Raw genomic sequence first — 70,585 nt, forward strand, 5'->3', positions numbered from 1 at the left:
CACCGATAATGAAGGCTCGTCTCTCTGCCCGTGGTCGTCGTGGTTGGGAACTCCCGAAGCGAAGTTCCTGGATGTGTGGCGCACACAATTGAGTTATGATGTGAAAGGAGTCATATTTTCGCTCTGCCTCCGGATTTAATTAGTGTGTATAATTTATGCGATAGAATGGTACCGTAGATGCAGCTGTACGATAAAGCGTTTAGATGCGTTGTGATTGGGCTGCAATCTTTTTTTGGGAATTATTAATATTTTGTATCTGTATAGCACCTTTTTTGGTGGCTACTTTGTACAAAACTCCCTTTCCAGCTTGGAATGCAAACCATATGTTGCAGAGAATTTCCTATCTTTTTAGCCCATCGAACGCAAGTGCAATCGAAAGGATTCTCCGTTCCGTTCTAGACAGCCGACAGACACACACACCCATGTGGTTAGGTTAGGAGTGAAACATTAGAAGTTGAGCTGTCCGTTTAAAGCATCGGTCGAGTCCCCGTTCCAGACCCTCCCGATCAGTCAACATTAGCGAAGGGATCAAGTGCGTGGTGCAGAAGCATCACAACAGCACAATGTGCCGGTGTGGCGGGTTTTGTTTTGTTGTACTTCCCATCCCCATCCCTCGACTAGCCCTTTCAAGGTTGCTTTAAACCGACGCTGTCCAAGTGGCAAAGTGGCCACAATTTTTTGAAGGGCACGATCAAACACCGTCCTGCCCGGGGAGGGACAAGTCCTCTCATGGTAGCGTGAAACCCTTCAAAGACTTTAGGACTGAAGCAAAAAAACACAAGCTGGAACAAGCTCTTCTAAAACACACTAAGCCATACACACACATACACAGGCTCATTTGTGAATGGCAAGTGCTTCTTTAACGTTGGATTTGATTTGTGGGAGTCTTTTTTTTGTTTACGCCGCTCGTTGGTTGTTTTGCAGTGAATAAAACCAACTGCACATTGCGACCAACGTGGCTTGGACACCCGATACACCCACAACCACCAAGCCCGAAAATTATGCGAAATGTGAAGCATTTAAATATGTTTCGGATTATGCTCTGTGGCAGACAAAACAACGCGCGGACACACAATAAGCTTATTGTATATTACGCCCACGTTAAGTCCTTTGCTAACTGCTTCGATGAGGTCTCTTTCCAAAGCCCAGAAGGAGGGAGTCTCTCGGACAAAACGGTTTCAGCTGTCGGCTAAGTAGAAAAAAACCTTGCCAAAAAGGGTGCAAATGTGAGGGCTTTTTATGTTGTTTGGCTGTTTTGGTTTGGAAGCCGTGCGTGGTGCTAATACGTACGGGGTTTTGTCTAGCGTGGTCTAGCAGTTGGAACGTAAGACGTCCGTGCTTGTTTATTGCGAAGGTATTTGCTCCCTTACACTACCAAAGAAGTCACCATTACGCATAATCCCTTTTGTGCCGGTAGCTTCTGAGCTTCCCTTTTGAATGCTTTCATGTTTGCTAACATTTTTGGCATAAAACCTTCGAAAAGCCGATACCAAAGCGAATTGTATTTGTTTATTTTTGCTTGCTTTCTTACAACTTGCTTTTGCTTAATGCTATTGTGAGCTTTTGAAGCACACTGGCTGAATGCTGATGCTTTTTATTCAAAATTTTACCACACCGCAGAGACCAGTTGAGAGAGAGGCGGCCACTGAATTGATTTTTTGGTGGTTTGGGTTTTCAAAAAACGCGGCAAGTACACAAACTCAACCATTCCACCCGAGCCAAGATTTGAGAACACCAACCGCAAGAACTCCGGCCACGATGCTCACGTCAATCACTGCTCGGGTGGGTACAAGAAACACAACACAACCAAAGCCTTCTTTCGTGTCGGTACGCTTGATTTAGTCCGGATCTAGGGGTGCCCATCCGATTCGGGACGTACCAAGAGCACGGCGATGACCGCAAAAGGCAAAAGGCGCTGCTTACCAAAAATGGACTACGACCGATTAGCCAAACTGATCGTCGAACTGAGCTCTCGCTGGCTTTTCTCCGTCTCGCCTCTACCGTCCAACGACTACATAGTCGGTTGTTAGGCTTCGGCCACACAAACGGCACCTGACCCACGGTGCTAGCTCTCTCTCCCTCTCTCTCTCAAACCTTCACCCTGTGGCCGTCCGGGTGGGTGATCGCTTCGCTGTGCCGTCAGTCAGCGGTTTGATCCCTTTTTTCTTTCTCCAAGGGCCCCGTAAGATCAGCTTTCCACATTGCATCAAACAGGGATCGTTCGGGGTCCCTAAAAATTCGGAAGCCAGATACTGTCATGCATCGTTGAAATCGATTACTTTTTTTTCGGTCCAATTTCTAGGAAAATTTCATTAGCCATCGCACCTCCGGGCGGGCGCAGCCGCAGCGTCAGTTGCCTTTTGCCCCGCATCGTGTGTGTGTCGATAAGGTGGTATGTGTTTCCTGCTGCTCGGCCACGGGACTTTAGACTAGATTGAGATGATTGGGATGGAATAATCTTAGCCGGTGGGCTTCACATGTCTCGGGGCCCTCAAGGCAAGATCTAAGCCATTGGGTAAGGGGTAAGGAAAGCAGTCCTCTCTGTGATGCGTTATGTAAACAAGACTCAGCACTCGATTTCGTTATCTTCTTGTCAGCGCATTGGAGTGATATTCTGGACGGTGGTGGTGTCGTCTTGGTGTTCTGGAAAGCCGTGGGAAAGCGGGGTTGTGTCTCGGCAGTACAAGAGTCAAAATGTCTCAGGTGCATGATGGAGGATTAAGGTAAATGATGCGTTCGATTTGATTGTTTTCCGATCGTAAAGGAATGAATGATTGAGTGGAAAAGGCACTTTCAAAAGTTGTGAAGGGAGTTTTCATTACAGAGTAAATAATACAACAAACTTTGTTTCGATAATATTTTTATTATCCATGTGTTGAACATTATTTATAACTTATGTGGCTTTAATCATTTTCCTTTTCTAATGTGTGTTTTAACAATTCTTCTTCCTTTTGGTACAACAACTGCTGTCGGTCAAGGTACAAGCAGCCACTACTGATCTTGACTTTTAGTGACTTATTGATTACCCATAGCATGATAGTCAGTCCTACATATGGGGGACACGATCCATTTTGGGGCTTGGACCAGCGGCTTGGATTAAACACTACGCAAACTAAGAGGCCACGTGGGGCATTGGGGTCTAGAGGGGCCTCGAAAAAACAACCCTGCTCACAAGTAAATTAGCTTCTCATTCCTTCGCTAGTTTAGAATTCCTCTCGCTCGACATTTCTCGCTCGACCCTTCTGAATGTAGGCGGGACCGCTTTCGTGGGACCGCTTAGGGCCTCTACTCGTGTTAATGCGCCACTGGCTTGAACCCATGACAGGTTGTACGAGGCAATTTACACAATACTAGTAACAATTATCATGTCTTGAAAGCAAATTTTCCATGGAGCTGCTCTCTACTGTTTAATGTTGCTCTCTATTTATTTACGCTTGATGTTATGCTTCTTTGTTTAGTTTTATTTTATTTATATCCTTATTTTTATTTTAATCAGACAACCTTATATTTGTATAATCACATTGTGGGTTTAAATTGTAGAATATGTGAATGGAAAATCGCTTTTCAACTTTTCAATACGTATTTATTTATTTATTTATTTATTTATTTATTTATTTATTTTAACATTTCTTGAACTGTATTGTACTGTTTGATTCTTTTTTTAATTTAGTTGTTTTTTATCGATACCTATTTTTGTTTGTGACGCCTGATTTCAATTATGCTTGAAAATTAGGTTATTTGTAATGTAATATAAAGCCCATTTAAAAATAACTTGATATAAACGAAATTATGTATTCATACCTCCACACTTGTGAAAACAATATCGTACAATTATAATGATCCTATCAAAATGGAATCATCCTAACATCACCCTTAAGGGAAAATAAATTAAAAAAAAACAAATTCCACTGCAAGAAAACTTCTTCCAAACAAAGGGGGAAAACAAATCCGTAAGCATAATAACCGGTAGAAATAATAACGAAACACTTGTTGAAGAAATCGGACTCCCGGCTTCTCGTACCAGCAGCAGCAACAGCAGCAAGCACGGTGGCACGGTTGCATGTTCCTATACTACTACTACTACCCCGTGCAACATGACACCGTATCGGATGTATGAAATATTCATTCAATTTTCGGTGTTAATTTGGCCCATTGGGAGCGTTATCACTCGGCACGATCGTTATCGGGCGTTGAGATGAGATGATGAGAAGTAATGGTGGTGTTGGTGGTGGACACATCACTCTCTGTCTCTCCTTCAGCACGCTCCCCCACTCGGTGTAACCACCGTCCTGATTTCCCTACCATCGCAACCCCATGGCTCTATTCCCTTCATTTAAGCGAGCGAAACAAACACGAGAGCACCCAAAACCCCTTGAGGCACATCACTTTTTTCACGATTCACGTTCACGCTACACTAGGGAAGTTGGAAAAGGACTTTTGAAGGGGGTGATTTATAAGATCAGGAAGCCGCATATCAAAATCCACAAATGATATGATTAAATTATGTGGCCACTTTATTAGCCGGCGGAGGAGTGTTTTTCTGTATGTGTGTGTGTGTGTGTGTTTGAGGGGCTAGTAGGAGGGTGTGTAACGGAACGAGTCCTTACGGTTGTTGACCGCGGTAACGTTGGGTTTCAAAATTTCTGGGCGGGTTGCGCGGCGTACCGCTTGGTTGGTATAATTTGCACGCAAAACTTACTCCTTTATCGGTGGAACAGTGCCTAAGCACACGTGATGAGGACGCTATCGTCATGTGTGCATGTGTGCGCGTGAAGAGAAAAATGTATGCAATTAATTTTCTCCCTACTTTTGGACGGTGAGGGGTTTGCAAGGGCTTAGTTTTGAATGTTAGGAAGCCACAAGAGTTCCCCGACCGTTCGAACAGTGGTGTATATTCAATTTTCCATGACAATACTTCTAGATATTCAAACATTAGAAGCATCTCTCTAATATGCCTGTTTACAATCCTTGATTATTTGTATATTTCTATAGTAAATGCTATTCAACTATCTTACATAATTATGATTTAAAAAAATGCTGCTTTTATGATGTTTCATACACATAGGTCCTTATTCTTCGTTTTGTTTTAAAATCATTTTAATTCAACTGTTAACTGCACAAATGCCAAATGAAGTAAAATAGTTGTACTGCCATTATTTTATTTCGTCCTATCATTTTCCCTTACCGACCCGTAGTGCCACACTCACTGCGCAAACTGGATTTAATCAAACGCAGAAAAAAGGGGCCAAACACGCGGAAACGCTAGCCGTGGCGGCCCATTGTTGCAGACTGACGTTGCAAGGGAAAAGACACCCATAATTTAAGGCAATGTGAACCTGACTCCTTCTGGGGCCCAGCATAATTCCCTACAGCCAGCCGCTGGTATGCAATTATCCCGGTGTCAGGTCGGCGTACAGCGCGAGCGCGCGCACGCTTGCGTACGCCACGATGGTGGTGCGTTTTTGTGCTGTCTGTGATGTTTGGTATGCTTTTCGTTGTTGTTCAAAGAGGAGTTTTCCGGCGCGTTTTTTCGTTGTACCACCCTCTCACTTTGCGCTTTCGCTTTTCACCGGCAGCAGGAAAAAAGTGTAGCAAACCGGGGAAAAACTAAATTATATACAATAACAACCAGCTTAGCTGGATTTTCGGCCCCCCTCCGTACTTGAAGTCGCGTTTGACGCGTGTTGGCGGTGGGTTGTAATGTGCCGTTTCCATGTTCACACCGGGTTGAGATTTAACACAGGGTGGGATGAAAGTTTGTAGCCGCTCGACCATCAGCACATCACCGTCGCCTTCGACTTTCTTCCCATTTCTGCCGTCAGGAGCGATGTGTCAGATGCGATGTCAGCATAATTTAAGGGGGCGTTGCTATAACAACTTAACTTGTGGCTCTGTGCTTGTCTGATGTTATTGCGTTTGATTAGGATTTCCCTGGAGATGTGCCACAGGACGGGGATCATCATCATCATCGTTGCCGAGGGGTTGATGGGAAGAAGGAATCGCATTATCTTCTCAAGTGCGAGAACACTTCGGCCACTCGCCGCGGTTGTGTTGCTGTTCATTTTTAGCATGGAAACATATGCTTTTGTGTGCTTTGTGTGCTGTTTATTGGTAATCTTGTTTTGTTGGGTTAAGTTGATGGTTATTCTTTTCAAGTTAATTGAATTATTTCAAGTGTTTTCTGTGCTATTGCTGAGTTTATGGGAATTGGTAGAATTTTTCCCTATCATTTTGGCTTTTTATGTGTTTTTCATTTGTTTTATTTTTCATTTCGTTTAATATGTTTAAGTGGCTTTTTATAACGATTTTGATTTAGTATGAACTTAATAGTCTCTTTGTTATTTTCTGTTATTTAAACTAGTTAGAAAACATTTCCCTTATCTTTATGTGCCATAGTGAATCGTTTATCTTTTTGAATTATTAAAAACACTGTATAAATTATAAACAAAACGTAAACGAATGTAATTCAATTAGGTAGAAATGTACAATCTTTTGATACGGATAGGTCGTTATTAAATGCCGTTGCCCGCTGCCCATCATTATCCAATGAACGATGACAGATAAATTCTATTAACAAGTCTAGGAACATTTAATGTTTTCTCGCTTTGTTATCCGATCTCTTCATCTATCTCTCTCTTTCTCTCTCACTCACTCTCTCGTTCGCACTATCTGTCTGTGTCGAGCCAGCTTGACGTGCCTCGAACACTCGACCGTCGGTCGCTGTCAGTCTTCATGAGCGGGAAGGTTTTGTTCCCCACGGTGCGCGGCACGTGTCCGCGGGATGTGGGAATTAATTATCCTGCGATGCTGTAATGTTTTGGTAATGTGGCTGCCGTGCGCTTTTGCATAATTCAATCATCATGTTTGGAAGATGAGCTCTGGCGAACGCGTCTGGTAGTGTTTATAGTGGCCGTTTCGGTGCTGCTGTGTTAAAGTTACGTGGGAAAATCGATGCTTTCATGTGGATAAGGCAGTACCGGTTGGCAAGGAATCTTTGAATTACATGAATAGTAGTAATTTTGCAAAATGTCTTTCTTTTGTGGGACAAGTTTGGCCCAAGAGCATTCTAACGAGCTTAAAGTGTTTGTGTGACGATGCACACGGAAAAGCACGGAAATTAATTGTATCTTTGCATTGATTTTTAAGTCCAAAAAGTGTACTTTCTCACGAATTTTCAATCATTATTTCAATGGTAAAATCGGAATTAAAGGCATACCCGTTAACAGTGTTGATTAAATAAAAGGCAGAGTTTTGAATGTGCAACCCTTTTTCGCTACCTGCTTCTTTGTGTGTGTGTTTGAAAGGGTTGTCTTGGGAAAGCCTAGATATTTATCCCCCTTGCCAGCAATTGCGCTTGATTTTTGTTGTTGTGTCTTTGACCTGCGTGCTGCGTTGAGTCTCAACAGTTCGTTTGATTGGAATTTCTTAACCCTTTATTTTAATTGCGCAAGGAAGTGTTCCGAAAAGGATTACAAAAAAACCTTACAAAAATAATATTTTTTTACCCAAATATTTCGTCTATATAGATCAATACGAGTAATATGAACAAATTTTAATATCATGTTCACTGTATGTATATTTCCACCAAACTTATTTGTTTCAATATGCTTTTTGTTTTTATCATTTTACGTGTTTTGACTGTTATTTTCGTTCCATATTTTGTTGCTTTGTTATACACTAGATTTTCAAAGTTTTTGTAATTTAAAGTAAGTTACGTTTCATTCTTACACCATCAAAGTATTATAAAATCGGTGGAAATGACGAAAAAATCAAATTTTCATTCAAGACAGAATTGGAAGAGAAAAAAGAACCCAAGAAAATGGGCCATTTCTACCCCAAATCAATGGAAGAAATATTTGCGAAACCTTTGAACTTTGTGGTCGTGAAAATAAACAAAGGAGAATAACACTTTTTTATGATTCTGTCCCGGGAAAAATCAATCGTATTCAATCAAGAATAGACCCCTGAGCTTGCCCAATTCCTCGTTAGATACTTTCTTAGATGAAATCAAAAGAAGTTTGATTGCAAGAAGGGTACAATCCACGGACCAAGAACTTGTAAAGGGGTGTTCGTCACACATTGTTTCATTATTTTTCTTCAAAAAGGAACATTTTCTGCCTCAAAATTCACATGATACAACATTTTCACAGAGATGTGAAGTAAATGCATTTATGATTAAGTTAGCGAACAAGGGGTTTCACTTAGCTACTTACGACATTACGGCAGGGACGCGCACGCCATATATCCCAGTTACTTTTGCAGCAAAAGCGTTCCCGCGTTGGGTTGGGTGTGCTTTATTTCGATTGACCTTACAATTAACGGCACCTTTGCACCCAGAAGTTCAAAGCCATTAATGAAATTGGTTATTTGATACATTTTGGTGTGCCTCTATTTGTCTCCGCTCTTGTTTTTTTTTTGGAACATTCGTAGGGTTTTCTGTGATAAAATTGGCAAAAGGGTTCCACAGTATGGTATGTGCTGCGCTGCAACATTCGATATTGATGCAGCCCGAAGACCCATCGCCAATAGTTCCAGCTATTGATGGCTCTAGTTAGGAGGTAGTAGGTCTTCCTGGAGCGATATGGTCCATGCTGTGTGTTCTTTTTTCTGTTACGGATGGCTGTTACGGCGGACCCTCGGCGAAACTATGAAGAAGCATAAGGAAAACGTTAAAAAATGGAAGGCGAACGAGTCCGGTCCGGTGTTCGTATTGATTGGACATCGATCCCCGTTTTGGACGCGCACCGCACACCGGCTACCGGTGGTGTGGTGATGGCGTTCAGGGTAAAGCATTCGGAAGGATTCACTCTATCCCTTTACCGGCCGGCAGCCTCTGCCATATGCTACCGTTTTGCGTACGTTTCGATCGAACCTTCCGTTACGTTAGTCTCTTTTTTTCTGTTGGTTTTGGGTATTTACTCTTTCGTTGCTTCCTTTCAGGACCCTAATCTCACCGGTGGATAGATGCGCGCGGGGTTGGCAGGGTCGGCCAAATCGGCAATGGGTCGAAAAATTGGACGCCAGTAAAATAAAATATCCATTTCCAGTGCGCGGCCATTTGTTGTGCTGCAAACACGGGGTCCAACGTGCTGCGCTAGTGGTTCATTTCTCAGGAAAACAATTATTATTTATGGTTGATATGGCGGTGTGGAGTGGCGTGAGTGATCGATACACACCGCAAGCTTGCGGTGGACCGTATAGGACAGGACTGTACAACTCCTGGCGGGAGGGAAGGGTACTTTTACGTTACGTTTCTTGTGTATGTATAGCGCTTTTTCGCTCCGGTTGATTGATTTTTTCCATTCGAAACAGATTGGTTTTGGTGCGTTTTGGTATCGGAGTTGTTCTTTTTTTTTGTCTGTTCGTTTGACGGAACTTCTCAATGTTGGAATTCTATTCAATTTCATTTGGAGCTATCATTTTCATTGGTTTATGCTGTACGTATTGTTGTTGCGTGCTGTATATGCTATGGGCTCGCGTGGCCAGCATCTTGTCAGTTGCCATTTTGGTGGTGAGATGGTTAAGGTGTACCACCATTGGGCATTGGGATTGAGGCTTTTTTCGGGATGGATCAATTCATCAGCGCTTAGTTTGACCCGGGAAGGATCCAATTACGCAGGCGTGCCTTGGTGGAAGGGTAAGGGGTGCGGAGCGGATAGTACAAATCGAACACCATATGCTGGCTGTTATGATTTTTCGTGCTGGCCAGCATCAATAATCGGGTATTATAGTATTTGGGAATGTTGGTGGAGTTCAATAAAATGATTCGTGACGTCACTTTATACTTCTTCTTCAATTTTATATTTGATTGATTTTGTTCAATGTTTTAAGTTTTGTAATGTTACGAATGTTGATTTGAATATTTCCATACGATTGGTATACAAAAATTCAAAAAACATAGTACAAATTTGCCTCCAGTACAAATTAACATATATTACTAAGAGATGTATTCAAGCAGCTGCAACAAATACATGTAACACTGGATACGTCATGTTGATATGATTAATTGAATCATTTATAATATTTGATGTTATCCTCTTGATTAGGAACTAGGCCGTAATCAACAACATTTTAGTATTTTTAGTAATATTTTTTTGGAGAAAAAACATTAAAACTTATTTACCATTTTTTATTTAGGAGGGACGGCTTTGCCTATTTCTTCAATTTACCATTAAATGCAGACTGAATTAGTTTAATTCCCGTACTAAAGAAGTAAAATGTGGCGAAATCGAGATAGAAGCTGGATTTTAAATTAAATAAAAAATATAATTTCTGTGCATTACAATATCGTCATACTCCCGCGAATCTTGGTAACGTGAATTCACTAGAATTTCATTACAAATTTAAGGCTTTCGTGGCGGTTCGACTCGAGACAAGTTGCCGTCATCCAATGACATCATAGAAAGAAACCCTGTAATATAAGTTTAAAGAAGAATATTAAAATGAAATTATCACTGTTCCATATCATTTGTCAATCAACCTGTTGAAATGAATGAAAGATTTCATTAAAGAAAAAACGCTGATCATTTCTCTTTAACCACTTCTGATCGACACTTGATCGACCTGCTTCAGACAACACCACACGCACACGCTGTTCCAGGAACATGCCACAAAGAGTAGCCCTTTTACTTATGCACCAACCCGTCCGGTTCATTCACTAAAGTGCATTCGAAAAGAGTTGAATGTGTTGGACCAAAACTCCGGGAACGTCAAGAAAATCCGCCCCACAGCCTACTTCTCTCAAAGCAGGCTGGGTGCTAAATCCACTGCTACTGGGCTGCGTGCTGTTGGTGTGCGTGCGATGCGAGCGCTAACCCCACATTGTGGGTGCGTTCGTGCTGACTACTGACAGTCGGCGGTCGGTTCGAGATCAGCTACCGTTTTGCGGCAACATTAACTCCCAGCTTCCCTTTTTTCCCAGCTCCACATACCTTGTGTGATCCTTGTGTTCTGCTTCCTGCCGCGATTTTGACAGCAGTCAGGAAACCTCGGGAAAAGCCGGGATTGGTATGCGTGTGTGTGCCTGGCCGGGATGGTTGTTGTGGAAGACGTTCGAGTGATGGTGACGGGTGGCCCATGATCCGAACCGAATGTCGGGTGGCGAACGGCACTGGGACTGTGGGGAAGGAATGGGGAAGGGGAGAAAAATGCACGTCATAATTATGAAGCAAACGCTTCGTGTATCTTATTCTCGTCTGTCACTTTTGACAGTTGATAATTTTCAAACGAATCACTATTGCTGCGTTTCGTCTGCGTTTTGATGGTTCTGGTGGGTTTGGTTCCTTCTTTTCTGGAGATTGTTCGAAGCTGGTGAATCTGGTGCCTTAGGTTGTACCCCTTTTCATTTACTAGATGAGAGTGGTTACGGTTCTTAGCAAGAGAGATGATAAAGTATCATAAAATAAAGCCAACACTTAAGCTATTGAAAACGATTAATTTATGTTTTCTAATAATTGTGTGTACAATTTCGCCAATTACATTTTTAAACCTAAAATGAATTAAACCACTAACTCATTAAGCTGATTTAACGTTTGGTATCAATGCTCAAAACCCTGCCCTACTCCGCATGACGTCCTCAGACAGGAGAATGATCTGGATATAATGATGGCACGCACTTGAACAAATCAGAAGAATGATGCTTCTGGTTTTTATTTTGTTGTTGTGGATGTTGTTGCTGTTGCGTTGCCTTGTATTGTACGTGTGCATACTGGTTATGCTTTGCTCTTTGCTCCTCGGTTCATACGCTGCCCATGTTCCGTTTGATGTGCCGACGTCACGATCGGCTATGTTGCTGAACGTTCCCGTTCTTCCCTCCGCCCGGGATCCCGATTGTTTCTTCGATGGCGAAGAAACTGGTTGCTAGTACACGGAAAAAATGCTCCAAACCGACACACACACACCCGTAAAAAAAAGGAATAAGAAGGAGTGACGGATCGTTATGATGATTTCGTTCGGTTTGGGGGCCAGCAGTATTGCATGTGCGGTTTTTTTCTTCTTCCTTTAGTTTCTTCTACCGCGGCTACCTGCCACTGTGGTGCGCTGCTTCGTGTTCAATGTGTAACATCTTATTTGAGCGAGGTAAATGTTTCAAAAAGTGACATATTACTGTCGAGCGGTCGTCGTGTTCGTTGCTGTTGATTGATGCGATTTACATATAAAGCCGATAACAAGGCATTGCTCGGGAGAAGATTTTAGATCAACAGTATTGCTTGTGCTGTGCGTTGGAGTTTAAGTTATTTGTTTAAAAATGGGGTAATAAAAACGTTTTGCAAAAATGGCAAATGTAATATCTTGCCTATTAATATTGGTCATACTATTGGGTAAAATTTGGGAATGATTTTATTTTCTTATCATTTTCAACTTATTGGTAGTACCAAATTCAGGCTAAGACTCTCATTTTGAATGCCAGTCTATTATGAAATTGATGTTCAAAATAATGAAATTAAAAATTCTTGTATCACGTATAGTGAAATTGCTGTTCAACGCAGCAAAACGTCTTGCCAATCGTCTTGAATTCGTTCAAGTTATCTCCTCAGTAGGTTAGAGGTTTTCTACAGAAATTGGATTTATACATGCCTATGGTGATTATTTATCCAACACGCAGATACCTATGTTAAGCACCAAATTTGTTCGGTTACCGGATTTATCACTATATTTTTATCATTTTTATACCAAACAAAAGCGATTATATGAAAGAGGCGAATGTGTCCAATCGGCTCAAAGTCCCTAAAACACACAAAAAGCGATTATTACTAACGGGTAGATGATAGATTAAAATACTCTTTACTTTCAATTTACAAATCATTTTTTTGGAAATTGGGAACTTTTGATTAAAAACTACATTCTCTTCTTCTTCTTCTTCTTCTTCTTCTTGTTCTTCTTCCTCTTCTTCTTCCTCTTCTTCTTCTTCTTCTTCTTCTTCTTCTTCTTCTTCTTCTTCTTTGGCGAGAATGGATTTATCCTCTTATGTTCTATCAGACGTAGGTCTTACTCAGAGGCTTACTTTCTCTGTTATAAGCTTCGACTATCCGGAATCATTCTGAAAACAAAACAAAAAAATTACATTCAAGTCCACTGAGAATTGCAATTGTTTTTTTTTCATTTTAAATTTCATGAAATTTTATTCACTACACTCATTATGATGATTATTGATTAATTTACTGACGTAGCATCATTATCATTTTTGACTCATATTATGGATGGTCAAAATGACATTTTCCGTTCTGAAATATGTTTTGTTAAATTAGATAGTATAATAGACTAACATAATATAAACCCTTTTTTGTTTATGCGTTCTAACGAAGTGTGTTTTGTTGCTTTTCCTGTTAATCTATAATTTTTTGCAATAGAAAATTAATCTTACCGTTGAATGCTTCTTAGTATGAAACAGTAATTCACTTCCTTCATGATGATGCAAAGGAAACGAAATTTCACCCCTTCCGTGTACTTTTGTGTGCACAACACACGCAAAAAAACAACATCATATTACAAACAAGTGCACGTGCAAATTTTTTGCCCATGTTGTCGCAGCTTAATATCATTTGCATTGACAAGAATTTGCAGAAATGTCAAACAAAACAAAAAGGACTGGCAAAAGATCACTTCCCTTTTAACAGCAACTAGATGAAATTCCGTATGCTTGCTATAGCATTTCTTTCTCTCTAACTCTCTATCTCTTTCTTTCTGTCTATTTCTCTCTCTCTCCGGGCTCCCATAAAACGTTGATCATTTCGCATGTTGCGCTTGTGTATGTGCGCGCGTGTGAACGTTGCGCTTTCATTGCGTGTGCAATCATCCCCTCCATGGAAGAGAAGCACGAATGTACATTGTACGCGAATAGCACAAAAGTGGGCGTGGCTTCACCAGTCTCACAGTACATAGTAGCGCGGCAAACACACAGCACATAATGCAGCCAGCAAGCATGGATGTTGTGTGGAACGATTTTGCGATTGATTAAAGAAATCCTCTTTTTTATACCGTTTTGTTGTTGGGTTGGTATCCTCTTCTCCGCACAGAACAGGAGGGAGAGAGAGAGTGCGCGCATTGTTGAATTCGTCAACCATTTTTCGAATGTAACAAAGGCACAGCAGCAGCAGCAGCAGCAGCAGCAGCACGGAGCTATTGAGGAGATTGAAGAAGCGTTGTCATTTTGCCGGCATCTGCTGCTTGTCATCATACATTCAAAATTGCTGTTTTGAAACCACTTACCGAACGCTTCCGTATACAGCACGGCGCGCTGTGTGGTTCCTGTTGGGGAAGGAGAGAGAGGGCGAGGGAGGGAGAAGGAGAACATAGCTCATTCGAACGAAATCACATATTAGTGTGGTGATCAATTTAACAACAACATTGTATAATGGTTCGCGGCATAGTAAGCGGCGGCAAAACAGTTCAAACAGTTCGAAACACCGTAAGGGCCAGAGCAGCAGCAGCAGTAGCAGCAGCACGGGAGTGTGTAATCAAAATGTGATGCAAAAGGCAATTAGATGGCTGGAAATTTGATGCTCCGTTTGGGTGAAATGTGCAATGTGGGATGATTTTATGTTTAACATTCCGAACGAGAAAGCAAAGCCCTCGGGAGGACGGTGTGGTGTGTGCGCGCACGTCGCGTAATGCTGGTAGCGCTCACGCGGGCGAGCTGTTTCAATAAAGTTGCATCGACTGTGCTTTGATTTGATTATGCTTTGTTTGGATCAATCATTTTTCCCAGTACCAGCGTTCGTGTACACGTTCACACTGGACAACAACACTGGAAGAGAGCTCGAAGTGGCCGGCTTATTACGAAAACACACGCCCTGGTAATGATTTGTTTGTGCGCAGTCCAGTCGGTTGCAGTTTGCAATTATGCTTTTGCGGTATTTAATGTTTGGCCCAGAGTTGCGGAAAGAAGTATGTTGTATCGCGAAAGATTCCACTACTGCACCATAACAATGATCGCTCTCCGTACACAGGAAGTGCATTACACTTCATTCATGTATGTGCGCTAGCGGGGGTTGCTTTGCCAATCGATCGGTAACGGGCGAACGTGTACGTGATCTGTGTGTGCTATGTTTACGCAATAAGATTGCAGCAAAACGGTGGTGGCACAATAAAAAAAGGAACAACAAGCAGTATCACCCACTTGCCAGAATGGCCAGAGAGTGCAACAGTTGGGACAAGGCAGACGTATTGCCACCGCGCACGATCGATGAATGGCATACGCTGTTGAGCCCGTTCCTTTGTTTATGCTACTTTAGCAACATGCCTCCCCCATCATCAGCGGGTCAGTCTCAGTGCTCAATGCAAGTTGCAGCGATCAATGCAGTTCAATTAAGTTGTAAAGTTCGTTTGGCTGTGGAAAGTTCATTGAGTACGTTTGGCTGGGTTTTGCGTAAGTGACTTCACAACCCGTTGTGATGGAACGTGATGGACGTGTGTGTTTACGCTTAGCAGCAGCAGCAGAAGTGGCTGCAGGTTATTGTGAAAGGCAGCCTGATCGTTTCCTTGCAGGCAAATTACCAACAAAACAAAGGAAAAGAAAAAACAAACTCTTTAAGAATCTTTCCTAAGACGACTTAAGCAGCGTACCGAACAGATTCATTAAACAACGACAGCGGTATAAGCAACCGGCAACTTTATTATCAACAGTAGCCGGTGGGCAATATAGGGGTTGACGGATTGTTTACACAATCGTGCCGTATGCGGATTGCTCTACTTTTGTTTGCTTTTGCAAAACTGGACCTCGAGGTGAGGTGGAGGATTTGCTGGTTTCGAATTGAAAACAACGGGTGATGATGGTGAAATGAAAGATGCAAATTCTACAGTTGGTATAAATTCATGATGATCGAATTAATTGATTTTTTATGTTCATGTAGTTGGCATTTATTGATATTTCAGTATATGCTAAATATTAGCTTCTAAATCTCGAACAAGTAACAGCTAGTATGAACACTAAACTACTAATTTCGTGTTCCACCTCGCGGTACAGGTATTAAGTGTAGGGATTTTTGTCATGCCCGTTATTGAACGTAATGTTGACCACATGAACCAAATTTATTAACTATTCTTTGGTTAGAGTCGATTTGTCAATCAGTCACGTTTTATTTGTCCATAAAACAGTAGATAAAGTTGAAGAAACTGTTTTATACAAACCTCTTTTTAAGCCCCAATTTTCCAAAGATAAACAGTGGAAAAATTGTAAAAATTGTGGAATAAAATACAGTGTGACGCCGTTTTTTGTGAGAACCTTTTATCGGACTGTCCCTATAGCTGTGTTATTAAGGAATGACAGTTCAATAGAAAAGTGGTATTGCTTGCTTAGAATATTTTTTTGATATAAGAGCACATTGTCAAAACATAAAAACATTAAAATTCTTGGCAATTTTAATATATTTTCATTGAAAAAACAAGACATTCGGAAACACTGGCTTGGTTCAACTAAAACATACAAATTTCAAAAATAAATATCAAGAATTTGTGATAAAAAATAAACTTGAATCGATTATACGTGTTATTTAAGTATCCGGGCGAGGTCGAGTCCCAGAGATCCCCTCGGTAAATGGCGTAAACCTATACCATCTTAATTTTAGCTTTTAAAGGTATTTTGAATACAAGTTAAAAATCGAGCTTTATTCTGAAGTTTACTGATTATCACTGTATCATCTAAAATGCAGTATTGTTAAATTTCCTCCTTACCATTTTAATGTCATTTTTTCAATGTTAAATTGTTTTAAATGATTTTAACATTCATTTGATTCCTCAAATCGGTTTCTTAATGTCTGCAAAGATCTTCACGAAAGGCCGAAAATGCGTTTAACCATAAAAAAGTAATTTAGAGCAGTAGGAATTAGCTGATGATCCTAAAAAAGGTATATTTTCACACTGATAGAATGATAACACAAATACTGCTACTAAAAAAAAGGTCTATGATAACTAATACTTTGTAGTTCAGTAACAGCAACCATCAAATGTGCAATGTGCTCTCAACATTTTCCCTCAACCCTCTTGACCCAAACTCAGTTCACCACTCACTCTACTGCACCAAGGAATGCTCTTTTTCTTGCTGCCCTGTGCGTCTTTATGATTTTGCACACCAAAAAAAAAAAAGCCCCTAGAAAGGGACTCCAACTCCTCCGAATGCACTTTTCACTGGCACTGGCAAGATTGGTTAAAGCGATACCGGGGTGTGTAAAACATGGGTTTGGATTTGCAGGCTCTCGGAGCTCTTGAGCCTTCACCTCGCAAAAGCAAGCAAACGTACCCAAGCCAAGCATTACACAATAAAGCAGGGAGAAGAATACGCCGAGTGCCCTCAGTTTCTTCCCTTCTGCGAATCCATTTGGACTGGGCAAAAACAGCTCTCTCGGTCTTTCGGTTACCCATGCATCCATGCAGTTAACGGAGGGCACGCAGCAAACCAAAAAAAAAAGCGCAATAAGAAGGAAATGCGCAACCGTTTTTGTGTGGCAGCCAAACGGTCTCGCCAGCAGCAGCACTAGCAGCGCACAGGGCCCTGGTGCAACATAAGACCCAGCATAAACCAACCGCACTGGCGGGCTCTTTCTCGCACGCATAGCAACACAACCCGGCTCACTCTTGCATCGAGAAAGAATCAGAAATCATACACTAGCTCTTTCACTCACTCACACTCTCTTGGTGTGTCTCTAGTGCTCGCCTGCTATGCTCGTTCGTTTGCTCGGTCTCTCTCTCTTTTGCTGCTCGAGCGCATATGATGAGCTCTTACCCCCGATGTTGAGGGAGATCAAAAAATGCGTCAAAATTAGTTTCCATTTAAATCTCCGTCCGTGAGGATCGTGGTTCGTGTGCGAGCAGCGTGCGTCTCCGTACACTGGTGTCGCGTTTGGTGTGTGTCGTGTTTGTTGGGATCGGTTGCTTCGATCACTAGCGGAACTAGTCAGGTGGAAGCTAAAAGCATAGATTGCGCTGTGTAGAACGACGGAGAGTGTTGCGCAAAACTGTACAACATTAGTGGAAATCGTGTGAAGACGTGTTGCAATATTTTAGTATTTTCTTATACATACTAACAGCAAAGCAAAACAAAAAACTAGTGCGAATAGTGTGAAAACCGAAAAAACCCCTTGTTAGTGAGTGCAATACGAAGAAAACCCCATCCGATTGTATTGATTACAATTGGAAGTGGAAGTGGAAGTGTAGTGCGAAAACGGCGATCAAAACGCTGTACAAAATCGTACGGATTTCTCGCTGTTCTTCTTCAAAAAATGATTTATACATAAAAGGTGAATTTTAATTTCTATCACATAAAATTTTGATTGTTCCTTTAAAAGGACGCTTTTCGCTTGCTTCGTAACCCTCCGGGGTAGTTACCCTTGCTTGTGATGCTGGTACAAACGACAGTAAGGATTTAGAAAGGTGCCACTTCCCAACGGCGGATGACAATTGGAAGAGCAAAGAGTGTACAATTACAGCTTAATCTTCACCACGGCCGTGGACGGAATTCCTAGCCTTGATTTTTCCTATGCTGATGCTGCTGCTGCTTGTGTGAGACACTGTGCGTGTGTGCGTGCGTCAGTTGGGGTGCATGTGAACAGGATGAATTTATTACACACTCTCTCTCTCTCGAAGGTCCTTTTTCTGTGTCAAAAGCGAGCAAAAGGACCGTTGCGTTTCGCGCATAATAGCCGATGGGCGGGCCGTTGTGCATCGTTGTGTTGTTGACATATGAAACCGACCGAGCGAAGAAGCAGTGGATTCGATGCCCCATGGAAGACTGGCTCAATGGCTGGCTTTCGGGCCAAAGAGAAGACCCACCATGCAGTTTTGCCAGTTCGTGGAAGCGTAGAGAAAGGAAAAGATTATCGAAGCGTGTTAAAGAAAGTTGTCCGGATTGTTGCTTTTGTATCGAAGCTTCCGACGTAATTTGAAACTAGTGCTGAAGGAAGCAAAGACAACACACAACAACAACAACAACAAAAAGTACAATATGAATTTTCACCTCGAACATTAGGGCTTTCATGGGCTTGTGTTGGCAGTGGTACGTCTTCGATTTATTCTTCCTTATAATACCCACAACCAAGCTCCCCCTTTAAACCATTTGAATCAAACTCATTATAAAAACACAAACACATCCACCGTTGGCTTTCTTTGATAATTTCTGCATGGCTTTCTTGGTGATCGTTTCGGCTACAAATCGTTTCCACGCTTGACGAGGAAGCCCTTTCACCTGACATGCCGCGGCCAGCTTGGTAAAAGGCTTCCGAAAGGGTTACAAAGCGAAGCCTGCTGCGATAATTATGACAAACACTATCGCTGTAAAGTAGTTTGATGTACACGAGCTTTGGTTCCGCAAATCCGTCGGCAAACTGTGCACTACTGCACGCGCCACAAACATTGTAAACCAACCAAACGCAAACACCCGCAGGTGACAGTAATCCGACGATAATGTTGTTTTAGTTCAACCAACCTTTGCGGGGTGAGCAATTAGCGAGCCGGTCTGCCGGGCGGGGCACGTTCCGACAGTTCGCGACAAACGCGATTGCACTTGCCCTTTAGGCCGACGCGATGCAAATAGTGCAAAACGGAAAGCGAATACTAGAGAACTGCAGCGCGAGGTGCATTCGTGTTCGTCGAAGAAAAAAAAAGTAGATTACAAAACGGGTGGAACGTGCCAGCCAGTGACAACTGTTCAAATTAGTTGCACCGTCACTGCACCTACACCTGCGGGCGGGTTTTGACTATTGCAGGCAGCAAGGCGGGTTTGTTTTGTTATTTTGCATGTCATGTCTTGTGTACTGTTTATCATAACTTGTGCGTTTAATTTGGGTGAAAAAACGAGGTTTGTTTAAACAGGCTCCACAAAAAACTGGAACAAAATGAAAAGCTTTGTTTGTACACGCACAAATTTGACATGGTTTTTGGTATATTTACTTACTACAAATTCAAACAACTTTCGCGCAGCCACAATGATAAAAGTGTCATATTAATAAATTGGTAAATAATTATTATTTTCTAAACAACCAAAAGTTTGCAAAAAAAGAATAATTTTGTGATGAATAGGAAAGGAAGTATCAAACTACCAATCAACTGAACAAAATAATATTATGATCGATTGTACCCGTTGCTATGTACAATATTATAGTTTAGTTTACAATTTATGGTACATCATGCAGTACATTCAATTGTCTTTGCTGTCTTTACAAATAAATTGAATGGTTGATTAATTTTTTTTGCTAACTTCATCAAACCTTCAACCAAATTAATGATGTGTTATTACGATTAAATTGCGTTTCGAGCATCCTTTAACATACTTAAAAGTTGTGAATATTTTGAGATGTACTGTTTGGACCTGATTATTACAGTGTGATGATTATTACACTTCGTAGGCACATCGAATCAATGAATCAATTAAGCTAACAGTTTCTTAAACAGTCTTAAACGTCTTTTTTATAAACATTAAGCATTTCAATTACCTTATTACAATGTGTATAGCTATTACGCATCATAGCTAGGTGCAAGTACATGTACACTAAAGGCTAAAGTTAACACAACTTTGAAACCTAAAAATTATAACCTGATTACCCAGGAATCTTAAACCTCAATAAATGAAAAGTAAAACCAAAAATAATTTATTCCACCGAATTGCTTTTGAATGCTGTTATCATTGGATGTTTTATCTTAGACGGTGGACGGGTCTGGTGTTTGTAACTAAATACGCCCCTTCAGCCATGAATATTCTAGTTGCTGTTCCGTTATCTTATCTTGGGAACAATTACACCATACATTTTAATTTGCCATCGTGTGTTCGAAAGCTTCCACATCGCCAAGTAACATTAAAAGTACAAAAATAACTTTCAAAATATTCCGCCTCAATACGGCGTCTGCAAGTCCGTTTATCGAAGCATTTGAACGGATTTATCTGGAAAGACATGCTCCGAACCGGACCGGACTGATCCGCTTTCCGAACTCCAGAAGCCGGCTTTAACCAGTCCGCATGTTTACCAATATTGTACCGAAAATACCGCTCTACCGTGCTTAATCTCACTGGAATCTTCAAAGATCCGTTCCCTTTCTTTCATCCAGCCTACGTTCCCGGTACGTTGCAAAGTACGGTAAGCAAATCAGATTTTATGAATCACTGGCATCTCTCCGTCAACTTCGATGGCTTTGAAGCGACACGCGGGTAAAAGGGTGTGGAACCGGTAGCTACCTGCCCCTAATCCTTTGCCATCTCGTTCGATCGTCCAGAAGAACTCCGCTCCGTTCTGAGACTCCGACCCCTCAGCAAGAAGGGTCTAGGACGACGATCTCAACGGAATAGCTGGAATGTGGCCGACCGAGATCGAGATAAAGGCCCACCGATCGACTGAAGTGCCCCGACATTCCAGACGTTCCTTGTGCCGCACTGTCTCGCGCGCAAATCCTTCGCCCTCCAGTGCCCACCCAAACCGTCGTCCGATGGTCCGACCTGCCACACACACACACAGACGCACATACACACCTCGTCGGGTGAACTTGAGCCTCTTCTGGCGGCGGCCTGGTGGTGAAATTTCACGGTTCACATTTCAAAGCAGAAGTTGCTTGTAATTGGAGTTGCACGCGCCCAAGTACCACCACCAACACCACCGAACACGAACAGCAAACAGCGGCACGAGAACGCGCGAACGTACTGCGACGACAACGATGTTGGGATGTTGTGCATTTTCGTCACCTAGAGCGGATCGGAACAAATTTCCACACACACACACACATTTTCCGCCCGTCAGCAGCGCTCGTCGGCGCGTAATGATGGATAAGGAATGTCAAACATTTTCATTACGGCGCCCTAATTGCCCGATCGATGATTGGTAACCAGATTTGCGCCGGTGCTTTGATGTTGACGACGCGAGATGCCTTGCGTGTGTGGTGGAAAAGGTGCTAACGAAATGTTTTTCCTAGCGGATGGCTGGAGTAAAGGACTTTTTATTGTACTCTTGTCTTAATGCGGAAAACATTTTAATGCTATTTTATTGTTTTTATGAGATTTTGGATGAGATTTTTCAAATGCCAAGATTAAAACATGTTGTTTTACATCAGAATAGAGGGTTTTATGTGTAGTTGTCGTTGCGTTTAATTGTGGGATGTAGTGGGATTTAGTGTGGATTCTGACGATAGAAATGCCTTTTTGTCAATTGAATCGTCTTTGATGCGTTTCTGCTCAAATTTTCTTTAGAGTTTATGACGACCTACTGATAACTTCCAAGTTTATTCATCTTTTCTGAATTAAGCATTGTGCCAACAAGATTTTAGTAAATTGTATGTTCGAAGACATATCAACCATTGAATCTATAACTATCAAATAATCTCCATCAGATGTCAGATGTGTGAAATGACTTTCTCCTACAATAATCAGCAAAAAGCTCATTCTTATCTTAATAGCGTTTCAAATTACTCAATAATGATTGTAAAGGAAAGATGCTCACTTCTTCGAAGATCACTTAAAGTATCATTTATTTAAGATAACATCTTAATTTTGTGTGTGTCACATCGTGAAAAGATCCTCCTAACACCATCTCAACAATTGAAGCTCGCGCGTTATAAATGAATAATCCTCGATCGTTTGCACACACAATCACAAAATACACCTTCACACCGAAACGCATCATCACTCCTCCACGAACCTGGCTGACAAATTAGTGTGAAATGTGGCCCGATGGGAAGCAAACAGGCCTCAAATGCAACAATTGCTCATAATCCCCGGCCAGAAGGGGAAATGAAGAAAAATCCATGAGTCACAGGAGCAGGCAGCGTATCTCCCGCGCACACGTACCTATCGCACCGGAAGGATCTCTGCGCGATAGGTTGGCCGCATCGAATGCGTTTGTGTGTGACATCGCGTAGTGTACAGTATGTTCGCTTGTTAGGAACTGTCAGCGTGCAAATTTATTATTTCAACAACACACCCCCCGGACGGAGTGTCATCCCTTGCCGATGACGAATGATGCTCGCTGATCGCGATCGATCGTGTCTCCCCGGTTGAGGTATACAGTGGAGTTTGTGTGTGTGTGTGTGTTGGGCGAACGATTGTATCTGTCTTTTCTTTACTGTTTTATCGTTGCAAAAAGTTCGCTTTTCTGTCTTCATCCTTCAAACATTGTCACGCTGATGTATGGTGCATATTAATTTGCTCCCCACACCTTCGCCAGACGAGACCGGTCCTGAACTGAAGCGGGAGGAAGTGTGTGTGTGTGTGTGTGTGTGTGAGAAGGGAGACGAGAATGTGTGCGAGAGACGCTTCAAAGAATTGGGTCCCATTTTTCATTTGTTTGATTTTCGTCTCGATGCTAATCAACTGGAAATCAATTATTTGATGATAATTTTCATCAACAGGTTTCAATTTGTCCACCAGTAAACCTCTGCGGCCGTGCCGGCCTCTGCGTAGAATAGATTGGATTGGAGAGGTTAGGAGTCTTTGGCAGAAACGGGGGAGGTCCAAGTTTGACACGATTGTCTGGACGAACCGGTCTGTTTTTTTTTGTACCGGTGTGTCGCGCACTCAAAACCCCTTCGTACGCAAGACGTACGCGCGTGGCCTTGTGGGCCGAGTTCGGAGAAACTGTCACAAACTTTGCGTGTCTCGGCTTTACTCGATGAGTGCGTAGAAAGGAGCATAACTGTTCCGGTTTGATCGAAGATCTTCTACGCCGTCGCACGCAGGCCCGGCCGGCCATTCGGTGAAAAGGGAGACCCAAAAAATCAAACACATCTACCCGGTAGGTAGAGGTTGTCAAAATTCGGAGGCCTCCAGACACGGAACGGGGCTGGCCGCGCTACACGTTGACGGGAGAGAGGACTCGGATCGATAAACGTCAGTGACAATGACGACGACAGATTGATTTGAATGTTTGGGAAGTTTTGTGTGTGTGTGTGTTTTTTTTTCTACGGTCTTATCGAAACGAGATGCTTTGATACATGCTGATCTATCGATTACACAGCTGATGTCTCGTTGGAATTTGGTTGAAAAATTGTCTTGAGGATTTTATTTTTATTCTCAAGCCTCAGAAAACAATGCCTCCTCTTGAAGATCCCGTTATGATTATGACATATTCCAATCATCAAAACTGGTTGCGATGAGTCACCAAGGTTGGTTCTTTGAGTCGCCAAGACACAGCCCAGATGCAACCAGAAGAATTGAAGACCTCACTTCAGAACGTCCAAGGTCCGGAACTATGGTTGCAGAGTTTGTGTCTGTATAGGCGAAATCGTCACACTCATTGACGGGTATCGTACCAAAGATCCGCAGCTTCCCCGTGAGCAATAAGATATCCGGTAAGTTCGATTGAACCACGGCGAAGAATTCCCCGGCGGGGGACTCCGTTTTGTTTCTGCAACATCGTCGATTAAGCAATGCAAATTGCCGGAGCCTCTACCCGAAAAACCCGTGAGAACCCTTTGCCGGGATCATAAATTTGGAATGATACATCGTCGGCACCTCTCTCTCTCTTTCTCTCTCTCTCGGCAATATATGGTGTGTATGTGTGTTTGTTGGTGTGTAGTACAAAATGCTAAACATGCGCCTAAAGACACACTCCGTCGGGACAGGTGATCCCGACGATGAATGCTGGGACAGTACTGGTTGGACGAAGATCATCGAAGATCGTTATCGCAAACGGGGTGGGGAAGGGAAAAGGGTGGAACGCTGGTGGTGTGGTTCGAGCATAAAACGTCGGCCCGGCGGGAGGTCCACTTCTTACTAGCCAGACACACAGGGCATAGCAATAATAATAATAATGCTAATAACAATAATGTAAAAGCAATAAAAACTTCTACCATGAAGAGAGACAAGAGTTGGGAACGGGGGGGATGGATGGTACGGGACCGTTTTAGTCACTAAAGCAAAACAAGCAAATATCGTTCGACAAACTCCGAATTCACATTAAAGTAAAACCAAAACTCCCCACTCGCTTCTTTCTAGACAAGGCCAGCAGGGCACAGAACAGCAGCAGCAGTGCATCCGCCACCACCAGCACCGCCCGGACAACCCGGGGAAAAACGTCAGCGGATCGTCATCCACGGGCAATTGACGCACCCGAATGGACAGAGCGAATTGCATCTTCTTGTGCGTATGTGTGTGTGTACGGACCGTGTCGCGGTGCATGTGCAAAGTGTATCTAGATGAGTGATGAGTGTGTGTGTGCGTCTGTGATTTGTACACGATTTGTGCGTGCCGTGCTCTGTGCTCAGTGAACCTAAAAGGTACGTCGCCGTTGTCGTTTGAAGTGTGACCAATGAGCCGTTGCGACGAGTGAAGTATAGTGGTGGATGATGTCCAAAAACGACGAACGTCAAACAAACGTCATTTAGAAAAGAAGAGCAAAAAGCCGTTCGTTCGTTCCCAGAGCTCCGGAGAACTCGGGCGTGTCAAACGGCGATCGAGCAACGGGGTAACCATCACTACTTGTTGCAGGCGCAATCACCTCTACCGTATAACCAAGCTACTACTACTATTACTACTACTACTGCTGCTAACTACCAGCGCAAAACACACTTATTGCTGCCGCTTTTACTACCATCGCAGAGAGAGAGAGCAAGAGCGTTGACCATACCACCCGGTACATGTAAGTGTGCCCCGAACCCCTTACCGGTTGAACTTTGCGGCGTGTGCGCGATCGCCTGTGCCTGTGACCCGTCTGCTCTCCGTGTGCGTGCGTGCGTGTGTGTTTCTGTCGATTCCTTAATGGTGAAAATCGTATGAAATGGTGACACTAATGCCTTGTAGCTATATATCTGCCCCCCGGATCTCCATCATTGATAAAATGATAGAGATAGAACCAAAGGTACACCCATAAACCAATAGACCATTTACACACAGACACACACACACTCGGGTTTTATATCGATCTGTCGAACGCCCGGGGGTATAATGCACACAACCCGATCCCGCAAACACGGGGATCACGGGTTTTTTTAGCCCTTGACTAATCCAAAACTAAGCTTGGTTGTGGAGTGCCAGGGATCGCACTCTAGGGGTTGGTGGCGGGTTGGTGGTGTTTTTCTCACTATCCTTATCGTTAGATCATCCTTCCCGTTTTTTTGTGTGTGTTTTAAACTCGATCTTCACCTGTTGCCCGTCGCTTTATCGATGTGTGTTCTACCGCTCCCGTGGTGGTGGCGATGTTCGTTGTTTTGTTGCTGTTGCTGTCCGTTGATCGTTGTTTATCTTCCCTCCAGCTCGCAGGTCCTGCATCGATCGCACGGGTGACAATAAATTTATTTAGTTTTATGACTGTTTAGGGGGATACAAATTATTTAACCATTTGTGTTTCTCGTGCCTCGTCGATGCGGTTTTGGGGTCCGCTGGTCCCGCTAAACGATCGGCGGGTGTGTGTTTTGTAGAGAACAGAGAAGGATGATGATGGTAGAATGTAGTCTTAGGGTGTGTTCTGGTTGCTTAAATAAGTTAAGTTTTAATTCTTTAACCATTAGATGTTCTCCAAAAACTAATAATTACTGTTCTTTCACGTACACACTCCCGCCAAAATTTTCCCTCATTAATAATCTGCTAGCTCTGCCTGCATAAAATTTGCATTTCCCTCATCTTTCCTTCCATTTCTCTCTTTTCCACCTCACACACACACACACAGCCAACACGCTTGCCGTGAGCATCGGTTCCCTCACACAGCACAGCACATTGGTTTATGGTTATTTTTCAAATTTCATTTGTCCGATCATTTCTCATACGCTCCCGTCCGCAGCCATAATTCTTCCTTTCTTACGTGCTCGCCACGCTATCTTCATCTGAAAATCTGTCTTTCTCTGTGTTTTTCTTCCCCTTTCCCCTTCCCACCCCTTTCGATTCCTTTCGATTCACGGCTTTGCGTTTGGGGCTGGAGGCTGCTAAAATATGCCGTGTTAATGTTGTGTCTTTTTGTTTATTAATTTAATTTACCTTGATCGTTCAAAAACTCCCGGTGGGATTCCAAAATCGTTCCTTTTTGGGGTGCGTTGTCATTGTCTCGGTTCTTGTATGGTGTGTGGTGGTTGTCTGGTGGCTTACTTCTTCTCGTATGCTGGTTAACCTGTATGCACTTGTGCTTTTTTTGGTGGGGTCTATTTTGTCTGTTCTGCACGGTAAATCAATTGTTTGACGGCTGTGGCTTGGTGAAAGGTTCTTGTGTGTTACTAACAAAATTAACATTTTTCTTTTGTTTATTTAACCTTAATAATTACATATCTTTTAATATGCTTAAAACGTAGAAACTATTCCTTGAAATTTTATTTAATGTTATATTCACAGTTCGTCACTCAAAATTTGAAAACATAAATACCATAAATGAAATTACGTATTGAAATAAGTTGAAATAACATATTAAAAATAAAGAGGGGAAAATCTTAAATTTATTTATTTTTATTTTGTATTCAGAGCTATAACATAAGCATTAGCCTCACAAAAGTAAAAAGTAAAAATTGTGCATTGATCGAGAAAATTTTACAATGTATGCTCTTATCAAATTTGAATTGTATTCTGCTAAGAGTAAAAGGCTCACTGCAAAAAAACTTTTCACTAAAAACAAAAACATTTTTTTTAATACAACTATTCCCCTGATCATTTAAATCTGCTAAACGTATTAGTATCTTTGCAGAGCTTGCAACAAGCTTCAATGAAAATTAACTAAAAAAAATAGCTGAGCCCCAGTATCTTGTAACGAGGTTGTTATATTCTTTGTTTAGCAATACAATCTGTGCAACAAAACCTACAATATCAATCTTGATCATTCAGTTAACAATCTTTAAAGGCAACTCATCATGCCTAAACCACCACTCGCCCTTCATTAACACAAGCTCTCCTAAGATGGATGTAGTTGTCCAATTTATCTGCGGTACAAAATCACCGCCGGCGAATGTCGCGTCCCGATCGTGCGACACATGACGGATTAAATCAAAACAAACACACGTCTTTGTGGCACGAAACCGGGGTTTAACAGGGAGCGTGTGAGAGAAGGAGAAAACTGGAGCAGCAAAAAACAAATAAACCGCAAAACCGTGGCATGGCAAGATAAATTAAATAATAATATAAAATTAATTATGTTTCAAATTATGCTCGGTGGGGGTAGGAATGCATGGCAGTGCCTGTGTGCTGTTTCTTCCACCCTTTTTCTCTCCACAAATCCTCCAAAGGGGGAACCGGGAACCCGCTTTAACGATCGGGAACGATATGGTCCAGGCACGGCCGATAGAGAAGGAGAAGCGGGAGCTCGAAGGCTTTGGCCATGATTAAGTGAAACGAATAATAATGTGAACGAAGAACACCCGAGAAAACCCCCCTCTAAACCAACACAGTGTGAGATGGACCGTGGTGGAGAAATTCCTGGAAAATCTTTCAACTAATATTTTGTGCCCAACTCTTCGGAGTAGATTTATTAGATAGATTCCGGTCCGCCCGGTCCACCTGATGGGGTGTTGATTAGTCGCTTTGTTTCGCTGGCGTTTTTGGAGACATTGCTCCGCTTGGTGTGGAGCCCTTGGTTGGTTCTTAAAGTGCAATTTTGCGACTGCAGTTTTTTTTTGCACCGCCTGCTCGTATGCTGCTGACCCTTGTAATGGGTTGCCTTTAGCCACTTGACACGCCATTTGTAGTGCACCCTTTTGGCAGCATTCCTTTGCTCACCTTATTCGTTTCTGTGTGTGTTTTTTATGGCGAGGACACATGTTTTAGGCGTGATAAATGTTTGTCTCCCGTCGTCCAGCCGTGGACGGATAAGCTACAGAGAAGGCCCCTTTTTTCGGCCCTAAGACCTCCCAAAAAGGTTGCATGTGTCCGAATGCAGCTGCACATTTTATGCTTACACCTTTTTTTAAAGTATTTTCTTCTCGTTTGTCGCTTGTCCCATCGTTTGTCTTCGGTGGAACGAGAATTTTCCCTTCCCTTTAACAGGGTCGGTTTGTGCTATTCCACCTCCATTGCCCCCCCATGCAGCATGTAGTGACTTGGACCGCTGAAAGTTCACCGGTAAACGGTGATACGACATGCAAAAACAAAACCCAAAACTGCTCACAAATGATTATGTTGGCCATATTTCACGCGACCTAACAGTGTGCTTTGCCAGTCGTTATCGGTATCTTGTATGTATGTGTGTGTGTGTGTGAGTGGGTATGTGTTTTTAGATGCCAAAACGAAAACATTACACTCGTGGCTGGCTGTTGTTAACAACAACCGTCTTTCTTCAGTCCAAGAACAGGACCATCATAACACCACCGGATGGTGGGGTAAATCGATACGCGCTTCTTCAGATGCCCAACCAAAATGGCACCAAAGTGGCACCGGGAAGAAACGATTACACGCGCACCGATCCGATCAATCCGTGTTTGAAACAACAGGACGGTGGCATTTCAGTGAGCCGCGACCGCAACGTTTAATGACACAGCTTAAGGAGATAAAAATTAAAAACAAATAAAATAATATCGTTCCAATAAAAAACAACCAAACGTCCGGCAGACAAGGGGCAAGGGAAGCAGAACAGGGTAATAAGAGTCCCAGTCTGATCTTCTGATCGATTCCACCCATTTTCTGACGTGTTTCGCCGGCTGCCCGTACGGTGGGACGATCTTGGTTCGGATCAGACGCGGTTGCTAATAAAAATTAACGAAAGGAAAGCTCGCAACAACATAATTCTTTGCCCATTAATTTGGTTTTTATGGATATTATTTATGAACATTATTTATAGACCGGTCGCCTAGTCTCCCCGGCCGGGTAGCTTGGTGATGTGTGATGTGACCCCGAACCCGGCTGTAAGTTGAAGGAAAAGCAACCATTCACGTCCGTATCAGAGATGGTACTTTGGCTGTCCAGTACAAAACGGGAAGCCAACGTGTCTTTGCGGTCTGCTTGGGAGAGACCCGTTTGAGAGAAAAAGGTTTATAAACGTTTTTTCGGTGGAAAATGCACGAGCGACCCGGTGAGCAGCAGCCCGAAACAGCTCGAAACGGTATAATTTTATCGTCGACATTGGTTTGGTGCCGTCTCGACATCATCGTGCCTTTTTTATCGATCTTGAACACGGGAGAAAAGCGTTTGCCGTTTAGGATTTAACCCGTACACCAATCCCTTTGGACTGCGGAAACCTTTACCATTCAAGGGGACAAGCGACAGCAACATAAAATCGTTCAAAAACACACACACACACAAGCACACACCCCTTTAAACGTGAAGGCAATTATCGTAGCCGATATAAAAATCGTGTTCCGCGCGAGCAAAAACACGATAAAGCGGCTCGATAAAGATGTGTTTTCCTCCCACTTTTCGTGTTAGTTTGTATGTGTTGTGGCTGTTGTGGAGTTTGGTTTGGTCTTTCGCTCTTGTCTGTGTGTTTAATGTGACGAGCAAGAAGCAGCATGATCAGGGTGGAAGTGTTTGGGCCTGTGACGATCCGTCCGTCACCCAAAATGATACATCGCGCTCTGTCTCTGGGTTTGGCAGACAGCGAGTCCGTAACAACAAGGGTGGACTCTAAACGTGGATGATAAGGCTTCTTGGAAGAAACGATCAAAGATTAGAGCCACCCTTTTTCCGTCCTTGCGTGTTAGTGGGACACAATTTTCTGTTCTAATATCAGCTTCACGTGATGGAGTGAAACGAGTTTTTTATGCCTCGTTTTTTTTCAACCTTCTCAACCAACGAAACTGTTCACGATCAACTAGTTTGTGTTTTTTTTTTGCTGCTGCTGCATAATTAGAGCATAAAGCATGTTATGCTTTTTTGTGTCGTGCTTTGCCAAAGGATCGTTCCATGTTTTGCCTCCCAAACAACGCAGCCAAACAGACAAAAAAATCCACCTCTTGTCAACACATGCTCGCGCAACGCACAGCGCAGCGAGATCGCGCCACTGTCACACACTGGTTGTTTCTTTATTCCTTCAAAGATACCACAAATCGTCGATCGCTTTTTTCCCTCCTTCCTCGGGGGCTTCCCTCTCCAGCCCAGCTTCCTCACTGGATCTGTGAACCAAAGGACGGCGGTAACTTCGGCGCGCTTTGGGAGAGGGGCTTTGTGCCTTGTTGACACCCATCAGTTGTCGCCTTTTTTATTTTTATGACTTTTCATTCGATTTTGAATATGTTTGTGTGTGCGGGTGCGTTTTTTTCTACATCGTACTGCTCCACGCTTTGGGCTTCTTTCTGATTCTTCGAACTCGCAGCGCCGAGAAGCCCTTAAATCAGTCAAGTGAATATCTTTCCCAAGCGAGATGCATAAACAACTGCCCCTCGGAGAGGAGATGCATGGCAGACACTACGCGGTCGAAGCCCTATACGAGACGGAGAGAGAGAGAGAGAGAGAGGGACAAGGTAAAAACAAGTAAACGATACCAACAGTCCCCGATACCGATTGACTTTCCGTCTTCGTCCCGATGTTCGTAGACCTTCTCTTTTGCCACCTTTCCCATCCCGAAAAGGGAATCCCGCGTCAGGCATCTTATCGCGCATTTTTCGGGAAGCGTTTAAATAATTTGTTCCCGTTTAGCGTTTTATTGCGGGGGTAGGGGGGATTGCGAGGGCTGCTTGGAAACACTCCCGGGGGACAAACGGTTAGAGTGGTGGGAAAATGTGGTGGCGCGAGAATCCAGGAAACCCCCACGGTAAAGGTGGAAGATAAATTACGAGCTCACGCGAACGTGTGCAATGCTAAGGGGCCCGGGCGCAAGACGGGCTGATAAATCACGGCCAATGCTTCTAATAAGTAGTCGAAAGGGAACAAAAAAAAACAAAATCCGGGTGGTGGTGGTGGCTGTGTTTAGTAGTTGTGTTGTGTATGTGTTTCCGCATGAGCTTCGTTGTTTGTTAAATGTTGGGACAGGGGCATGATGATTTGTTTCCGATCGGTTCTAGCGGTTAGGCTAGAGAAACTTTCACACCGACTTGTTTACGACTGAGAAAATGTGCAATCTTCGTAACGCATTCTTATCTTCGTCTTCTTTCTCCCTTCTGCACAGGGAAAACGATCGCGCCTCGAAGGACCGGACACGACGACGGAACGTTCTCGGTAAGTAGTAGTAGTGTATGCACACTACGTTGGTGTTAATGTCAGAAGTTGGTACAGATTTTATGGCCAGAAAGCCAAAGCGGCTGCACAGCACACACTTGCCTGTAAAGCAGTCGTAAATCGGGAACTGTGCTGCGGAACTGTACGACTCGTTCCCGTTACTACCTTCTCCCGTGCGTGCCGCGGCGAAAGTGCGAATATATTTTACGGCTCGAATGGATTTATGGACCGCATGGTGGTTTATGTGGTTCGGTTGAAGTTCAGGTTTGTGTTGTCCTTGTTGTTGTTGTTGCGAAAAGCACTGAGACAGAAAGCAATAAATGTAACTATTTGTGTTGGTAGTTGCAGAAATGGAATTAGTGCCCCCGATGACGAGTGACAGGGGAGGGTATTTGGTTTAGCGGCTGTAACTTAATGTGGATCGTTTTGAAACGGTTTTTATGGGGAAGTATATAAAAGTAAGAATCAACAGGATGTACCTTAAAGTTGTTGAACAGCCATACAGTTTCTATCGGTGGACATGTGTAGCTGGCAAGAATTTGTTTTAAGTGATCGTTCATTTTTACTTCAAAGGTGATACACTTGATTCACGGCTCATTAGTTGTCGTGTTTATAATGCAACGATTCTTCATTGAGCTTAGTAAAGAAGAGCTTGTATAGTGAATTAAAATGAGCCAACGATACCTTCGCGCGTGGTTGTTTACAGCGATCGTAAGGAACTTTTTTTGAAGGAATCTTTACAGTTGTTGTAAGCTAGTTGATTTGTTGATTTGAAGTCAGATAGCAGCCAAAAGGACACATGATATTTTCGTTACTTGATCCCTTACTTACCAATCAGATGGGGAAATGTAATAGAAAATAAATGAATGTTTTTGTGATCATGAAACCTTTTTTTCATAGAAAAGCATCAAAATTCGGTTAAAAACCTTTGAACTTGCTGGTACTTTTCACAGAAAATCAATTCCAACTAATTGGAAATGATGAATATGAAGCAGATAAGATACGTATTCGTTAATACTTCTTTGAATTTGTTTACCAAGTTCGACTGTTTTGCTGTATAAAAGATTAACTGTTGAAATTGGTCAATTGACTTGTCGCCAGCAACAACGCTAGTTTTTCATTGATTGTGGCAAATAATTCATAATCTGAATTTATGTTAAACCGTCGACCTATAGTACAGCATGTTTAGACTCTTCATAGTAACCTTAATCCACCTTCAAATGATTTCCTGAATAAAACAAATAAATGCAAACATTTAATTAATCGTATCTCGGCACGAATTAACGTATCGACTGATTACGCTGACCGTCATGAGCCATCCAATCGATAAGGATACATGATTTCAAGCTTATCAATATAACAATTTCATCCCATACCTTCCTCGCGCTTCCACCATTATCTGGGCGGTGCTACCTGGTGCGATGATCGTGTGGCGTTAAATCATAGACCGATTGGCCATAAAATCGAATGTGTTGACCCGGGCACAACGCGGGGCCAGGGAAAATGGACGCTAATTTACGACGCTCCCGTCCACGGCACGCCAGGCGCGCTAGGATGGCAAACCTGCCACCTTTCCTCCCTCCCCCACCGCTCTACCCACAAATCGGAAATCACCACCAATTTCCTAGCGCAGAACCAAAACATGAATAAAACATAAACTAATCGGAGGCGAGAGCGCTGGGCAGTGGGTGCGCGCATTACCGGGAGGTGGCAGAAACGACTGATCAAGAGCGGGAGGGGGGGTGGGGGTGGTGGAAGCTGAAATACTGAAAACTTAAAATAAAGTCAAAATAAAACAAACAACCAAGCTGTGACAATGGATCGTTGACAAGCGCGCACTGAAGCCCGCGTGGACCGTGACCAGCGTGTGCAGTGTGCCCCGATGGGAAGCTCATCTGTATGCAGATGAAATGAGGGAAGGGGCCTTCTTGATGAGGAAAACAGTCAGCTTCGTCTCGTCGGTGACCGTTGGACCGAGGAAGTCGTCCAGGGGACGGACCGTGCGATAAAGTATCTCCAAATGGTCGAAATATTTAGATAGCAGCGTCGCGCTCATCCGCAGCAATCGTCCGGTGGTGTGTACCGAACGAAGCTATCTCGAGCTGCTGCCGTTTGGCCCCGGGAAGCGATCGATTGTCGATTAACGGCGTTCGGTGTCGCGTCGATCGAATCCGATCGATCGGAGAGAGAGAGAGAGAAATAAGGTGCCAACGGAACGGAAAGTGTCGAAAGTCACCGGGGGCTGGTTAGTCATCGGACAGGAATGTGTGTTGCGGCCTGCGCGTAACGTGTCTTTATTTATAGGCAAATATTTTAAGTAAAAACACTCACGTAGTGTTGTGTGATCGCTGCTGAGTAATCGTTAAAAGGAGTCAATTACATTGTGTGAGTAGGTTTTTACGACTGTGGAGGAACCAGGAAGATCACGCTACTTGTGTTCGTTAATGGTGCTGAGAATCAATATTTGGCAAATGAAAAGTGCCAGCTAATGGTTAAGATTAACGCCAGCGAACTTGAAACACCTCTGGAAACCAGTCCGGGGGAAAAGATACTAATGTCCACAAACTTGTATCCTTAAAAGCCTGTATTGAAAGAACCCAGCAGCTTAAACCCTGCAGCTTGAACATTTTATTACAACAGTTTTTTTTACTGTGTAATCTGTTTTCAGGTTACCCAGTTCTCGATCCACACGGAATTGGAAATATGTGAATTTCAAATTTTCGACTCTAATTCATGTTGGGCACTTTATGCGCGTAATACGGAACCATACTGTAAACTACCATCACTATCACGTTTTCTTAAACCATCAGTTCATCATTTGCATGCAAAAATTGTTCCTCTTTATCACACTGACACATCAAACATTCCAGCGACTAAACGCCACAGATAAAGGCAAAACTTCACATCCTACAAAGAACATTTCAAACCGCCAATCCGAAGTTTACCTTCAGTTGATGAACATGTCCATCACTCAGCTCCGACCACTCACCAGCAGGCCAGGGACAATTTGTTCAAAAAAAAAAGAACCAACACACACACACACACAATCCCTTCAAAAACGTGCAGCCCCCGTCAGATGCTGCCGAAGGATAAAAGGCAACCGATGCCGCCGGGAGTCGGGCAGATTAGCGCAGTCTGCGTTGCGTTGAGCGGCCCGGGACACAGGCCCTGGGCACAGACTGAGGCAGCGGACGCTGGTTTGATGGACTGCTAGTTTTCGTCTAATTAGATTATTATTAATACATCTTTCCACCCATGTTGCGGCTCTCCCGGTTGCTCCAAAGTGAACTGTTTAGCCGATCCCTTTTCGTTGTGCTTCTGGTTTCCGCGCCGAGTAATGGTCTGCTAAAACCGACCGAGAAGCAGAGAGTTTCTAGCCGTGTCACGGTCGTCCGTCGTCACACTCGGCTTTCGTCGGCGGTGATGAGGATCGTGGCACCGTCACCAGGTCCGGATTACTTATGGAGTTTGATCGTTTACGATCTCGTTAGTAATCGGTGGTAATTTGCGAAAATCTTGATTGACCGTTGTGGGGGGAAAGGAGGGTCGAGAAGGAAGAACCTCCGGGAGGAAAGAATTAATTCGTTACCACCACTCCTCACAACAGTGTACGATAACCTCGATCGTTTTTTGAGGTTTTACCTGATGATGGATTGATCTGCTTGGCCGAAGAAACGGTTAAATTATTGTTCCCTTTTGCGCTGGTGGATTGCGAATCGGTCGAAGGACGCTTGTATCTCCGTTCTTTTCACCTTTCCCTTCATCTGTTGTCGTTTTCTTTCCCCGTTTGTCAATAAATTGACGACGATTTGTTAGGAACGGTATTGATGTCGCTTTGAGTTAGTGTGACAGAACAATTCCCGACTTTCGTTGGAGTGGTGAAGGAAGTGTGTCGAACTGGGGAGGGGAATACAGATAGGGCCCGAATGGGTGAAAAAAGAAGAGGAGAATGCAAAATAATGATGTTGCGCTGGCGAGAGGTCCAACAACGACGACGACGACGACGACCGAAGTAACGCAGACGGCTAAACGTGTCGCCGGTGGACCACCAGCTCGTTCGTGGACACGCGAGCTTAATGCAAACGGACGTACGGTAACGGGCGCGAATTCAAAACAAAGAATCTTTAGGTGTCCGATAGGAAACAGAAACAGAGAGCGCGAGAGATAAAGAAATCGAGGAGACAGCACCGAGGGACGGGAAGAGTTGGAGGCAGTTGGAGTTACAAAAGTAAGATATACGCGCTGGAAAGCGCACAGTGATGATGAAGATAAAGATTATGATTTAAGACACATTCGCCGTTTCGGGGCGAGAGATGGGGGGAAGGAGAATATATCGACCCGAGGCCGCGAGGCTCCAGGCATTCGTCGTTGCCCCAGTGTCAGTCGAGTACACGGCGCCTGGTTCGTTGGAGGTTGGCGGTAGCGAAGGGACCCAGGGTCGTCGTATGTAACGGGAGAGTCCACATAATGGACCACTGAACAAACACAGCGGACGGTGGGTGGTCCCTGGTTATAGAGCGGGTCCGCGAGATCGCGCGATCGTGCGTAGTAGTGTAGTGCCAACGGAATGGGAAAATTAAATTCACACCAAACACACATCGATCGATTGGATCGGGAGGACGATTCTACACCCACCTCCCGCGGTCTCCCTCTCCCTTCCTCTTCCTACTCGGAAGTGTGTAAATCGGTCTGATTGGTCGCCCGGTGGTGCGTGTGTCACACTTTTGATGGCGTTGGCCGTATCGAATTTAACGAGCGCCCTCGAATATTAGGAAATCATGTTTATGTGTGTTTGTTTTTTTCTTTCGTTTCTTCCTTTTCTTCTATTTTGATGAAAGCGATAGTGAGATGATACTAGAGGATCGATCGATGCAGTCGTATTGTTTTTCTATTATTAAAAACAAACGATGAATGGGGTTTGCTTAAGTTCGAATTCATGTATTCTTACTGTGGGTTTTTGTTTTGGACTTTTGTCACCGTATATGACTTTATGTCATATTTGAGCTATGTTAGGACACGAAAAACATGCAAGAAGCATATGTTCTGAAGTGTAATTTTTCGAATACCTTGTCATCTGGGTATTGTTTAAAACCCACTATTAGTCTTTTAACCTTACGTATTAACGTATTTCCCCTCTAGTATTTTGGGAGTAGTATCTCCATGTGATGCCCCAAAAGCCGTAACTGCTGAAGTGTTAAAATCAAAACACATTTTGTAAATTGTGTTTCAAATTGGCTAAAGGTTTTCCGGCAAAACTCTGTAATGTATCTATTAAGAAAATGTATTGTAACAAGCCTAACTAATAACGTCTTGTTTGAATGAGTTGAATCATAGTGAAAGAGAAGCTGTAGGGATTTGAATTTTTAACTTAATCCTTCGTTTTTACTGACTCTCTCTTACAGCCGACAAGCAACAAGATCTTTTTTAGTTATACTACTAGAATCAGTGAGAATAAGATTTCTAAAAGAGTGAGTCATAAAACTCTCAGACTCTTCGTAATGTGTTGATTCCATACATACAGTTGAAGGATGCAAGTCATTTACTAGCTTGTGATCAGTGTGCGCTTCTCTATTCTTTATCCACATGAGCTGTTTGATGTAGATCATTTTAATATGATGTAGATATATACATTACTGATGATAATGTTGATGATTATCAAATGACTGGATAAATCTTATTCATTTCTAGGAACTCATTTCATTCATTAATGGGTTTGTCTAGATGACCTTTTTAATGTTACAAACTAATATGGAAGTACATTGGTTCATGATGGCGATGATGACTATAATGATAAGTCCAAGCTTTTAGATGTAGAAGGACTGCAATTTCGTTGAGATTTTTATACTTCGATGTACTATTACTATAATGTGTTATACTTTTTCATGTAAGAAGTTCTAGACCAGTTTCAAACTTTCGAAAATAGCTTGGAACTTTGTTGCTTCGAACCATCCATATATCATAGAGAGTCGAAAACCCGTTGGCATGGAGTCTCGGTTATCGGTTATGTATTAATAACATCGTGTAAGTTGTTTGTATATTTAATTACTACAAACTATAAAGGCACGTTTATGAAATAAAGGTACATAAAAATATCTAAATCGGTATTTTGTATTTGATTTCTTATTTTTCTTTAAATCCTTTTTATTATATGTTTAACTTTTTTCCATATATTTCCGTTGATTTTACAATATTCCCGTTTTTGTTGATCTTCTTTTCATTTTTGGTGTTGCATTGGCCTCGCAAATATTAGCTTCGCATCGCTACCTCTGATTTATGAAGTTCGTACCAACGCTGGTGCCAAGTGTCATTAATAATGCGTGCAGCGGAGCGCGCCTTACTGGATGCGCCACGTTCTAGAATCGGCGCTGCCCTGCCAATTAGCCAGCCCTCAACAGCGACCGCAAACGTGTGCTGGCTGGAAGCCAGTCGCCGTTTTTTTTTCGCAAAATAAACATAAACCACTCGTGCCATCTTTATCCGCAGCCTCTCGCCAAAGTCATGCTGAAGAACTCATCAGATGCTTGTGCGTGATGATAAAAACCGATTCTTCCTGCGCTCCCCCGTAATCGTTAACGCGCGGCAACCCCATCCTGCGCCTCTTTATCCACGCTGATCTCTGGTCGCTCGTTACGTACGCTGTGGATGATGGGCGGAAAGGCGACAATTTTCAGCACATTAAGCGTGTTGGCGTGCTATGTTGCGCATGATGCGAGGGAACAAGGAAACAGGGCATTTTTCGCCTTACGAAGCAATTAGCATTGCAAACATGCTGAAATCGTTCATCACCACCGAGTGTGGCATGTGGCAGAAGAGACACGGTTGAAATCGGGAGAAAACGGGCTCGTGAAGCAGGCAGCTCGATCAATGGTGATGCCCATGATGGAGAGGAGAGCGGACGATATTTTTTTAAACAATTCCTTTTCATAGGAAACCTTAAACAAAAGAGCAATGTGTGTACATTTTTTCCTGAGGTTTTCATTCGGGAGGTTTTCCTTCTTTTCGGTCGGCTTCAACTACCGCGATCATAAAACCAGCATAACAACCCCCTCGGGTCGCCTGTATCTCTCTCTCTCTCTCGCTCGCACGTTCTTTAAACGGCAACCCAGCGGAACAGTGCGCATAATAGAGGGCTGTGCTCCCGTCGGTTTAATGCTTCCTCTACAAAAATTGCAGCGCTTTGAAAAATCTCAAATTTCAATCTGCGTCTCTTTTTTTTACGGTGCGTATGGTGGTCGTGCGGGACACCCGTTTGTTGGGCCGGAGATGCTGCCTATAGTAGATCCCTGCTGCGCCTGCACTGAGGTATGTGTACGTGTGTACGTAGTGCCCTCGTCACACAAACAGGGACACACAAACAGGACGTTAAAAAGAACAGTTAGTCCAAGGGAGGGGAAGAAACCGGAGCAGAGGAAGTGCAGTACATTATGAGACAAAGGAGAGAGGACTGTATGTGCTCCCCTCCTGCTTTGTGGCATCGTGGCAGGACACCTGTAGCATATTTGCTTTTGTGCACGAATCTTGTTGACGTGTTTTAAGAGGATGTGGGATTAAAATCTAATACGCGTTAATAGTTCACAGTTCTTGGGAGGTTAGTTGCTTTAAATTTATTGCTCGTATAGAAGGATGAAACCAATTATATTGATACAGAAGATTTGATCTAAGAGATTTGTTTCATTTAATTATTCTGGTTTGTCGTTTTCAATTATATATTATTGATTGATATTATTAATGTTTAGTTTTCATGTAAGTATATTGATTTCCTTTTTGTTTATGCTTGAATTGATTTATGTGTCTTATTGTTATGTGCATGTTAAAGTGTCACCGTTATATGTGTTGCAAACTTTCATTTGTCTTTCATTTATTATGGAGCCTCTGTTATTTTGTTGTCTTTTTTGCCAAACTCTCTTTTTTTTTCAATCAAATTTTACATTTTTTGTCTTTCGGCCAGTTATTTTTACATCGAAGTTCGAACCGAATTGGAAATATTTTTTAGATTGTAATCAAAAAATTATGAACCATTTCCTGATAACAGAATCAAAGGAGAGTATCAACAAATATGAATTTCATCTTCAAATTTCTACATTTAGCCATTTTAGGCAAGCCTTTATACATTGTAAATTGAAAACATTCATCTTCCGGTGTGATTGGGCTCGAAATATTTCATGCAAATCTTCAAATTAAACTGAATAAATGGCTAAACTCAAATTTTGCAAATGAAAATTACGATTAAAATAGTTAAACTAAAGATGATTATTTTTACATTATTTTAGGTAAGATGATTTTCCCCTTAGCTGAGCCACAGTTACATACTTTTCCAAACCCACGAGCTCACTATTCAGCTACGGGTCATATAATGTAACAAACAACCATTTAGTTACTGGGTGGTAGGTCAAGGGACGTGACACTTCGAAGCCTAATGAGCAAGAATAAAAATAATGAATTTTTGGTGTGTGTAAAAACACTCAATCGCTTCATCCAATATGCCCACATGCAAACGACCCATATTCCAGTGCCATTTTTCCCACTTACGAGGTGTTGCAAAACTTGTTTCTTCTTGTGCGACACAGCCTCCTCTCGAGTGAGAGAGCGACAAATTTCTTCCCATTCTAGTACCAGCGCACTTGAAAAGTGTCGATAATTGTCCCGGCTGTGTGTGTGTACACGGTCGATAAATCACAGTAAATGTCTTCTTAAAAATCCACCCAAATGCATCGAGAAACCATTCTACTTTCTGCGCGTACACACACGCTTTCCAGTTCAAGGCAACGAGTTTTGCGTCGTGGAAACAGTAATAAAACAAAACACAACATGTTGCTGTCCCTAGTTACAGGACATGTTGCTCATGCATTTTTTGTTTAACTATTTTTACGGTGACACTTGAAGTGATCCTTCCCACACATGCCACAGGCAGTCCCGGGGCAAGGATCGGCATTTTAACGCGCCTCGGAATGCCGTACCGAAAGGACCGAAAGCATCCTTGTAGACTCCTTCTCCGCACTCGTTAATTTATTTAACGGCTTGGGTTTCGGCGATGCACATGTGTTGCACAAATGCGCCCGCCCTACCCTAGGACGTGGTAGTGGCGGCGGCAATAGCACAAGGAACAAGTGGTTTAAGGAAAATAGAGAGGACGAGAATGCAAAGAGCCCCGATGCTCATGATGATGATGATGAGTTTGAGTTTGAGTTTGTGTGCCGATGCATTATTGGGGTGCGCCGTAAGATGAAGAAGGCTTTCGGAAGTGTCCACACAAGGCAAGCAGCGCCGCTGTGTGCACATTTTGGCACTCAGAGTGTGCCTTTTGCTTCACTGCTGGGACAGCAGACAGGCCAGCTGGCTTTGCTTAGCAGCACTCTAAGCAAATAGACACGGCCAAACGCAGTTCCCGAACCCGTCCGGTCCTCTTTCAAGTGTGCGGGCAAACGTAAAGGGGCAAACGACCAAATATGAATGTTTTTCTTTTGCCGACTTTGCGCCTTTCCTTCATAATTTTGCGCATCAGGGTATGCTGCGCAGGCTCCAAAGCAAATGGATTGAAATTTTTTAAATTCTTCGCACGTGGTGCGCGATCAAAGAAGGAAGCAAACGATAATATTTCACATGTTACTACTCACTTGACGCGTGGAAGACAGACGGCCAGGAACAGCAACACAAAAACACAAACACAAGAAACATTTGTCAAGCGTCAAACAAAACGCATTGGCATCAAATTCTTAAATATGTATTTCAACATTAAGAATGTTCTGTTCTGTTCTCCCGTCTACAGAGGAATTACGGTTTCATTTACGAGATTGAGGCGCCGATTTGGCAATAAAATGTGAAGCACTTCTTAATGCAGCCCTTCCAACACGTCCAAACAATCGTGTTATTAGGGCGTTGGCAGTGTAGTGACGCGTTTTGGAGCTCCATCGCTTATGTTCTATAAAAAAAAACCTTCCATTTTATTGGCTGCTTCCGCCACTAGTGCGAAGGAGTTTGTTTACGCTTGCTTCAAATTTCATCGACACTTCGTCGCCCGGGAATGCTCCCGATGCGCAGATGCCCGATCTCTAATCATTCTCCACTCCCGGAAGGCTTTTAAAGTGGATGGAACGTTTAAACATAACACTATAATAATCAGAAGAAGCAGCGCGTATGTATGTTGTGTATGTTGTTTTGGTGTAATGATAATGATCGTAAGCTAAACAATCGGTACGGTGTTCTAAGCGCTCCTACCAACGTTCTCAAAGGAATTCAACGGCCTTTTTTGCTTTGCTCCAGACGGAATATGCTGCATTGCGTAACTTGTTTACTTTAACCTCGGCCGCCGCACACGGCCGCACACGCATACGACAATGAGCGCTGTAATTATTATGTAATTCTAGTATTATTACACCATCCGCGCATCCCCTTGGGAAATGGTGGAAGAGGAGGAGGAGATGTCAATGCAGTGGAAACTAATCCGCCCTCTCCATTCTTCTCCATTCGCGCGCTATTAATAGGTTTTAATTCATTCCTGCATCCCATAAAGACTGACTCTCCCTGCCCCTTTGGTCGTGCCGTGGTCGTTGTGGACCGGCCCCACTCGCTGGCAATCAATTTAATCTAGCCTAGCTGCTGTCCATCGCTACTTCCCTGCAAACCCCCCCCCACCCCAAAAAGAAAAGAAACAAAAACCGGATGCACCCACCAGTCTCGCAATGTCGGGGTTCACTTCCTGGCATTTCCGTACCGGCCGCGCGCTACTACTACTACCACCACCCATGGTTGCAATGCAGTTGTGGTGCAGTGTTTTAGTGGCTAATGTTAGATTGTTAGGCAGCTGGTTTGCATGCGAGCTCTGGTGCATTTTGGTGCTGCAATGGTGCGAGGGGCCGGAAGATGGTGGGCACCACGCGGCCATGGTGGGATATTAAATTCGATACCTTTTTGTCGCCGACGGTTACGGCGGTTCCAGTGAGCTGTTACTCTTCTTTTTTTGTGTGTGTCTGTGTGTGGCTGGCATGGGACGTTTGTTGGTGATGATAGGCGAGTGGCAGTAATAGGAGCGTAATATCATCCGTCAAGCGTTGCTGCGGCACCGGCTGACGAATGTGGAGTAAATATAGATCACGTCACAGTGCATCGGTATTTGAGTGTTTTAGTTTTAGTCACTGTGCTCTCTGTGGCGCCCTTACATATTGTGTGGTGGAATTTACATTGGGTGGAAAATAACATAGCCGCTTGTTTTATTTGAATTGTTATATATGAATGCTTTGGAGCCGTCTCACGATTTATTCCACATATTTTGAATCTCTTCCACAATTGATTGACATCGTTAGAGCATTTTGAAAACAAATTATTTAAAATACTTTAAGAAACAATCAATAAATCGGGAGATATTTTCAAAAATATGTGCGAAACAGATCCTAAAATGATTAATAAAAACACCACGAAAAGATAAAAAACAGCACATCACAGGTCTTTTAACAGCATCGATTTATTTCGTGTTTCATTTATTTAGTTTGTCAGTTGGAGCTTTTACGCTCTTCTTGTTTGGATTCATAAGTAGGAGAAAAAGGGCAAACAAAAAAATAGGCTCTTCGATCACATTGATTCTTTCACTCAGCAATAAGAACTTTTTTTTTCAAATTTCATAACCTAAGATGCGTTTGTAAAATTATTCGAAAAAAAATCGACCATTATTATATTATTAAAGTACTGGTATAAAGAGGTAATCAACATGTTGTTGATTATGCCTATTATTACTGTGCAACAGAGCTAAAACTAGTTATTTAGACATTTAATGAACTAGATTTAGAAATTAATTGCAGTAAAAGAACATCGTTCATTTTGCCTTTAACATTTTGGTTGTATGAACTATTAATGAAACAATGAACTTACGATGAACTTTCAGGAATACTCCGTGCATATGAATTTTGTACATCAATTGTTATCAATTTCCATGAAGCAATCAAATAAGGTTCAAAAAAGCATATAAAAACGGTTACATAATTCATCAAACATCAACCAACTTTCGATATAATAGCTAAATGCACAGAGCAGTCCGTGTATCTAAAGCATCGATTTTTTGATGAAGCATATAATTTTATCGATTTTCGCCCCCGTCGACATGGCAACAGCAGGCACTGGTATTGGTACGCCGTACGCGCTGCAAACCGCTCTGATTCGTCGATATTATCCAGCTTTTCCTTCTAACACCATCTAATGCGGTGGAAGGAGACCATAGACAAATCAACAAATTTCGGGAAAAACTCAGCCCCACTATCCATCCATCCCCGTTTTGCCCGAGCGACGCAGAGTGTGAAAATACGCACCAATCAGATCGTGGCGTCCGTTTACGTGGTGCGTCCATCCCAGCGCAACAGACACAGCCGGCCAAGATACTGCGTTTGTCTATATCCACTTAAATGGGGGGGGGATAGAAAAGCGTCCATTTTGGGGAGGAAAATCCAACCAACCGGCAGAAGCAGTCAAAAAATTCATAGAAAAACCTTTAATCAAGCCAAACAGAGCACGCCGTGTCGTCGAACTCCCTCCCCTGTCGTACGCACTGTCGATCGATTTTTCTCATTTCCCGGCCAGCCTGCGCCTGTTGGACGTTTTCCGCCCGGTGTTAACGATTGCGTTGCCTTTTTTCAACGTCACTATGGCGACGGAGCGCATTGGATGATGATGATGAGCGTTGAAGTTTGTTGGCGTGTTGGTTTGGGCGGGCGGTGGCGTAAAATATCGTATTACCCCTTATTGGGGTGGGGTCGATGGGCGATAGAAATAACGTTCAAAAAAAAAAAGGACACACTTCCTCCTACTTCCCAGCGAAGGAAATTGTTCTCAATTTCTATACGCAAAGTGTTTCCGATTTGGGTGCGTGCGCGTTTGTTCTCCCTCGTTTTGGGAGAGCTTTTTTCTGTTTTTAGGAAACAAAAGAAGATAATGGGAAACATAAGATGAACGTCATCACCATCCTGATCAGTCAGTCAATGTAGGAGTGTTTGTAGGGGGACATCAATCGACCAAAACAACAGAAATGCTCCTATTTTGGATGGTGTCTGTGTGTACATAGAGAGGCAAATGTTTTCGACAATAAATAAAGCAAAGCCTCATAAATCTCTCTTTTACGTTACACTTTGTCACAAAGCCTAAGTTTGATCAACGGTAAAGATTGCCATTCCACAGGCGTACTGGCGAGAACATACCTATGCGTCTTCCTCTTAGTGTGATTAACACACTTTTTACCATGCAAGAATTAAACTCATCCAGAGCACATTAACGTAGCGTTCAATAAAAATTGAACACCTTAAAGGGTTTTTAGTAGTAGTGCGCCCAGTAGAAAGCTGCCTAGGAAGACCGAACATATCGGGACCATAAATCAGACCCCACGGTACAGACGGGCCCGGTTCGGGTACGTGGAAACACCATCGCCGTTGGTGGTATCGGAAGCGAACGAAGCGAACGAAACGCGCCACGAGATGAAGACATTCGGTCAATTGGATTAGGAACGGATTATTATGATTGCCACCAGCGAGCCGAGGGACTTGCTGGAGACGTCGTCCGAGCAATGCTTATCGTGCTGGAAGGGATCACCCGGTGGGAGCCTTCGCCCGTTGATGGTCAGTGTCAGTGTGTGTGTGTGTGTGTGTGTTTTTTTTTATGGACAACACGTGCTACAGTTTATGTTGAATCTTTCCATTTGACTCGATTTATTTGTGCTGTTTGTCACTTCACCTCTCCCGACGTTAAGCGGACGTCGTCGAAAGGCAAATGGTGGAAATGTATTTGATGGTGTTAAAATTAAGAGGTTTTTTTTTTCGTCGTTTGATTGCCGTTACCGGGAAAGCACGAACAAATTGGTAACGGAGCTATGTTTATTTATGGCTTGTACTACACGCTCGTCAAACACGACCCATTACAACGGCTTCCCGGTCGGTTCGGTTAGCGAGACATGATCAGTACATGATAATGATAAAAGCTACAGAACAGATGGTTGTAATTTATCGATCGGCAGTAATGCTCTAGCATGTGATCTTCAAGATTGTGATCATTTCAAATGCATCAAAAATGTTATTGTAACCATCACTATACTGTTTTAAATGCAATGTGCACTGCAGCCAACTCAACTAGATTTCAATAGATTAATATTTGAAAACAGCGTGTACAGAAACAATCCAATTTTTTTCATTTCAAATAATTACTGTATAACTGAAATAGATATTTTAAATGTTTTACGTAAAATAAAATGAGCACCCTTTCTAACATAATTACTGAAAACCATCAAAAATTGGTTTGCTTCACAGTCTTGCAATAAAAATTCCCAAAAAATTTCGTGTAGGTGGCGATGGATTACGAGATTATATTACATGGTCCAGCATAGCTTACGCCCGTGAGTTAGTTGATGGGAAAAATTACAAAACGGAAACCACTTGATCCGTTGACCACCACCGCTTGATTCCTCGCATCCCCCAAACTAGCATCTGGGACTCGGTTGTCACCGCAATGGTTAGACACAGTTCAAATTAACTAAGCATGATGCTAGCTCCCGCACTCGCTGGACTTTATAGGAAGCATTAGATGAAGATGAATGCGTTGCGTGAGTTTTGGTTTGGGATGGACCTTAGGATGGAAGCCAGCGAGCGAGAGACACATGACGACCACCCTGTCGTGGTGCCATTTGGAAAGCAAACTGACCTAAACTCTGTGCCGCCGCATGTGTGTGGTCCAACGCCTTTTGGGGGAAAGATAAATGTGTGAAAGATTTTGTTATGATTTGCCAACGAAAGTTGTTGGGGTTTCATTGAAGAATTCAAATCTGCATAATTATGCATACTTTTAAAATTATTTTAAATTCTTACTTGTAGTAAATTTGTATTTCATTCCCAATTATTATTTAAGTTCATTTACCATGTTTTTGTGTTAAAGCTAACCTCTCCTCTCTTTATTACATCATCTATTGCTTGTTTCTACGAACTACTAATGTCTTTTCGGTATTTGTATTCATTTTCGTTTATTTTATCTTATTTATTATGAGTTACGTTCATATTATTAGCAGTTTTTATTGCTATTGTTATTACTACTTATAGTTTACATGTTACAAATGGTCTTATTCTCGTATTTAATGTTATTAATTACTTCTTTAAATTATCTTAATTTGCTTTTCACTTTTAAAATTATTTTTTTAATGGCTTACTTTCTCAATTTCATATTTCGCATCCTTCTTTTACTTTCCTAATTCCTTATGTTATTACGTCTCAAATTAAATACTTACCTTATTGATTAGTGTATTGCCTTCTTTTCTTATGAATCAATTTCTTTCTTTATTCGTACTTCTTTTAAGTACATTTTTTATCTTCATTCTTAAAAAGGTTATAAGTGTTGCTTTACAAGATTTTAACTTGAAACCTATTTACAATTTAGCTCTCGAATAATCGATTCGTTTGAGCATTGTTTTGTTATTATTTATTTTTCTTTCAAACAATAAAAGAATATTATAGCATTTAAATAGCCCTCCCTAATCATTTATGAAATATTTAGTTACTGCATATCTTACTCCTAATTGCTGATATGCACTAAACTCCCGTGCACATGTACCGCTTTGCTAAAACGTGATCGTTTAAAACTGCCACCAACTGCCCAAAATGCACAAATAAAATCCATTCAAAAAAGCATATTTGTACACTTACTCCTCTCCCACCACAAACAACCCTAAAGTGCTGTTTGAGGTGGTTCTTTTTTGTTGTTGTCATCATCGAACCAGAAGAATGGTCTGCTCGTGTGCGCAGATTTTTGCCGGGAAAGCATAAAAATGTTCTCACACTCTGTTGTGCTGCCTGGTCGTTGTTTAGCGCAGCGATCGACAAAATAATGTTCCCCTGGCTGGCAAAACGGTCGGCCGGTGGTGGTGCGTTTTGCACAGTATTTGTTTATTGTTGTTTTGCTTACCTTTCCCATTTGTTGGGTTGTTGTTGTTTTTTTTCGGTTGTCTCATCCTCGTACCAGCAGCATAAACCAATTTAACCATCCCCGGGAGAAAAACGGTACATGATTGGCAGGTTGAACGAAGCAAAAAGAACTACGCGCCAAAATATTCAAAAATTTAACGCACACAAAACGGGGTTCGTTTGCTGGTTTGCGTGTTTGTTGGCGTAAGCAAGTTACAGCAGTGTGCGCGGATGTGTGTTATTGTCTGTCGCGATAACGCGCTGTCTTTTTTTGTACAAAGTTGCGTTCTATCCCCCCTGGCCACTTGTGTGCCCCCGCTCCATAAAGGAACGCACTACTTCACAGTTCCTCCTTTTCACATACGACCAGACGCACATTCGACCCATAATGGGTGTGGGTCGTCCGTTTCCAAGAAATACAGGTTGCTCTATTTTGTTGCAAACGTGTGCAGGTCAGCAAATTCTGCCCCGTTGGTGTCTCTTCTAAGTCTCAATGCTAGCCCACAACATATTCTGTTTGACACCAAAGCCACCAAAACCGTTGGGAAAATCATACATTGGGCCTGTGCGAGAGACAGTAGCAGCGCGATCTTTGCATCGGTGGGCAGAAATTTGAGTGCACATGACAGTGGGTGAAAGAGGCTAGCGATCGTTTGTGGCCGTGGCGTACCGGAACGGAAGGAAAACACACACGCGCACGTCTCGATCTGCGACAATCGAAGCATAAAAAGGTCACCTCCCGGAAGAAGAGGGCTAGCAGCAGCAGAAGGGCTCTCGGCACGTCTCGGTCGGGGATCGGATTACTACAACTGAATCGCACACTTGTGGAATGTGACAATACACACACACACATACGCAGCCGATAGAAGGAGTAACCCCTATACCTTCTGAAGCGTCCATTTGATGGAACTTAAGGGCACCTTACACCACACGGCTTCGCGAGCGGAGACAATAGCTGACATTTTTGTTTCTTTGTATCAGACAGTAAAGGAATGTTTCTGTTGACCTTGATTATATTTCTTTGCGGCACTTTCACACGAATCGTTTTGTGTTACATTTCTTAAGGTTTTAATTGTTTTGGTATTTCCTATTGCGCCCGCCTTGCAATGGGTACAATTTCTATTTAATACAAATGAAATACAAAAAGTACAGTTCAAAAAGTAAATCAGTACGTTAATGTATGCCAAATTGCATACCATCAGGCGTTCCTGAAGGCTTGTGTGAGAGTTAATGTTTGAAGAATTCCAAAAACTCTATGTTATACAACATATCATTCTGAAACAATAATTCAAGAACATAAAACTTTGTTTAAATGATGTTTAAAATCGTTAAAATCGTTATTTTAGCTTTAATTATGCGATATTTCTGAGAGCAATCTGCATTGATCTATACAAAAAGGGTAACAGAAACGCCTGAAGATATGCAATATGGATTTTTTTTGATATTCAGTTTTGATTAATAATTTAGCTAAATTAGCTCACAATACGAGAATTAAGTACCAGTATATCAGAAAAAATACACACGAAATGGAGTTTCTTGCATAATTTTATGATGATGGTCCTCTTTCTCGGAATTTGGGACATAATGGCAAATTTCCATGATTTGTTGTTGCTTTTTATTATTTTTTTATTAAATATCCCAAAAAATAAAGTAATACTAGTATGTGGGTTGAAATTTCACATCAAACGTTATCTTGGACGACTTGCATTATTTACGCTTAATTCGCTTCACAGCCTACTGTACAATACAATATCTGAAATATTTTTAATATTAATTTAAAGTACAAAATGTAGGTGTTATTTGTGATTTATTTATCAGTTGTTTTAAATTATGCTGATAAATCGATAATTATTTTAATTCTTAAAAAAACGATCTAACTTACCCCGTTTGTCCCTGTTTTGTATGCTCCCGTTTCAAGCTACGTTCTCTCCTCTCCCCTCCCCCCTTTTCCATTACAACACACCGGCGCACAGTTGCTGCTGCACCATGTGGCATGTGTTTGGTGAGTTTTCATAATTAGGAAGAAAGTGTGAAATTACAATAAAATTAATGCACAACCACATTTCGAGCCACAAACCAGCGCGTGCGTGTGTGTGTGTGGAAAGGACGGGGAGACGAAGGTAACGGGCGCACGCGCACCGGAGCTGGAGGGTGGAAAACCCGATCTCCTTTTACAACACCGCATTGTTGTGTTGTGTATGTACGCGGATCCGTATGTTTGGCTGTGTTCGGATCAACATTAATATTTGTACTGTTATTATTATTATTATTATTATTATTATTATTATTGCTTTCGGGCCGCCCTATCCGTTGGTATCGTTCGCTCGATGTGGGTACGAACCAAACCAAAATAAATACGTTACAAGTCCCCCGGTACACGAAGGAAAACTTGAAACAAAAAAAGAAAAGAAAGGAAAGCTCCGTCGACGTAGGACAGTTTGGGACGATGCGTCATAATAATAACGATGATGATGATGGTAGTCATAGCGTGTAGTAGGCATTGTTTTGCGCCCTGACACGTCTCTCGACCCACATAAATCAAAAAAGGAAAAACTTCCCCCCACACACACACACAAACCAGCCTACTTTGTCTCTTTGTCCGGTGCAGGAATAAGCAATACCGGGTGTGTACGTTGTACAAAGTATAAAAAACGCACTATCCCTTCAAGGGTTAATGAAGATCGCGACCAGACCGGGAAAAAAGAACAGTAAAAAGGTTTAAAAATGGTGACTGATTTATACGCTTTCCGGTTGGCGCTGGTTGGTGTGTGTGTCACCGGCCGCCTAGCCCAGCAGATGACTAATGGTTGAAATACGAACTTTGAAGAAAAATGGCTTCATTTTCCCTTCCAAAAAGAAAACAAAAATCGGCCACCACGTACCACGTAATAATGGTTTTCCCCTTTCTACCCTTTTCCCTCTCTTTCAGATTGTACAGTAATCTCGCCGACTCATCGCCACTAGGAGCAGCAACGACGGCCGTGTCAGCAACGCTGGACACTATCGGAGCGGGCCCGGCACTAGCCCTGGGAACACCGTTCCACTATCCGCCCGGTGCGCTGTCGGCTCACCACACCACCGGCAGCGAGCATACCGTTTTCAATCACGCCGGCACTGGCCCCACATCCACCACCAGCACGCCGTACCGTGCCAGCAACACGTCCGGCGGTTCGCTGTCGCTACACAACGGGCTCACCCTAAGCTACGGTACGCTTGGGAGTGCCGCCAGTCCAGTCGGCAGTTCGTTGACAAGCCGGCTAAACAACAGCGCAGGAAGCAGCGGTAGCAGCAGCAGCAGCAGCAACAGCTCCTCCACCGTCGTCAGCACGGGCACGGTCTCGTCCGGTGGCAGCTCGGCCGGTTCCAGCACCGCGGGGCTGGTGGATGGATTGTCCACGTTGGCCACTGGCAGCAGCAGCAGCAGCACTCTAGGCCCGCTGCTCACCACTGGAGGCGGGGTGGCCACCGCCACCGCCACCACGGCCGCCGCTGCCGAGCTGGGAATGTCGCACTGGCTTAGCGACGGTACGGTCAAGTCGGAACTGCGCAGCCCCGGACTGGACGCGAACCATCTGGCGGCGTCGGCCACCAACCTTCCGCTCGGTCCAGCGACCGCCGCCCACCACCTCGACGGGACCGGCCTGTTCTGCGCCAATCCCGGCACGACCGCCGTCGCCACTGCCGCCACGCTGGACGCACTCCAGAGCCAGTCGGCTGCGGCCGCCGCCACCAACGTGTACGACCACAAGTCGGACTACTACAACTACTACAACAGCATGCAGCAGTACACGCCCGCGTTCTACTCTTCCGCGTACGGTGCGACGGCGTACGGGGCGGCCCGTACCGCCTCGACCAAGATCCCGTCGCCGAACACGTACCTGGCGTCACCGTATGCGGCCGCGGCCGCCGCCAGTAACAACAATTCCGCCCAGCTGTACTCCTCCTACGGGTACAACTCGTCGTTTGGGCAGTTCGGGGCGGGGCAGCAGGATGGGTACAGCTACTACAACGATCAGTACAGCCCGTACTATGCGAACACGGCCAGCTACTCGCCGTACGTCAGCTCGCCCGGTTCGAGCGGGAGCCAGGCCGGGTTCCATGTGGCCGCGGGTCTGTCCGCGGACAGCCCTTCGGAGGCGCACGCAACCACACCGAACATGCTGGCCCATTCGCATTCGCCCCAGTCGCCGATTTCGATCTCACCGACGGCGGGGATTGGGGCGCTGCCGGGCGTTGGCGGTGGTGGTGGTGGCATTAGCAGCAAAACGACACCGACCGGGAAGTCGGGACGTGCGCGGGGAAGACGCCATGCACATCCAAGTCCGACTCGGAGCTCCACCAGCGAGCCGGGCATTAGTGAGAAGGCACCGGAGCGAATCTTCGTGTGGGATCTGGACGAGACGATCATCATTTTCCACTCGCTGCTGACCGGGTCGTACGCTGGCCGGTACAATAAGGTATGAGGGGCAATTTCGAAAAAGTAATGAAGCAATCCCAGGCGGCAGACTAGTGATGTGCGCACTGAGTAAGAATGAGTGAGTGAGTGAGTTGAATGCTGCAAGTGCAGTGTACGGAATCAAAGTAACACGAACAGTAGAATATGAATTTTTTCGTTACTCACGCTATTTTGGATTTTAGGATTTATTTCGGATTCAAATCACTCGCTCCATTTAAGCCAAATTTGCGAATCACTCTTTTGGGATTTAACTCATTCACTCTCTGCGACGAATTCCCTGATCACAAACAGTGTTTATATGTTATTTTCATCTGAAACACTCTAGAGGACTGATTAGTTATGGTGTATGAGTATTTTGGGATTGAAAACTCATTTTTTACGGGTTCTCATCCATGCAAATGGGACATTTATTTCAGAATCAATTATTAATTATTCATTACTCAATTATTAATTCAGATTCAATTATGTGTTCCTCGATACATTTATTGGGAAGCTGGTAGTCTGAAAAAAAGAACAAATTTCAGTCTCCAAATATTGCTTCTTCATACATCTATTGGTCTTGAGTGGGAGTGATTAGAATCCGTCGACCCAACACGGTACAATTGATTTGAATTCCGATAAGAGTGAGTTCGGCTCAATGAATCATCAAAATGAATCTTTAAATCTGAACCTCAAGCTTTGAGATTCATGAATCTTCCAAAGATTAAGTTCACGAATGAAGATTCATAAACCTCAGAAGATTCATGATTTTTTGAAGACTCATGAATATCTTAAAAAATATCTAAAGTTAACTGAATTTGATAAGAATAATTCCAAGATCTTCTGTTGTTTATGAATTATTTTCTAAGGATTTATCTCCCCTTTTTAATTCTTGTTTGTAGTGAGAAATATCGGTAACTAATTGTGATTTTGTGCATTTAGTGCAAATAAGGCCTATTTTCAGTGTCTTTTAGAAACGATTCCCTAGTAACATGTTATGATTGATCAAAGAATGCATAAAAATAAGCTAGTAAAGATGCATCACTCTTTAGCGATAAATGAATCTTTAGAAGTTCACAACTCTTTGAGATTCATTAATGTCCTAGGTTCATTTTAGTATGACAAGATTCACGAATGCTTAGAGATGCATGAATCTTTGGTGAGTCGATTCAAGATTCGTGTCACTCATCGCTCACCACGAGCTTCGAGTCACTCATTACTCACTTTACGAATGATTCGTGAAGCACAACACTAGTTCCTGAATTTTTATCCAAGTTTGTACAATTTGTCTTTAACTGAAATTAATTTCTGGCAGCAAACATCCACTTACCGTCTATTAAAATCTTCTCCTTCCCATTGCAGAACCGCGACCACCAGGTGCAGCTCGGCTACCGGATGGAGGAGCTGATCTTCAACATGGCCGATGCGTACTTCTTCTTCAACGATCTGGAGGAGTGCGATCAGATACATGTCGACGACGTGGCGTCCGACGACAACGGGCAGGATCTCAACAACTACAACTTTGCCGCCGATGGGTTCCACACGGCCACGCCACAAGGTAAGCCAGCAGGCGGCAAACCGGAGTTTCCTCCGGCCCGCCCATCCCAAAGTCCTAAATCAATATTTGAATTTGAAAGGCTAACGGACAGCGGTCCCTTTTTCCGTGTGTATTTTCTTCCTGCCCAGGAGCTCCACCCAATGTTTGCCTTCCGAACGGTGTGCGCGGTGGCGTCGACTGGATGCGGAAGCTCGCGTTTCGCTATCGGAAAATCAAGGACACGTACAACACCTACCGGAACAAGTGAGTCGCTTTATTGCTGCTTAAAATATCCAGAATCCATTCTAATGATTGTGTTGCTCTTCTTTTCTCTCTCTCTCTCTCTCCCCTGGACAGTGTTGGTGGCTTGCTAGGGCCTCAGAAGCGTGACCACTGGCTGCAGGTACGGTCGGACATCGAGCACGAAACGGACAGCTGGCACAGCCTAACGCTCAAGTGTTTGAACATGATCGCACAGCGCGAGAACTGCGTCAACGTGCTGGTGACGACGACGCAGCTCGTACCAGCGCTGGCAAAGATTCTCCTGTACGGGCTTGGTCAGGTCTTCCCGGTGGAGAACGTGTACAGTGCGAACAAAATCGGTTAGTATTTTGCAGGGTTTGCCTACTTGCAGGACCCCAGCTTTTTCGATTTTTGTATTTTATTTCTAATATTAGGCGTATTTCTAAATTGTATTTGACTCATTATTTCCTTATTCTTCTCTCACCTCCACACTCTTCCCCCCAGGCAAGGAGCAGTGTTTCGAGCGGATCGTGACACGCTTCGGGCGCAAAAGCACGTACGTCGTGGTGGGCGACGGGCAGGATGAGGAGAATGCGGCCAAAAATCTCAACTTCCCCTTCTGGCGGATATCGAGCCACAGCGATATCCGATCGCTACACACCGCGCTCGAGATGGGTTTCTTATGAAAACTTTACCCCGTCTCGCCACCGGCCGTACCAGCCGCTAGAGCAGCCGTCGGATCGTCGGAAACCTTGGCCGTGCGGAATAGATGCCATTCGCTGCCGTGAGGTCAAACACCAACCTAAACCAAAAGACAAAACAAGTGCGAGGAACGAAGCAAAATACTACGCGAAGATCGCGCGATGTTCTTTTACCTAATCTTGCAACAGCTCCTGCCTGCCTGTTGTAGTGTACCGATCGTTCAAGGGGTGGAATACGGGATGTAAATTGCGCGGATCGATTGCGTACTATGCGCGAGGCAACTGTGGCGGAAGGCAGCCAGTATTTATTATTGTTTATAGTGTGCAGCTTGTTAGATGTAAATTGTATGGTTAGAAAAAAAGGGAAAGTCGCTTCTGAACACGTTGGAAGTCTGTAAGTCGTTTCCGAGCTTCCGGAAGCTCTGAAATGAAATGAAAAAAAAGAAAGAGAGAAAAGCTAAGATAGAAGAAACCCTTAACATATAGAGAAGGGAAACACAATAGAACACAGAAGATGAAAACAGATGCAACAAATGAAAATGCTCAAAAGAAAGAAAAAAAAAGTTGTATAGAGCAAAGAAAAACATGAAAAAAACTCTACTAGTTAAATGTAACAGGGGGAAAAACGAAGATAAAACGCAAACTAAACGTATTTAAGCTGTTTTGAAAATAAAAGGGAACAGAGTACAGCAAGTAAAAAAAGCAAAAAAATACACGAAATGAAAGTGTATAATAAAGAAGAACGAAAAGCTGTTTAAGAACGAAAAACTCCTAATGAGATGGCCATCAACACCGGCGCCACCAGTACATCCCAGTGCAAATACATTGTTTTCCTTTCTTTTTTATATAATTGTTTAATACTACCCCCCTCGTTCTTCTCGCCCAAACGTTGTGTCTATGTAAAAGTATGTAAAATTATAATCGAATAATAATGGCGAATAGCAATTATGTGAGAGAGAGCGTATGCAAGACATGCCAGCCATAACAGTGAACATGTTTGCGTTAGCTAGAATTGCAAGTTGTTAGTGGAAAGGCGTCAGGAGATATCAGCAGTAAAAAGGGCTCTCACTTGAAGCGTGAAGCGTTGGAAAAGTTATCATTAATGTCGATAAACTCACTGTACATACTGTTGCCTATCTTAACGTCGTCCCTTGGTGGCATAAACAAGTGAACCAGCTCCTGGGGGACTGGGGTCATCTTGTAGGTGTAGTAATTTGTTTTAGCTGTGACATAGAGCAAATATCATCCTCCCATCAATAAGGAACGTCAAAGGGCCCAAAATGCAGAATAAAAAATGCTCCGATAATGGGCGATCCTTCGCAGGAACAACAGCAGCTGTACATAGTTTACAATAGTCTACATCAAATCAAAATATTATCCTATATAGAGTAAAGTTTATCGCATCGAAACAACAGGGTGACAAAGATATAGTAATGCACCGTCACGTGAACCCGGGAGCATGTAAGTGTTAGGGCACATCTCGTTTCGGGTTGCAAACAAATGGAGCATGAAACTGTACATCCTAACTCCGCTCGTGAGCACTATCATGTGTCGTATAGGGAAATATGGAGAGCATGGAAAATAAATAAAGAGAAAAAAATGTATTTTATTTGTTTTCTTGTCTATTTCTTTATTTTCTAGTGAATTTATTCTTTATTTTTTAGAAGTAAAGCGAGGAAGAGAAAATAAAAAAATATTTTATGAATTAAAAATAAAGAACATATCTTTTTAAATTTTCTCTTACTTTTATCCTCCTCATGGGGTTAACTTAACATCATTTAACTTAAAGAGGCAGTTTCCAATGACCGATCGATGACGACCGATAGTTCATTCTGTGCAATGATTCACCGATGAACAGGTTTTTGGTTCAGTTTTAGCCAGAATTTGTCCTCTGGGAGACCGTTGAAATTCATTTTTGTACATTTCAGAGTCATTATAGTTCATTTTGGATCATTTTTTTTATTAATTTCATGAAATTTTTGTTCCCTGGATCGTGTTATACATATAAGTGAAGTTCATTTTTGTTCATCAAGTTCATCGCAAACTATCGATCATCATCGATCGTTGATCAGAAAGGGCCTCATCATCTGCATATAACAGAAAACTATCGAAAGGGAGGGTAAGAGAGACACATAATTTAGGAAGAGAATGAAAAGGAGAGGACTTAGGTCACTTCCTTGAGGTACCCCGGAGCAACCATCAAAGGTATCGGACAAATCAGTCTGTATCCTGACTCCACACTTTCTTCCAGTTAAGTAAGATTTACACCATGCTAGACATGGTCTACCCCCAACGACAAGACGATCGAGTTTAGCCACCACGCCACGGTAATTAGAACATGCGAAGCTGTTACCCTTTTTATGAACTGGGATCAGCCAAGCAAAGTTCCAAATGGTCGTATTACAACACCATAAGCTTTGTTGGAAGGTAATTTTACAAGCAACAAAAGGGGGACCGAGAAATGTCTGTTAAATACTTTACATAGCACGTGGTCATGATGATGATGACACGTTTTGAATGATCATTGTGCACCAGAGATTTTCCACAATTTCTTGCGATTACTTCTTTAACATCTACTGAAGGACAACATAAACAACTTGTATACACACTCGATACTTATTTTGTACTAAAGCTATCATAAAACATTTCGAAATTTGGCCGAGATTGGAATGTCAAACTGGTTTTATGGCTTCAGATTTCAAAAAGATGTGCCTATTTTCATCATAAACAGTCAATAAGAATAATTTTCCTCAAGCAAGTTAGACAAAAATTACAAAAATACCATTTTTTACTATTAGCCACCGCAATTCCAACGTTCGTTTCAAGTTAAATTTAAAATCATTGCACCACTGTTCCGCTCGTAGCAAATCCCCGCCAGAGGGCAGCACAGAAACGATCTAAATTCGCTCTAAATTTGTGTGCTGTCACTATCGATGACCGAACCCGTTCGCCCACTGTTCAATCGGTGACAGATCGGTCAAAAAAATTGAAGGACTATTTTTTTCTAAACACAAGTGCAGCGAAAAACTTCTTCGATTCTCGGTCGGTTCCAAATTCACTGGAGGTGAGTGTTGCTTGCGGTGCTGCAAAAAGGCCTCGAGGGGGAGAAAAAACCCGTGCCCTTAGTGATCTCTTGTTCCATTCCAATCAAATATTGCTGCAAGTGTGTGGAAATCAAGGTTGGCAAGCTCTGGTCCCGCGAAGAACCGTTCCGTTTTGTTGCCAGCAGAAGGAGGGAGTGTTTTTTGGGGTTATGATTTCGTAATCGTAGAAAGATGGTGAAAATAAGCTGGGCCAGCTGGGACATACACTGGGATTTGCACACATCCCGGAGGGGAAGTTTGCAAATGGCACTGTTTTTGCTAGTGATTTGATTGTTTGCGTGAGTTTTATTTTTGCAACCCGTGGTGCAACTGTTGCCCTAAAGAGGGGGTGTTGGCAGAAAAAAGGGCTTAATTATAACCATTACATAACGATGTTTTTTTCCCTTGCTCTCGCTGCTGTCTTGTCGTGCACACCTCATCCCTATCATAGCAGTCATATGTTCTTGTTCAGACACACTGCGCAGACACTCACCCCGACTGGGAGAGAGTGCATTGGAATCGTTTTTCAAGTGAAGGAGTTGACTGATTGATTGTCCCTTTTCTCCCTTTTTTCCCACCTCAAAACAGAAACGATGGCGAACGTGAACCTAGCGTCGGTGGTGCTCCGCACTGCGCTGCGTGCAAAGATTGGCACCCGCCAGTCCCACGACATGATCACGCAGAAGATCGGCAAGCGGGAGGTGGTCGGACACGGCTGGAACGGTCTGCCGGTGTACGCTGACCGCGTCGACTACCCGATGCCGGCCATCCGCTTCAAGGAAAACACCCGTGATGTCCTGGTAAGTGCGCTCGAGCAGCGTGGTCGTATTTGATTTCTCTCATTAATTAATCTCTTCCGGGTGTGATTTTTTCTCCCGCGGCTTTGTTTTTCTTTTGTAGGCTCTGCGCGAGAAGGAGAAGGGTGACTGGAAGAAGATGTCGGTGCAGGAGAAGAAGGCCCTGTACCGGGCCTCGTTCTGCCAGACGTTCGCCGAGATGAAGCACCCGACCGGCGAGTGGAAGGCGTGCCTCGGCGCCGCCCTGATCGCCGCCTCCATGAGCCTGATCGGCATGATGCTGCTGAAGGCGTTCGTGTACGAACCGATCCCGGAAACGTTCGACGAGGAGCACCAGAAGGCCCAGCTGAAGCGCATGCTCGACCTCAACATCAACCCGATCCACGGCGTGTCGTCCAAGTGGGACTACGACAACAACAAGTGGAAGTAAAGCACCGGGGTTTCGCAGGTGTGAAAGTAATTAAATTCCGTGATTATGGTGGTACCCCTCCCTCTCCCCCTTACCCTGGGCGAGTTCTGTGGACGCTTGTTGAGCTAATAAAATATCAGTGAAGCCTCTAGGATACTTCATCTGGTGTACTCGTTACTTGTGTGTGTGTGTTGCTGAGTGTGTAAGCGTTGTGAAATTGGCCATCCGTTAGAATCCTTGGAACATGGTTTAAAAATTGGTAGTGATTGGGAGGAAAAGCGAAAATAGAAATGAATATTTCTTTGTTGCTTCACCGCACGGCCCTTTCAGAATAGTCTTTCTTACATAATTCGATGATGTCGCAAAAATGACGCTTTTGTGTAGGGCCGTGTGGTCGGTAGCGTGAATTGAATTTGTTATTTTCTGGCTGCTTGGATCAGGCTTGAATGTCTTCGCAGAATTTATTAAAAAAAAAACAGCGCCCTGGAGTACACCGTTGACAGAAATGATAGCGAAATCAGTTGCTGGATCGAAGTAGGTAATGTAACGGTTCCTGAACTGGGACAGCTATGACACACAGATACAGGTGCTGCTGAAGGCTTTTTTGGACCCTTTTTGGCCATTAATTGGATCGGTATTTAAAAAGAATAGTTTGAGCACCGATATCGGGATCTGGATCAGGTACTGACCGGTTCGGAATTAGTTCCAGTAATGGTTTGGATGAGATGTCTGACACAAACAATTTTCCTTTGCATCGACAGCCGCGACGACCCCTTTCTGCTCTCCTCTCCTTAACTGGGGTTTTCTCGTTGGGCTCACTTTTCGGTTTATTGCAATTTAATAAATACAATTTAATTACACAGCTTTTCAAACAAACAGAATGAAACCGCTTCTCCCTCATAGCGGGAGTAGGGTTTGCACGATGGTTTGAAGGAAAGAAAAGTAGCAAAAACAAAACACTTTAAAAACTAAAAAAAAAACACAATTCCTGTCGACACTGGGCTTTTTTTAACAAAAAAAAAAGAAAGAAAAAATAATAACTTTTTCCATTTTCCTCCCTCCCTGCGCCATCTCATTTGCTGCTCGAGCTTGCGGCCGCACCGGTCAAGGTCGTTTTGCCCCATGCATTTAAGCTCGGCACCACGATCCGCCGCTGCCCGTTCTCACGCTGCAGTACCTCCATCAGGCTCATGCTCGGCAGCCAGGACTGCGAAAGGGAAAGAGAGCAGGTTAGACACATTCCACACACTTTGCACTCTTAGGATCGTTAGCACACCCACCGTAAAGCGATCCGCCGTCGCGACGACGTTCCGATTCGGTTCCGCATCGTACGCGACCGACTCCACCCCGAACATGTGACACATTTCGTGCACGATCGCACGCTTCTCGCGGTTCATCACCGGGAACGAGTAGGAGCGGGATTTTTGCTTGCTCTCCTTCGCCAGCTTCACCAGCTCGGTCAGCTTGTCGTGTATCATCTGCACCAGGGCCGGGTCCTTCTTCGCGTACGCGCGCAGCGTTTCCGAGTAGTTCGGCTGCAGCTTGGACGGCAGGTCGGGATTGCGTATCTGCAGCGCTATCGCCAGCCGGCGGTTCCGCTCCAGCATTCGGCACTCTTCGTTGCATTCTAGTCTGTAAGTGTGAGAAAAAAATGGTCAAAAATGAGCCACACCCGAGACCATCCAGCGCCACCTACGTTTTGTTGTTCTTCGGTCGCACCGGGCCCAGAATGTCGCTCAGCTCCACCGAGCCGCCGCGCTGCATCTCCTGCACGGACGAGGCAAGCTGGGCGGTTGCTATGCGCCGGTACTCTTTGGAGAAATCGTGACACGTGCGCTGCTGCTTGCGATTGCCACACTCGCACGTGACCTCCACCACAATCTTGCACGCCACGTCCGGACACTCGCCCTCGTGGCACGGCGCATTGCACGGATGCGGACAGGCTTCGCGCGTCCGCGTACAGCTCTGCTTGCACACACCGGCCGCACCCTCCGGCGCACACTCATCCTCGTGGCACGCCCGGATACACTTGTGCCGGCCGCAGGTGAGCGGCTTTGCGCACGGCATCCCGCAGCTGAACGATTCCTGATAGCACGGGATCGTTTTGCGCTGCTCGTGCCTACCATGGCAGTACTTCGTCGTCAGCACCACGCACGGCGGACACTCCGCCTCCGCGTGACAGTTGTGCAGGGCCGGATGGTCGCACGCGTGCCTCCGGCCGCACGGCCGATCGCAGGCCGGCTTGCGCGTCCCGCACGGTACCGGCGGATAAATCACGTTCGCGCCACAGTCGCACGCCAGCTCGTCGAACGACACGCGATGGCACGGCCGGCAGTTGCCCTTGTGGCAGGGCTTGTCGCACCGGTGCCGGCCGCAGGACAGCGGCAGCGAGCACGTCTTCGGACAGATGTGATCGAAGTCGATGCAGCACACCTGGTTGCACTTGTGCTTGGCGCAGCTGCGCCGCCGCACGCACCGCTTCTTGCACCGCGCATCGTCGGCGCGCGTCGTCAGCTCTTTACACCGCATCGGCTGATCCATGCTGCCGCACCGGCACTTGACCGTGGTGGACTTTTTGCACGGCGGGCAGGCGCCCCGGTGGCACGCCGCCTCGCAGCAGTGGTTAGCGCCCGGCGGACCGCACGCCAGCTTCCGCCCGCACGGCCCACTGCAGGTCGGCACGGGGTCGAGGCACGATTGGCGACTGCCCGGCACGATCGGCTCCCGCCCGCACGGACAGCTCCGTACCCGGTCCGGCGCGTCCGCACACGCCTCACACTCGCCCTCGTGGCACAGCCGGGCGCACCGATGGTTGCCGCAGCCGAGCGGACGGTCGCACGCCTTCCCGCACCCGTACCGCTGGACGGCCAGGTTTTCCACGCTGCACACCACCGACCGCTCACCCTTGCCACAGTGGCAGCTGTGCTGGACCTGCTCCGTGCACGTGTCGCAGCTCCCTGCGTGGCACTGCCGGCCGCACCGATGCAGCCCACAGTTTAGCGGCTTCTCGCACACCGCCTCACACAGCAGCTCCTCCTTCTGGCAGCACTGGACCGTTTTTTCCAACCGGCCACAGCCACACCGGCGCTGCACCGACGCCTGGCACGGGGGGCACGGGCCGGGATGGCACAGCAGCGTGCAGGCATGCTCGCAAACGTCCCGCCGGCCGCACACTTCGCCGCACGAGTGCGCCAAGTCTTCCCGGTTGTAGGCCGGGTTTTTCTGCTTGCCGCAGAAGCAAAAGTATTCGCGCGGCACCTTCTTCGACACGTGCTGGCAGGCGGGACAGCGCCACCCGGAACCATCCTCCGACTGGGAGCTGGTCGCCCACTTGGTAACGCACCCGAGATGCAGGATGTGGTAACAGTTGCCGCAGGACCAGGTTGACTGCATTGGCTTCACGATTTCGCAGCACACCAGACACTCCAGCCGGTAGCATTCGATTTCGCGCATCAGCTTCTCGCGCTGGGAGCACTTGGAGAGCGGTGTTGCCGACGGGGATTCCGGTTGCGGAGCGGCACCGGCACCCTTCGACTGGCCGTTCGTGCGCCTTTCGTCCGGATCGGGCTGAATCGTACGGTTGCCCCACTGGCGCTGCCCATTGCGGCGATAGCTCGTCTCTCCATTTCTGGGCGGAGCGTCGCCCGCGGCATAATCGTCATCATGCGGTCGGAACCGACCACTGCCGGCCGTCTGCTGGTTGGCTTTCCACTTTCCCTGCCGTGGGACGGGCCGATCGTCCCGCGTGTGCCACCCGTTGCGTGGCTTAAGGCTTTCGTTGCGCCGCGGACGTCCACCGCCGGACGATCTGCTTCCTCCTGCACCACCACCTCCTCCAGTTCCTCCACCTCCGCCGTAGTGGTTCGACGATCCAGCACGGTTAATATTTTCCCGATCGTCTCCCTCATAATCATCCTCATTGTCAGCAACAGCAGCCGGTCTGGCGGAACCAGCAGGCATCGTGGTTGCCATCGAAACCATCGTTTGTGGAGGTGCACCACCACCACCACTATTTCCATCGTTCGCTTCGGTCTGGTACTTACGGGGGACAAACTCCGCCGCCGTTGGGGTCAGATTGGAGGTAAAGCCATAATACTGGAACGTTGCCGGTTGCTGTTGGTGGTCGTTGTTGTTGTTGGTGGTATGATGCGTCCGGAGGTATTGCAATTGCTGCTGTATCTGCACCCGTGCATTGAACTGGGAAATGAAGTCGTCGAAGGTGTTGCTGCTCCCGCTGCTGGCCGCATTACCGTCGCTCGTTGCCATGGTGGCCGTAGCGGACGTGGGACCCACGCCCCCCTTGTTGGCCACGGAAGAGGCCTCCACACGCCGGGTGGCGTGGCACTCGGTGGTGCTGCTGCTCCCCCTTCCGCTCGGTGTCCGCCTCGATACGACCACCGCAAGTTAAAGTTGTCGGCTACAGTACAGGAGAGATAAAACAACCCAATTGCTCTCAGTGATGAAATAAAAAGGTACGGGGGAAAGTGTGCGGCCACACACAGCTGGCTCGCTGCGAGGGGAAATCGGTAGCAATTGCCCCGCGACACTTTACTTCCCGTAGCGCTTACTCACCCGGCAAACGAAGGGAAAAGGGAGTAGATTTGTAGCAAAATTAAAGAATAAAATACAAAATTAATGCTCACGCAGGGGACACACACCACTTTGCGAAAGGTTTTCGATGCGAGGAGGAGCTGATTCGGTTGTGCTGTCACTTTTGACAGCATTCGCGCGAGCTGTCAAACTTCGGCAAATTCGGCGAGGGGGAAACTTCGGGTTGCAAAATCCCAACCAGCAAAACCGAAGCTATTGAAAAACTTTCCTGTGTGCCAAAACGAGAGAGCATGTTTTATTTCTGCATACATGTATGCGTGTGTGTCACTCGAAGGATATCGGTTTCCCCTTCTCCCGTTTTTCGTTCATACACTGCTTCTAGACGACCCAAAAAATCTTCCGCGACAATTTTTTGCGACACTTTCTATCTGTCAAACCGTCCTTGTTTTAGCACGAATGTATGGCTTACTTTGATCGTAATGTCGCGAAACGCGAGCGTTGCCTTTCTGTGAAAATTTCACAAACCCGCGACAATCACGGTTACCTCTGATTTTGTTCTAAAACTGAGATGTTGTTTTAGAACAAAGAGCTCGCAGAAAATTTGTCGCAGAACAAAAGTTGGTCGTCTAGAAGCAGTGATAGACCACACGATCGGCGTTGTGCCGTCCAAAATCTAGAGAAAGAAGACATGCTCTCTCGCTTTGGCACACAGGAAAGTTTTCCAATAGCTTCGGTTTTGCTGGTTGGGAATCCAAGCATTTGAATGTGTGCGTCGGTTTGTGCCGTGCTGAAAGTTTTTACTTTAGCTGCTGCTAGTGTAAAAACTTAAGGAAAGCTTAAAGTAAAATTTTTTTACACGGGGCGCCTTCGGAAATTGTTGGCTGGGAACGAGCTGCCAAACAACAACAAAAAAAAAAAAAAAAAAAAAACAGACGCAAACTCGGACAGGGTCAACATCGAAATCAACACAGCACGCAAAAAAACCTCAATCAACAACAAAGCAAGGTAAGAAACAGTTTCTAACTCGTTCTTCTGTTCTGTTTGTGCAATTCCTGCGTTGTTAAAGGATGCATTAAGTGAAGCTGTTGTAATTTCAGCCAAAAGTTCACAGCTAAGTTGCTGTGTATGTTGCTGCAGCAACCATGACTTGGGAACATCTAGAACGAGGAAGCTCGCCAGTGGATTGGTGCGAGGGCAACTATCTCGTATCGCCCGATATTGCGGAGTTTGTGAATACGGTTAGTATGGTGCATGTGTCCCCCTTTTCGTTCAAATTGTGAGGTTGAATCCCCATAAAAAAACAGCAGATAATTGTCTGCAACAAGTGAAGCGATGTGGCGTAAACTAAGCCTCATTGCACTTATGTAATGTACTACTTCATCCCTTCCACTACACGCGTGTGAGCGCAAGTACACTCGCCAGTTTTTTTTAAATGCTTCCTTTCAACACTTTCTCGCCTTTCGTTTTTAGATCAGCAACATTCTCTTCCTGCTCGGGCCACCGTTCCTCATCTACCTGTTCAAAGACTACGGCCGCTTCATACAGCCGGCCATCCATCTGATCTGGGTGCTGCTGATCGTGGTGGGCCTTTCGTCCGCCTACTTCCACGCCACCCTAAGCCTGCTCGGCCAGCTGCTGGATGAGCTCACCATACTGTGGGTGTTTATGGCCACGCTGAGCCTGTTCTGTCCGCGGCGCCACTTTCCGAGAATTTTCAAACGTTCCAGGTGAGCATGGTTTACTATGTTGTTTGAAGCACTGACAAGCTAAATGTCGAAAAAACAACCCCCTAGGAAACGTTTCTGTCTGTCCATGACGATATTTTCCATCGTGGCAACGGGGCTTTCGTTTTGCCATCCCGCCATCAATGCGTTCGCGCTCATGTTTCTAGCCATCCCAGCCACCTACCTGCTGTACAAGGAGCTTAAAATGTAAGTATCACTAATAACGGGCGTGTGTGTTTTGCTTAATGGCAGTTTAATTACCCTTTGAGCCCTCGATCTCTCTCAAACACGCACACACACTCGTACTGTAACCGATCCCAATTGTAGCGTGCAGGATGAGCGCGTGTATCGGCTGGGCGTCCGCAACACCACCATCCTGATCATGGCCATCGTTTGCTGGATTAACGATCGCATGTTCTGCGACACCTGGTCGCGGATGAACTTCCCGTACCTGCACGGCTTCTGGCACATTCTCATCTTCATCTCCGCCTATCCGGCCTGCGTACTGTTTGCCTACTTCTTCGTCAACGACGAGCGGCCGGAAAGCCGGCCCACGCTCAAGTACTGGCCGCGGAACGATTTCGAGCTCGGCATACCGTACGTGTCGATCAATTACGACAAAAAGTTTGATGATGCCATCTAAAACTGGCCGGTGCACGCAGGGAGGGTGAGGGGGGGGGGGGGGTGGATATCGTAGGCGCAATACATCTACTTCAAAATCTTCTTTACATATGCCAAAAACTGAAAGCAAATGACAAAAAAACAACACTTCATTGTACTTGCACCGTAGCGGAACGGAGCGCACCGATTGGTTTCGCACACGGAACACGCAAAGAGAGGAAGTGTGCAGTAAACGTACCAAAAAAGAAGCATACAAAAATGTAAGCAAAACGCTTTGCACGGTAGATTAGCATGGGGCAATGGCGCTGGTTAGGAATTGAGGAATTTGTCTTGCTTGCGTGAGAGGGTTCGTTCCAGTTTCCGTTCCAGTTTGGTTGTCGTAGTGTTGATTAGCCTTTAAACCTAGGAACCGCTGTACCGCTAGGGTGTATGCGTGTTTAAACAAACGAGGAGTGATACTAGAAATATGATTTTAAAAAGGCACGTTGCTGCTACCAAGAGGGCGACCCCGCCAGTGTGATAGAGGGCAAAATATATATAATACGAATCGAATTGGGTTTTTAATTACAAGAGGGTGGATTTTAAATTATTTATACCTAGTGCGCTATCAACAGTTTATTTTATTTTTTTTCGTAGTTTTGTGTGTTTCAATTTTAAAGAGTTTTAATAAAAATTATGCAAAAGTTTAAGCATTATAGCCGAAAAATGAGCAGGTTTTTTTTTTTATTAGTTCCTAAAGGAAGAAGTACCTGTTGCGCAAATCCTTTTGTCAATGCCAAACATATTCACCCTTGCTTGTGCCGGAAGTCTTGTGTCATGGGATGTACGCGTTTCAGATCGTTTCAGTGTTTTGCAATGTAGTACTGGTAAATATACTGTTCAATGGTCTCATCCCCGAACGTCTAACGCCTAACTGTCCGAGTCGGACGACATGTTGGACGAGTTTTCGGACGAGTTGGTAACGCGCGACTGCTTCACCGTCTCGTTATGATGGTGATGCCCGACCGTGTGCTTCTCGCCCCGATAGATGACCGCATTCTTGTCCGTCTCGTGTATCTTTATCTCGTACAGCAGCTCCGGCTTGTCCATTATCAGCTTCAGGCTGTCCCAGATGAAGATGGCCACGTTTTCGGTGGTGCTGGCCAGGTTCTTAAAGTACGGCACGTCCTTGTCCAGGTTGAGATGGTCCAGCTTTTTCATGATCGCCTGGTTCATGTACTCCTTCAAGTCGGTTATGTTCATCACCATGCCGGTCTTGCCGTCGACCGGGCCGCGCACCGTCACCTCCACTGGTGGGGTGAAAGAAGGTTGGCAAAAAAAATATTTCGGGCAAATTTTCGAATAGCTAAGAAGCAAAAGAAGGAACCGTTCACCCTTACCGGTATAGTTGTGTCCGTGGCCGTTGGGATTGTTGCATTTGCCGTACACCTGCCGGTTCGCTTCCTCGCTCAGGAACGGGCTGTTGAAGAGAAATTATTGTACTGTATTGTTGCCTTTTCACGTCAAATTGCAAACAACGAACCTGTGCAAACGATGGCACGCGCTGAAGCATTCCTTGCGGGTCAAATAAACCTGGGGCCGGGAGGACATGGTCAGACGTTGTTGTTACAAAGTCTGGGTCAGGAACGTGAACACCACTCTGTACTTAAACTGTATCTATCAACTTGTTGAATGCCGCAGTAGAATGCCGCAGGCGTTCAGTCAAAATACTGCAAAGGGAGGAAGAAGGGAAAATAGCTTTTCCGTCACGTTTCTTTTTTCTTTTTGTTGTTGTTTGTTGCGGAACAGCACGATCAAAACAAAACACACTGAGCGGACGGTGCGTACAGTGGGACATGGTGGTGCACACGTGGAAATTTAAATTAATTTTTTCTTTCATGTCTTTCGCGTACGATTATGGGAAAGGAATGGTAAAATAGGAAATTATTTTAAGTTCGTCAATAATACTATAACATAGAGTGGTTGAAAGAGTTTCCAACAGTGCAAAAATGTAATCATAAAATTTACCGATAATCTGTAACATTTTCCCACTGTGCTTTTCTTCACGGACTGTTTACAACAAGGGGTTCACGGCTGCACGTATGACGGTTGTACTAAAAGAGTACTAAAGAGTTTGAAATTTTAAACTAGATTTAAATTTCTGTTGTAAATGTACACAATGTATCTATGACTGTTTATAATACTTCTTCTATTTGGCGTAACGTCCTACGCGAACATGCCGGCCTATAATACGGCTTTCGATACTTACTCAGTACTACTCAGCCAGATTGTCAGTCCTTACTACGGAGGGACGGTTTATTCTAGGCTTGAACCCATGGCGAACATGTTATTTGTGTCGTACGCGTTGAAGAGTGTACCGCGGGACGACCCGTTAACAATAAATTTTTAATTCACATTTCATCGTAAGTTTGTTGTACAATTTTTAGAACACTTGTTAATTTGGCCACTAGTTACAGGGCTGCGAAACTTTCTAAGATCCCCTGTACTCTACAGAGTACACCGAAAAGAATGGCTTCAGGACCCTATCAAAATGAGATACTTATGACGACCCTTTGAGAGACCTAAAACCAAAACCAATTCAATACAGGTCCTCCAATACACCAATACATCACCTATTCTGGTTCAAAACTGCACATGATCTAATGCCAGTCCTGGACTTGATACTGAATCGTTATTAGTCCTGGAACCAATGTTGGTGATACCGGTCCATGATTATGCACCCATAACTGCCTTGGAACATATCAAGAATCTTTTCTGGTCTTGGAACCGATCATGTACCCATACCGACCCTGGCATTGATCATGAACTCGTGCCGGTCCTGGAACCAACCATAAACTCATAGCTGGAACATATATCTACCCGAACCTGCCCTGGAACCTATCATGAACACATACCGGTGCTAGAACTGATAAAGAACTCATACCTGCCTTGGGATCTATCATGAACCCACAGCGACCCTGGATCCGCTCGATCATGAAGCCATACTGGTTATGGAACCTATCATGATCCCATATTGATCCTGAAACTTATCATGAACCCATACTTACTCTAGAACCTATTATGAATTCATACTGGTCCTGTAATCTATTATGAACACATACTGTTCCTGGAACTGATACTGAATTCATACCGGACCTAGAATCGAAACTGAACCTATACCGATCCTGGAACTACTCATGAATTCTGATCAGTTCTGGAACTGAAAGTAAACCCATAAAAGACCTGAAACCAATCATGAACCCATACCGGTCCTGGAACTGATCATAAACCCATACTGATCCAGAAATAGTTTTCGATTTCATTTATTTTCAGGAACAGTACCTGGGTCTGTTCCGGATTCGAAACGATAATTGATCCGGGTCTGGAACCGTTACAATTTTAGTTCCAGTCTACAAACCATATCCGGTAGAAAATTGTAGGAATAGTGTAGGAAATTTACTAGAATTTGTATAGTGATATTATAAAAGAATTTAGGTTTGCTAAGAAAATTTAAATTATGTTGTTTTCATAAATCGTATACGAAGATTTTTGCGTAATAGTTTTAAAATTATATTCCAACAAAAACTCTACACATTTTGTACAACCAACAAGCATGTCCTTACTTAGCAAATCATCAAGCAGGCTTGCAGATGCAGCTCAAACTTATAGCGAATTCAAACCAACGACCCACAACGCCACATTCTCCCATCCAATGCCAAGGTCAACAGTAACCGCAATTAGTATTCCGTACGCCTTTCCATATTGCCTTTCGATATTCAGCTTTCGTTTAAAGCTTTACCGATAACACACGCCTCTCCGGCACGCCTCGGCCCGACCGGCACGCCAAAGAAAGGAAACAATTAAGTGAAAATTGTTTGGAGATGATTTGCTAACGGTGGGCTTTTCCCACCGTTCCCACCGCCCTGGCGCACAATTAAGGACCGGGGAATGGGAAAAGCGTCCCCCGTTCCTGCGGGGAATCCCCTACCGTGTAACCGTTGGTTTTCCTTGGTGCGGACGAGCTCCATTTGCTAGGATAAATGCTCTTAGCGTAATTTTATGACATCCGGATGGAGGCACTTTTCTGCCCGCAACGAACCCCCGCGTCCACGGGCAGACGATTCCGTCCAACCTTGATTATGATTCTAGACCGCTTTTGACCGCATATGCTGCAAATGGGTTGTAATTCAATGTGGTTAACCGTTGTGCACTTACTGGCGGCCGGACCTGGAGGAGTACCATCGTCTTCTACACATCGTGGCGTCGTCATCGTCGTCGTGTCTTTTTGCCCAGTACGGCATGTAATCACGTTTAGTTAGGGCAAAGGTTGGGAAAACAGCAGGCTTGTGGGAAACTAGTTTTTCACCCTGATTTCCAACCCGGTCTCGCACCAGGGTAGCGTTATTCACACGTAACTCGAACATCGTTGTCGTTGGCTATTGGCAAATGCGTTGGAGCGTGTTGGGAGGTAGGACCATTCGGAGTAACCTTCATTTTGCTAGCAAAAAGGGTAAAGGACTTCTATTTTCATCTGTCTTCCTATAATCTCATGCAGCTTGGAGGTTGCTTCCTGCAGTTAAAATGTCGCTTTTATACCGAATCAACCTTTATTGGGATGTCTT

General features: G+C 44.3%; 5 protein-coding genes across 8 annotated transcripts; 3 read left to right on the forward strand and 2 right to left on the reverse strand.

Annotated features, from left to right (window-relative positions):
* Positions 1-17,704: 17,704 nt before the first annotated feature.
* LOC1275576 (developmental protein eyes absent) lies at positions 17,705-55,439 on the forward strand. Its single transcript, XM_061657545.1, has 8 exons — positions 17,705-18,233; positions 24,905-25,766; positions 31,917-31,966; positions 50,813-52,340; positions 53,681-53,876; positions 54,005-54,119; positions 54,213-54,457; positions 54,603-55,439. The coding sequence occupies exons 2-8, from the start codon at positions 25,686-25,688 to the stop codon at positions 54,782-54,784; spliced, it is 2,397 nt and encodes a 798-aa protein (XP_061513529.1). The 5' UTR covers positions 17,705-18,233; positions 24,905-25,685; the 3' UTR covers positions 54,785-55,439.
* A 2,269-nt stretch (positions 55,440-57,708) lies between these two features.
* LOC1275578 (cytochrome c oxidase subunit 4 isoform 1, mitochondrial) lies at positions 57,709-59,244 on the forward strand. Of its 3 annotated transcripts, none has more exons than XM_061653589.1 (3): positions 57,709-57,863; positions 58,471-58,682; positions 58,783-59,244. In XM_061653589.1, the coding sequence occupies exons 2-3, from the start codon at positions 58,476-58,478 to the stop codon at positions 59,107-59,109; spliced, it is 534 nt and encodes a 177-aa protein (XP_061509573.1). In that variant the 5' UTR covers positions 57,709-57,863; positions 58,471-58,475; the 3' UTR covers positions 59,110-59,244. The 3 variants fall into 3 exon arrangements, with proteins under 3 accessions (XP_061509573.1, XP_061509574.1, XP_061509575.1); XM_061653590.1 differs by having other exon boundaries at positions 57,821-57,978; XM_061653591.1 differs by having other exon boundaries at positions 57,851-58,181.
* Positions 59,245-59,830: 586 nt separating this feature from the next.
* LOC1275579 (protein shuttle craft) lies at positions 59,831-63,818 on the reverse strand. The gene is made up of 4 exons (XM_314840.5): positions 63,661-63,818; positions 60,785-63,505; positions 60,369-60,720; positions 59,831-60,295 (listed from the first exon to the last, which is right to left on the reverse strand). Exons 2-4 carry the CDS (start codon positions 63,352-63,354, stop codon positions 60,161-60,163), a joined length of 3,057 nt encoding a protein of 1,018 aa, XP_314840.5. The 5' UTR covers positions 63,355-63,505; positions 63,661-63,818; the 3' UTR covers positions 59,831-60,160.
* Positions 63,819-64,531: 713 nt separating this feature from the next.
* LOC1275580 (alkaline ceramidase) lies at positions 64,532-66,690 on the forward strand. 2 transcript variants are annotated; one of them, XM_314841.5, is made up of 5 exons: positions 64,532-64,644; positions 64,737-64,877; positions 65,110-65,366; positions 65,433-65,570; positions 65,691-66,690. In XM_314841.5, exons 2-5 carry the CDS (start codon positions 64,782-64,784, stop codon positions 66,004-66,006), a joined length of 807 nt encoding a protein of 268 aa, XP_314841.2. In that variant the 5' UTR covers positions 64,532-64,644; positions 64,737-64,781; the 3' UTR covers positions 66,007-66,690. The 2 variants fall into 2 exon arrangements, with proteins under 2 accessions (XP_314841.2, XP_061512983.1); XM_061656999.1 differs by having other exon boundaries at positions 64,553-64,644; positions 64,744-64,877.
* On the reverse strand, positions 66,669-67,967 carry LOC1275581 (6-pyruvoyl tetrahydrobiopterin synthase). The gene is made up of 3 exons (XM_314842.4): positions 67,507-67,967; positions 67,364-67,443; positions 66,669-67,273 (listed from the first exon to the last, which is right to left on the reverse strand). Exons 1-3 carry the CDS (start codon positions 67,572-67,574, stop codon positions 66,894-66,896), a joined length of 528 nt encoding a protein of 175 aa, XP_314842.3. The 5' UTR covers positions 67,575-67,967; the 3' UTR covers positions 66,669-66,893.
* Between the last annotated feature and the right edge of the window lie 2,618 nt (positions 67,968-70,585).

The sequence above is a fragment of the Anopheles gambiae genome, chromosome 3, assembly GCF_943734735.2.
Source record: "Anopheles gambiae chromosome 3, idAnoGambNW_F1_1, whole genome shotgun sequence".
NCBI classification, from domain to species: domain Eukaryota; kingdom Metazoa; phylum Arthropoda; class Insecta; order Diptera; family Culicidae; genus Anopheles; species Anopheles gambiae.

Bases quoted from the DNA above. Each gene is read 5' to 3' on its own strand.
- LOC1275580 (XM_314841.5), top strand. From the start codon at position 64,782: ATGACTTGGGAACATCTAGAACGAGGAAGCTCGCCAGTGGATTGGTGC. The intron at 65,367-65,432 runs GTGAGCATGGTT...ACAACCCCCTAG, and splicing joins AGAATTTTCAAACGTTCCAG to GAAACGTTTCTGTCTGTCCA. The intron at 65,571-65,690 runs GTAAGTATCACT...TCCCAATTGTAG, and splicing joins CTGTACAAGGAGCTTAAAAT to CGTGCAGGATGAGCGCGTGT.
- LOC1275579 (XM_314840.5), bottom strand. From the start codon at position 63,354: ATGGCAACGAGCGACGGTAATGCGGCCAGCAGCGGGAGCAGCAACACC. The intron at 60,721-60,784 runs GTAGGTGGCGCT...TCACACTTACAG, and splicing joins CGACCGAAGAACAACAAAAC to ACTAGAATGCAACGAAGAGT. The intron at 60,296-60,368 runs GTGGGTGTGCTA...TCCCTTTCGCAG, and splicing joins CGACGGCGGATCGCTTTACG to TCCTGGCTGCCGAGCATGAG.
- LOC1275581 (XM_314842.4), bottom strand. From the start codon at position 67,574: ATGTCCTCCCGGCCCCAGGTTTATTTGACCCGCAAGGAATGCTTCAGC. The intron at 67,444-67,506 runs GTTCGTTGTTTG...TCTCTTCAACAG, and splicing joins GCGTGCCATCGTTTGCACAG to CCCGTTCCTGAGCGAGGAAG. The intron at 67,274-67,363 runs GTAAGGGTGAAC...TCACCCCACCAG, and splicing joins CCACGGACACAACTATACCG to TGGAGGTGACGGTGCGCGGC.
- LOC1275578 (XM_061653589.1), top strand. From the start codon at position 58,476: ATGGCGAACGTGAACCTAGCGTCGGTGGTGCTCCGCACTGCGCTGCGT. The intron at 58,683-58,782 runs GTAAGTGCGCTC...TTTCTTTTGTAG, and splicing joins AAAACACCCGTGATGTCCTG to GCTCTGCGCGAGAAGGAGAA.
- LOC1275576 (XM_061657545.1), top strand. From the start codon at position 25,686: ATGGTGACACTAATGCCTTGTAGCTATATATCTGCCCCCCGGATCTCC. The intron at 31,967-50,812 runs GTAAGTAGTAGT...CCTCTCTTTCAG, and splicing joins ACGACGACGGAACGTTCTCG to ATTGTACAGTAATCTCGCCG. The intron at 52,341-53,680 runs GTATGAGGGGCA...TTCCCATTGCAG, and splicing joins ACGCTGGCCGGTACAATAAG to AACCGCGACCACCAGGTGCA.